This window comes from Eschrichtius robustus, chromosome 20 (genome assembly GCF_028021215.1).
Source record: "Eschrichtius robustus isolate mEscRob2 chromosome 20, mEscRob2.pri, whole genome shotgun sequence".
In the NCBI taxonomy this organism is placed as follows: Eukaryota; Metazoa; Chordata; class Mammalia; order Artiodactyla; family Eschrichtiidae; genus Eschrichtius; species Eschrichtius robustus.
In genome coordinates, this window is record NC_090843.1 from 21,880,119 (window position 1) to 21,950,039 (window position 69,921).

Here is a 69,921-nt window from a genome sequence, read left to right on the forward strand (position 1 = left end):
TAAATCATTAGACAAATTGGTTTTCAGGCTAATGGTCCCCCTCCATCCATGATATTGGGCAAGTTACTTGTCTATTCCAAACCTCAGTTCCCCACCTGTAAAATGAGGTGAATAAAACCGATTTCACAGTGTTGTTGTAAGGACATTGTAAGACAGAGGGAGCTATGAGCCGAGCCGGGTAGATGGTAAACATTCAATAAATTCAACTCCCCTCCCTTCCTGACCATTCGGACCACACAGAAGCCTCCCCTGCTTTTGGCTTTGGCTTTAAGGAGCCTGTGGTCATGGAGAGGATTTCACACTGGAAGTACATGCATTCCAAATCGACAACTAACTGTATATTTTCTGGTGTAAACTATATGTCGACTCTAACTTTAGCCTGGGGGAGCGTTATTATTTGTTTCCCTTCCATGAAAGCTGTAATAGAGGGAGGGAAAACCCTGCCTCATACATTCCAATTCCTAAATACACAATTTTCTGGGATATTATTTAAGTTTATTTTAGTTCTGGAGTCTCGCCATCCTGGTAGGATGCTTATTTAAGTTCTGGGTGGGCTCTGGAAAGGCCTTGAATGTCTCAAAGGTGGGAAGGAGAATCTTCCCGCTCATTAAATAGCATGGTCTGGGCGGGGGATGTCTCTGCAGGTTCTAGAAGGTTCTGGAAGCTTCCCTGACATCAGATGAGGGATCCCAGCAGTGGGACTGAGCTCCCACCAAGCCCTACTTCTCATGGCCTGAACCTTTGACATGACCTGGGCTTCTTCCTGGTTTTACCATCCTCTGCTTTGGCTGGAAGCTCTAGCTTCCTCCCTTTCTGGAGATGATCATAGGGCCCAGCTGGGCCCCCACATGTGAGAAAAGACCTGTGACCCTTATCAGGTTCTCAGAGGGGCCCAGCCTCCAGAAGGATAAATGTCATCAGCCAAATGGTCAGTGTCTACCTCCCTCTACCTATTTCCTGCCCTCAAGTGCTGTTCTTGGGACAAGGCCATCCCTCACACTCAATGGAGGGTCCCCGAGAAGGTCCCAGCCTTGCTAAACATCCTCCCCAGAGGACTTTTGCTCCTGGCCCTGTAGCCAGTGCTGTCCTTAGCAGTGGAGGCAAGTTGTAAACGCCTGTTCTGGAGTTCCACACTAGGGTTCTCCAACTTCAGCATGCAGAAGAATCAGGTGTGTTTTTCTTTCCTTCTTTCTTTCTTTCTTTTTCTTTCTTCCTTCCTTCCTCTCTCTCTCTCTGTCTCTGTCTCTCTGTCTCTGTCTCTCTCTCTCCCTCTCTCTCTATTTCTTGGCTGTGCCATGTGGCTTGTGGGATCTTAGTTCCCCGACCAGGGATTGAACCCAGGCCCCATGGAAGTGAAAGCGCTGAGTCCTAACCACTGGACCGCCAGCGGAAGTGTGTTTTTCAAAGCACCCGAGGGGATTCTGATGCAAGAAGACATTTGGAGAAACACTGGTTGATAAAGTTGCTAGAAAGCTGTTCCAGGTTGCTGGGTGTCTTTGAACTATTCAAAGTAAAAAACAAGTAAGCATCCTTTAAGAAGGCAGACTGTGAGGTAGAGGACCTGTTCCCAAGGAGGACAGGCCTCTGAGCATATTAAAAGCAGTAGCAGCTAACTCAGAACAGCACTGAGTGCTGGGCACTGTTCTTCGTGCTTATGAACCACAGCCCCATGAGGGAGGTGCCCTTCATGTCCCATTTTACATATGAGGAAACAGGCACAGAGAGGTTGAGTGGTATATACAAACGCCCACAGCTACCCTGTGGGCTAGACACCAGCAATCTGGCCCCAGAATCCCTGTTCTTTCCTACGCTCCAGAACAGACTCAGGAGTCAGTGCCTCTATTTCAGGAAAGGCCATTCGGATCCTGCAGGAGGGTGAGAGGGTGAGGGCTAACGGAGTCCAGGTAGGTGAAGAGGAGGAATGTGAGGCTGGAGAGAAACTGGGAACATCTCAGGGTCGAGAGAGGTGATCGGCAGAATAATGCCCCTCCCTCAAAGGTCCACATCCTAATCCCTGGAACCTGTGAATATGTTACCTTACATAGCAAAAGGGACTTTGCGGATGTGAGGAAGGATCTTGAAACAGGGAGAGTATCCTGGGTTATCCAGGTGGGTCCAATGTGATCACAAGGGCCCTTAAATGTGGAAGAGGCAAGCAGAAAGGGTAAGAGCCAAAAGGGTGTGATGTGAGAAATCTCAGACAGTCGTTCCCGGCTTTGAAGAGGGAGGGGGCTACAAGTCAAGGAATGCAGGCCGCCTCTAGGAGCTGCAAGAGGCAAGAAAATGTATTCTCCTGCAGATAGGAACACAGCCATGCCGGCACCTTGATATTAGCCCAGGGAGACCCATTTTGGACTTCTGACCTCCAGAACTCTAAGGTTTGTGTTGCTTTACGCCACTAACTTTGTTACAGCAGCTGTGGGAAACTAATAACAGAAAGAAAAGGAGCTGTTAAGAGAGATATTGCACTTTGCTTTGAACAGTGGGTGAAAATAGATGAGAAAACAGGGAGAAGGTGCCCCAGGGTAGAAAGAGAGAGAGACAGTCTCCCCCAGGACTGAAAAAGAGTGGGGCTTCCAAACAGCTCTCAGGAGTTCATGCTATAATGCCTTTCAAGGGCGAGTAGAAATAAATCAATCTCTGTGCTGTGTCTTCATATAGAATATTTGTTGGGGAAGATTTATGATAAGTCATTTGTATTTTTTATTAATACTTGTTTCTCCTAGTCTTCCAAATATCTGTTGGAAGCCTGGAGTTCAAATCTCATTTAAAAACTGACATGATTTACCTGGCACATGCTCTAAAATGCACACAAAATTTCTAAGAAGACTTCATCATGACAGTTAATAGCAATCAATTGCTAACATGCAGTGAGTACTTGCTCTTTGCCAGACGCCGTACTAGGCACATCACATGTTTTGCTTCATTTCAGTTTTTTGGCCACACCTCAAGACTCGTGGGATCCTCGTTCCCCGCACAGGGATCGAACCTGGGCCCTTGGCAGTGAAAGGGCAGAGTCCAAACCACTGGACCACCAGGGAATTCCCTCATTTCAGTTTTGAAGTGAGGGCAGTCTTGCGGGGGATGGTGCCCTTAACTTGTGGAGTCTGCACTAACTCCAGTTAGTGTCGAATTCATTGCAACATTAGAGCGCTAGATTCATGAACGCCTGATTCAAGACTTAGACTTTATTTGGTTGGTGGCTGGAAGTCATAGAAGGTTTATGAGAAGATGAATGGCAGGATTACTAACTGGGATTCTGGAAGAATAATCCAGCAGAGACAGAGGCTGGCCAGAGTTCTCCCTGAGTCCAAGGGCCCTGGGGTCATGCAGTTTCAACCTTGATGGGTAGCGCTAGGCACCAAAGATGAGAAAGAGCAGCCATAAAGCATCCCTTATATATTGGTAGGATTGGAGCCATCCGAAAGTAAGCAGCCAAGGAGCTACAGAAAATATTCACTCCCAGGAAAAAAAGTCAGTTTGTTCTTCCTGGCTCACCCTCTGCAGACACTGGGGGACCTGGAGCCCGATTTCTTAAACTCCTGTGCTCGGACTTCCCTGGTGGCGCAGTGGTTAAGAATCCGCCTGCCAATGCAGGGGACACGAGTTCCAGCCCTGATCCGGGAAGATCCCATATGCCACGGGGCAACTAAGCCTGTGCACCCCAGCTACTGAGCCTGCGCTCTAGAACCCACGAGCCACAACTACTGAGCCCATGTACCACAACTACTGAAGCCCGCACACCTAGAGCCCGTGCTCTGCAACAGGAGAAGCTACTGCAATGAGAAGCCCGCGCACCGCAAGGAAGAGTAGCCCCCGCTCAACGCAACTAGAGAAAGCCCGCGCGCAACAACGAAGACCCAACGCAGTCTAAATAAATAAATAAATAAATGTTTAAAAAAAAACCAGCTTCCTGTGCTCTCCAGCTTGCTTCTTTCCAGCAACAGTTAAACACTGAGAAAGTGTATTTTGAACATCCCCTGCAGGCTCGGCACTGTGCTGCGTGCTCTCTCTCTCTGGATCTGATTTAGCCTTCACCAAAACCCTACCCGGGATGATGACTTAATCCCTGGGCCGAGTGACTGGAGCCACGAAGTTCAGATGGATTTTGCAAGACAAAGGCCTAAATCTATTTTGTGGCTGCCGATACACATTCTGACTTCACCACATCCGCGGTCATTCCAACCACAAACACAAAAAGCGCTATAAATTCTTTTCCATGCGGTATTTGATTGTTTCTGGCATTATTCACTTCTTGATAAGTCAGCCAGTCAAAACAGCCAGTCCAGGTCTGTCACTGATCCCGAGAGCTCCATCGTGGTGTCCTTGACGGTGTCCTGATGGGTTTAGGTCTTAATTGTTAGCAGCAGTTTGGTTTTTTTTTAATAAACTCTGTTTTCTCATTGACTTTGATGAGAAAAAAAGTTGAGAGAGATACTAATGAAAAAGTTTAATTGCGCTCCACTCAGAGAAGCAGCAGTCTTTCTTCTTTTTTTATTTAATATTTTTATTAAATAATGGGCATTAGAGAAAAGAACACAAAGTACCCTTAATTTCATAACATTTTGGTGTGTTTTTTTCTCCCAGTCTTTTTACTCTGCACCCACACATGCTTGAATTTAACTGGGATTATCTATTATATGGTTTCACCCTTGGTCCCAGCAAGTAGCAGAGGCAACACCTGGAGCTTGTCACAATTTGTAGACATTCTTATTTTTTCTTTTACATAATTGAAATTTAATAGAATATTGATACAAGGGCAGAAATTAACTAAAAGGTAAAGTATAGAAGCTTAGGAAGCTTCACAAACACTTCCACAGAAACACAAGGCTCACCTTACTGCTTGTCTAGTCACTAACTACACTGCTGTCATATCCAATCGGTTAGATTATCATATTGGACAATCCGTTATCATATCCAATGTATAATGTAGATTCTACATCAAGTCAATATCATTTTCTGAGAACTAGTTCTAGATTATGTCAGATGTCATGTGTTATGTATTTCATTTATTTACTTTACTGAGATATAATTCATATACCATAAAATTTTTAAATGTACAATTCAGTGGTTTTTAGGATACTCACAAGTTTGTGCAACCATCACCACGATCTGATTCCAGAATATTTTCATCACACCAAAATGACACCCCATACTCATCAACAGTCACTCCCCATCCTCCTGTCCCAACTAATTAGTGTCAATAACTAATCTACCTTTTGTCTCTATGGATTTGCCTATTCGGGACCTTTCACATAAACGGAATCATACAATATGTGGCCTTTGGAGTCTGGCTTCTTTCACATAGTATAATGTTTTCAAGTTTCATCCACATTGTGGGATGTATCAGTACTTCATTTTATGGCCGAGTAATTTTCCATTGTAGGGATATACCATATTTGTACATCCATTTATCGATTAATAGACACTGGGTTGTTTCTACTTTTTGGCTATTAAGTATAATGAGGCCACGAATATTTGTGCACAAGTGTTTGTATGAACATATGTTTTTAATTCTCTCGGGTGTATACTTAGGAGTGAAATTGATGGGTCCTATGGTAGCGCAATGTTTAACTTTTTGAGGAGCTGCCCGACTGCTTTCCACAGTGGCTGCACACACCCTTTTACATTCCAACCAGCGATGTATGAGAGTTCTAATTTCTCCGCATCCTTGACGACATTTATTATTGTCCACTTTTTTGGATTATAGTCATCCTAGTATGTGTGAAATGGTATATCATTGTGGTTTTGATTTATATTCCCTTAATGTCTAATGATGTTGATTATCGTTTCATGTGCTTATCGACCATTCGTGTATCTTCGGAAAAAATGTCTATTCAAACCCTTTGCTCATTTTTAAATTGGGTTATTTGTCTTTTTATTGTTGAATTTTAAGAGTTTCTTATATATTCTTGACACTAACCCTTATCAAATATATGACTTGCAAATATTTTTTGTGGTTTGTCTCTTCACTTTCTTGATTGTATTCTTTGATGCACAGAAGCTTTTAATTTTGGTGAAGTACAGTTTATCTATTTTTAAATTTTGTTGCTTGTGCTTTTGGTGTCATATCTAAGAAACTATTATTTAATCCAAGGTCACGGAGATATACACCCATGTTTTCTTCTAAGAATTTTATACTTTTAGCTCTTACGTTTAGGTCTTTGATCCATTTTTTAGGTTAATTTTTGCATATGGTATGGGGTGCAGGTCCAAATTTATTCTTTTGCATGTGGCTATCTAGCTGTCCCAGCACGGTTTGTTGAAAAGACTATTTTTCCCCCATTAAATGGTCTTGACACCCTTCTCAATCAGTTAATGCAATAGCATTGAAAAGAATAAAATACTTAGGAATAAACTTAACCAAGGAGGTGAAAGACTTGTACACTGAAAACTACAAAACGTTCCTGAAAGAAATTAAGGAAGACACCAATAAATAAAAAAAGATCTCATGTTCATAGATGGCAAAGCTTAGTATTATTAAGATGTCAATACTACTGAAAGCAATCTACAGACTGAATGCAATCTCTATCAAAATTCCTATGGCTCTTTTTTCAGCAATGGAAATATCCATCCTAAAATTCATACGGAATCTCAGTGGACCCTGAATAGCTAAAATAATTTTGAAAAAGAAGAACAAAGTTGGAGGTCTCACACTTCCGGATTTCAAAAGTTACTACAAAGCTACAGTAATCCAAGAGTGTCATAAAGACATATAGCCTAGACATCTAGACTGATGGAATATAATAGAGAGCCCAGAAATAAATTCTTATGTATATATGGTCAAATGATTTTTAACAAGGGAGCCAGGACCATTCAGTGGTGAGGAACAATCTTTTCAACAAATGGTATTGGGAAAGTTGAATATTCATATGCAAAAGAATGAAGTTGGACCCTTACATTACACAATATACAAAAATTAACTCAGATCAAAGACTTAAACGTAAGAATTACAACTATAAAACTCTTAGAAGAAAACACAGGGGAAAAGCTTCATTACATTGGATTTGGCAATGATTTTTTTTTTTTTTTTTTGGATATGACACCAAAAGTACAGACAACAAAGAAAAATAGATAAATTGGACTACATCAAAGTTAAAAATTTAAGTGAATCAAAGGACACAATCAGAGTAAAAAGGCAACACAGAGTGGGCAAAACAAAAAAAAAAATGGATGAACAAAATGAATAACAGATGAATGGATAAACAAAATGTGGAATACGATGGAACATTATTCAGCCTTAAGAAGGAAGGAAATTCTCACACATGCTACAACATGAATGAACCTTAAGGATATTACGTTAAGTGAGATAAACTAGTCACGGAAGAACAAATACTGTACGATTCCACTTATATGAGGTACCTAGAGTAGTCAAATTCATAGAGACAGAAAGTAGAAAGATGGATACTAGGGGCTCAGGGGAGGCGGGAAATGGGAAGTTACTGTTTAATGGGTATAGAGTTTCAGTTTTGCAAGATGAAAAGGGTTCTGGAGATGGATGGTGATTATGGTTGCACAACAATGTGAATGTACTTAATGCCATAGAACTGTACATTTAAAAATGGTTAAGATGGTAAAGTTTATGTTATAGGTATTTTACTACAATTAAAACATTTAAAAAATCAAGTGGCCATACTTGTATGGGTTTATAGATGCTTTCAAAAAATACTTTTAAGTACATCTTTCAGATGCACACAAGAAAATGCTATCCTTAGTTCAAAATGAGTCACAAGAACACATCTGAAGTGAAGGTCTAGAATTGTGGTGGTACTTTCTAGAACTTCATTTTCAGGATTGCATTTTTGCCTCCTTCCCAAGGTGTGCCTGTTGGAGCCTCATTGCTTAAAGTGTCGTTTCTGGACCAGCAGCGTCAGCCTTACCTGGGAGTTTGTTAGAAAATCTTGGCCCCAATCCTGACCCACTGAATCAGAATCTCTGGGGCTGGGGTCCAGGAACCTATTTCACCAACTCTCCAGGTGATTCTATGATCACCAGAATTTGAGAAGAACTGCCTAGAGCAAGGAGCAGTAAACTTTTCCTGTAAAGAGTCAGAGTGATCATTGATTGAGTCAGAGTAAATATTTTGGGCTTTGTGCGCCAAGAAGCAAAATCAAGAATGTTATGTACGCACTTTTGTAACAAGAGAGTAAACAAATTTCCACCAATTTTTACTGACAAAATTTTAAATATAATCATAATATTCAGGAAAAGTTTTTTGTAATACAGGTTTACTGATGAGAAGAATGGATTTTTTTGGGATAACGTTTCACTGAATTGGAATTCATCAAATCGATTCCAAATGTTCATCTGGAAAAACCAGTCTTAGCTCGCAGGCTGTTAAAAAAAAAAAAAGCAAAACAAAAAAGAGGCAAAGGCTCAGATCTGGCCTGGGACCATACTTTGCCAACCCATCCTAGCACATGGCAACCTCCAATGTTTTAGTAGCTTGGCTAGTGGCAAGCTATTGCTTTTGCTTTCATCCTATTTTAATTTGAGCAGTTACCTCTCTCCCATTCCATGCAATCCTGATGTGACTGTCAGGGGCACTGCTGCCCCAGCTAGAGCAATCACACTTGTCCCCCAGGAATTTGAATCTGGAGGGAGTCATCAGTGGACTCCCACAGAAGACTTCTGTTGCCAGGGCCCTGAATTAATCCCTGCCACGAGGATCACACTGCAATGTCAAGGCCTTGTGGGACTTCTGAGAATTACACCCCATCTGCCCCTGCTCCAAGACCTGCAGAGAGGGTGCCATATCCATTTATCGATTTAGTTTAGCAACATCTACTAATGACCCTTAAATCCTGTGCAAATGTATTTGAAGCGGCCCCAGGGGTTACAGATCCGGATGTTCTCTCTCCAGCAACAGCACCACTGCCCCACCACCTGGGGGGTTTTCCGTTCCGCTTGCTATTAAACATTTATTTATTGCATATTAATATGTGCCAGAAAGGGGACCTTTTCTCCACCTGTTTGGGTCATGAGATTGTAAACTGGTACCTATCGACTGGAAAGCAATCAGGCAATATATGTCAGGAGCCACAGAAATGTCCCTTTTCTGGAAAAATAAATAATCCTAAATAGAGAAAAATCCATCTGGGCAAAGATGTTCGATGTCCAGGGTGGACACAACCACCTGCCTTGCATCCTCTGAGTGGAGGACCCTCAAAATAATCAGCCTCTCTGGTTACGGTGGATTCTCAAGGTATCACTCTAATGACTTATCATGTTAAAAGACTCCCTCTCCAGTAGCGATGAGGACAGAGAGGGGAAAGAGGCTGACAAGGCCAGAGAACCCCATCCATCATATCTACAATAATAAAAAGATTATAAATCATTAGTTGTTTCAAATGCTTGCTTGCACAGCCAAAGGCATGACCCAGGGGCTGGGCCTGGTGGAGGAGGTACTCCAAGCAAAAAGGCATCAGATCTGAGGATGGGTGCCATACTCAGCCTGAGGAGGTAGGGCAAAGGCCAGTTCTAGAGAAGCATTTTGAATTGCCTTGGGTTTTTTTTTTTTTTAACTGGGTGTGAGCATGGAGGTTGTCTGGAGAGCCATTGTTGCGGGTCTAATATTCTCAGTGGGTCTCAAACTTAGACTTCTGCTATTATTTTCAAATGAAGTTGCATGCTTAGTCCCAGAGAGCAACTGTGACAAGACCAAAAGAGGACATTTGTCACTTGGCCTTGATCTTGTCTCCCATCCTTGGACAGTCAGTACCACCTGTGATGCCTTATGAATTTGTACTTTTCTGGTGAGTTTCATGACAATGTTTCACCATATTATTGTCTGATAAGAGTATTAATCCTTTCAGTGTAAACATTAAAATAGCTGGCAATCTTTATAACCCCCTTTTGGCATAGCTGTATTTTGTAATATACTAGCAGCCTCAAAAATCGATGGGAAATCAGGTTTTTCCAGTCTTTGAGATGGCATTCTCTGAATTGTCAGTTCTGAGGGGTGAGTGTGACATACCAACTGGGAGACAAAGTGAAAAGTCTGGAGCAGTGAGAAGAATTCAGGAAGAGGTCAGGGAGTAAGGGACTGGATTGAGAGGGCCAGGATTTGGGGCTTGAACAGGACAGGACAGAGTGGATAACGGGTGGGTCAGAGGACAACGGCCAATCCTTAAAGACTGCCTTCTCCGGGTGTCTCAGCATGGGTTCCCAAGAAGGCAAGGAGATTTTCTTGGGTCCAAGGCATTGCTGGGCCTCTGTGCCCAGGGTGGGCCCCTGGCAGGGCTCCACACCTATACTCTACACTTGTCCCCATTGCCTTCTCCTTGGCGCCCCTGCCCCAAACCTTTTAGGAAATGTGGGAACTTTTATTTTTATTTATTTAATTAATTAATTTAATTTATTTATTTTTGGCTGCGTTGGGTCTTCGTTGCTGTGCGCGGGCTTTCTCTGGTTGTGGCGAGCGGGGGCTACTCTTCGTTGCAGTGCGTGGGCTTCTCATTGCAGTGGCTTCTCTTGTTGCGGAGCACGGGCTCTAGGCGTGTGGGCTTCAGTAGTTGTGGCACGTGGGCTTCAGTAGTTGCGGCTCGCGGGCTCTATAGTGCAGGCTCAGTAGCTGTGGCGTGCGGGCTTAGTTGCTCTGAGGCATGTGGGATCTTCCCAGACCAGGGCTCGAACCCGTGTTCCCTGCATTGGCAGGCAGATTCTTAACCACTGCGCCACCAGGGAAGCCCTGTGGGAACTTTTAAATTCCATAGTCTGGACTTCAGGGATTTGAATGAAAGCAGAATATGACCTATAGGGACTTAGAAATATATATATTTTTTAAGATAGTAGTCATCTTTTCTTTTTAAAATTTATTTATTTATTTATTTATTTATTTTTGGCTGTGTTGGGTCTTCGTTTCTGTGCGAGGGCTTTCTCTAGTTGCGGCGAGCAGGGGCCACTCTTCATCGCGGTGCGCGGGCCTCTCACTATCGCGGCCTCTCTTGTTGCGGAGCATAGGCTCCAGACGCGCAGGCTCAGTAGTTGTGGCTCACGGGCCCAGTTGCTCCGCGGCACGTGGGATCTTCCCAGACCAGGGCTCGAACCCGTGTCCCCTGCATTGGCAGGCGGATTCTCAACCACTGCACCACCAGGGAAACCCGGGACTTAGAAATATTTTGACAGTAAGTATTGTTAATAAACTATGTAAAAGTCATTTGTTTTTCTGTTAAAAGAGGCAGAACTTTCCTCTATAAAAGAATCAGACTTAAACTGTTTAAAAAATAAAAAAAGCTCAGCCCAGTCAGAAGTCAACCTCACATGGTGGGTCTGCCTGCATCAGAATCGCTCAACGTGTTTGCTACAAAATGCAGGGTCCTGGGCCCAGCTCCAGAGCTACCCAGCCAGAACTCAAGGAGGTGAATACTGGGAACCTGAATTTTGAACAAGCTCCCCGGGTCACTTTGAAGCACAGCAAACCAAACCAGTGGTTGAGTGGCTTCCGTGCTGGGGAGCCTGGCTCCCCCCCCGGAGCCCCCCACCCCGTGCTGGGCACTGTCTGGCACTGCAGGCTCCTTGTTCCTTAGATACTCCGTGACCTGGGGATGAGGAAGACATGGCAGGCGACGGCAGCTGCAAAGTAGGTTTGTACCAAGTCCTCTGGGAGCCCCAAGGGGAGCAGGGCTCTCAGAGAGGAAAGACTTCTCAGGGAACTTCAGATCCTGAAGTCAAGTAGAGTTGACCGGGTAAAGAACGGAGCAAGGGCATTGCAGATAAAGGGCAGAGCATGGGCGGGGCACAGTGGGGAAGTGTAAATAGGGGCCAGGGCCCGGGAGGAGGTGGAGGAGAGGGAGGCTAGGGAGATGAGGGGCAGGTCCTCGTGCTGGTTTCGTATTATGCCAACTCGGTTAGTCTGGGAATGACACTTCCCAGAATCCTTTTCTCCACATGGGTCTGGGGTAGAGTTGGTCAAAAGAGGAACTTCCGCGAGATTTGGAAAAGTAAAGTGAAGCCGCGCTGACTCTCAGCACCGTGACTGTCAGACACCATGAGGGACAGGGGCAGCGGTGTCCTGCCTGCCCCAGCTTGTCCTCGTATCCTCTGCTCCCTTTCCTGCCTGCTGGCCTTGCGGAGCACCGGCTCCTACAGACGTTTCCGCAAGCTCCCTTCACGGACCCCCTTGGGCAGCTGGACGTGCTTGGTTTCTCAAATTTCCTTGCAAGCTCAAACTTGTCACCCGTGGCAAGACTGGTGAGTGATACTTTCTCTGATGGTCCAAATCCCCTTTCAGGACGTCACTTCCCCAGCTCCTCCCACTGTGGGGTAAAGTCTAAGGCCTATAATAAATCCCTTATTCCCATATACGCTGCTTGCCTGGCTGGATCCTGATCAATACAGTTTCAAATTTATTTATTTTTGGCTGTGTGGCTCACGGGCCCAGTTGCTCCGCGACATGTGGGATCTTCCCAGACCAGGGCTCGAACCCGTGTCCCCTGCATCGGCAGGCAGATTCTCAACCACTGCGCCACCAGGGAAGCCCAATACAGTTTTTATCATGAGTCCCTTTTTAAGAGGAAAAAAAAAAAAAACAACACTCCATAAGCATCCCCCCCACCCCGCCTCCCCCCCCCGCCACACACACGGTGCATCTGGTAGACCTCTTAATATCCAGGGCTGGAGAAGGAGCAGGCACTCTCACACTCAAATGTTAGGAGAGCTGTGCCCTCTTTCAGGCCACCTGCCAGGAGGAGGGGGAGGTGTGTCCAGACTTCCGTCTAGAAGTCTCAGAGGGCTGTCCCATGGTTTGTCCTTCTGGAACGCAGTTATGCCTGCTTGAAGACAAGATCAGACCACAGGATGCCTGGGGCTCCTCCTTTTCCACAGGTCTCCAAACTCCAGTCCTGGGAGATCAGATCCTCCTGGCTGGGCTCCTGAGGCAAAGTTAGGTCAAGTTATATCCTTCAAGTTTGGCTGCTCCTGCACATCCATGTTACAGAATTTTCAAATCAGGGTCTTCTCTGCAGCCCTGAGCAGGACAGCCAGCCTCTGTCCTCATGAAACTTCCAGTCTAACAGAGAAAATAGACTGTAAATTGGTGATGAAACGGCACCATGCCAAGAGCAAAAGAAGGGAAGGTATGATCTGTCACGAGAGTACAGGGGAGGGTCCTAGCCCAGGCCGGAAAGCTCAGTGGGAGAAGTGATGTGAGCTGAGACAAGAGTAGCAGGTGATGCAGGAAAGGCTTTTAAGTGAGGGACCAGCTGCATAAAGCCTGGAGGTGTGAGAGAGCGTGGGTCTTGGGGGAAGTGAGAGATGCCCAGCGAGGCACCTGGGAGTTTGCCAGGCACTGGGAAGAGAAGGAGCTGGAACTGGGAGGTCTGATCAGGTCTGGCCCAGGGCCCGGTCGAGGTGAGGGCTCACCATCCTGAGGCCACAGTGCTAAGCAGAGGAAGGGCAGGATCAGATTCCACTCCTTTGGGAAGACTGGCTTGGAGGAGGTAAGTCCAGAGGCCCGGAGAACCTTGGAGGCAGGGACAGGGGAGAGGATGGCTGAACCAGCAGGTGGCACTGGAGAGAAATGAATGGGTTCAAGGGACATTAGGCAGATAGAAGAAGGTAGAAATCACATACAGGGTGGTCAGTGGGTTGGATGTAGGGAATGAGGGGACAGGGGAGTCATCGGGAATCCCAGGTGTCTGGCTGCAGCCCCCGAGGGGCTGGAGGCACCCAGCTGGCCAGCCAAGCAGAAGCTGCGGAGTGGATGAGCCCCACCCTGACTTCAGAGGTGCGCCTGGGTCTCCCCAGACAGCACGACAGGACCAGGAGAACATGAAATGGATTCTACAAACGGTATTGTTAGCAAAATGAAGTCTCTGATGAAGGTGTGAGTGCTGGGGAGGGGCGGGGTGGGGGGTGACAGGGCAAAACAGTGATTAAGGGAAGGAAAGCTTCTTGTGCTAAAGAAACAAAGGATGAGAAATAGAAAAGCTCAAAACATTTTTCCAGATCTGGAGTCTCTTATTCCCAATCCAGGAGGAGGGCTGTGTGAGCTGACCACAGCTCGACTGTGTTTGTGATCCAGTATTTAAATGACACCTGCAATGGTCCTATTAACATCAATAGTAGAGGGCGTGGGCTGGTGGCCCCCTTGCTCCTTGCCAGTTCATTCATTTACAAACATTTCCTGAGCCCTGCTGTGTGCCAGGCTCCTGGGTCTCAGCACAGGGCATAGGGTGGAGAGGAGGCCAGCTCAGCCCCTGCCTAATAGAACTGACGACTGGGCAGCAGAAGCAGACACGACGTGACACTAATGCAAAATGACAACTTGCGACAAGTGTTGGGAAAGAGAACGGTAGAGTCCTGTTTCAGATGGGGAGGTCAGGGAAGGCCTTGGAGGAGGTGACACTTGAGCTGAGATTGGAGGGCAGAGAATTCAGGAAGAGCATTCCGGGCGGAGGGAACAGCATTGCCATAAGTTACAAACCGGTACTTTCGAGGAACTCAGAGAGCAGCGTGGGTGGAGGGGGGAGCCAGGAGCGGTTAGGGGTGAGGGACACCGACAGCAGACAGGGCTGGAGAGGAGCTGGGGACTGGCTGTGCAGGAACTGGAATATTTCCGCCAAGTCCAGACCGAATGACTTCTCAGGGCCTTTGTTACCCCAGGTTTCAGTGACATTTTAAAGAGCCAGCCTGACCCCGTTGGTCATAAAAGACTCGGGAGTCTGTTTCCATCTCCAACTCTCCTTTTAAGACAAGGGCACCCAGGCCCTCATGGTAAAGGTGATCCGGAAGACGCCCTTGGTGCCCTACAAACTGTCCAGCAACATTTTTAGAAAATGCTCCCTTTTAGATCCAACTTCTCTTAGCCAAATTGACCAGGGAAAAATAAGTGCCTACAAATAGCGATCACCAGCCAGCAAAGAGAGTCATTATCTTAAATTGAGGCTGGTTTCTAAGAAAAAAGAGAAGGGGGGTGGGGAACCCAAATGCCACTAGGCTAAAACCTCACCCGCACCCACCCCCAGAGCATACGTGAGAACGGTGGCTCCAGTACCCTCCTTGCAAGGATGGGGCTCAACGCCGACCTCTGTGTGAAGGGAAGGAAACAGGCAAAGGAAGGAAGGCCAGAGATTAGAGAAGCTGACAGATGTAAATAGCCTCAGAGGAGCCACGCTGTCCCGGCGCTTCTCCCCAGGGAGTCTTTTGTACCAAGGAATCTGGTTGCCTGAACGAAAAATGATATCATTTATTTCTTTAGTCAGAGCTGAGCTGTTTTCTTCAGACATAGAAATAACCTCACACCACAACACCAAATTGTTGGCCAAGTGATAGAGGTATCTGTAATTTGCACGCGTGATAATGTCCTGGGTAAACAACCACGGACTTGGTTTTCTTGGGAGGGGCCCCACTGCCCCCAACAACACTGCAAAGCTATAGAAGGACTTGAATGAAAGAAATGCATTTGGAAAGATAGTCCCAGAGCTCTTGCCTGCTGCTGAGCTAGAAGGAAGCTGGAGTTTTCATTGCTGCTCAAATCACGCCCTACTGTCCAAACATTCATTAATTCAATAAACAAGTATTAAACACTGACTCTGACCAAGCCTGTGCAAAGGCACTGGGGTTACAAATGTGCAAAGGCTGGGACTCTGCCCTCCCTAGGCTCACAATTGGTAGGGGAGGTAGCCAAGTTCAGCCCATGTGATGCCCTGTGATGCAGTATGTACATGATGGCACGGTGGTCTGCCCCCACAGAGGAGGCAGCATTTGAGACTTGAAGGTGAAGAAAACTTTCCAGGTCAGAGAAGTGGAAGGAGGGTGTCCTAGGCAGACTTAACAGCATGTGTGAAAGCACAGAGGTTTAAAACTATCTGGACTTTTTGGAAATTGAAAGAAATATAATATTGCAGGGAATAAAGTGTTAAGGAGGCCAGTGGTCTAATGTGTGGCTGGAGAGCTAGGCAGAAACCAGAGGCTAAGGAGTTTAGAGTTTATCCTTTAGGTAATAGGGAGCCATGGAGGAATTTTGAGCAAGGAAGCAACATGATTAAATTTTTATGTTAGAACACTCACTTTCTGTCTTGAACAAACTCTGTTATATAGGAAAACAATGCAGGCAACTTCCTTATAGCATTGCTTGTGAAAACTCTGGAAGCAAAATAAATGTCCACTATTTGCTTATCCATAGGAAAATGTAGATAAGCAAATAGTGACATAGTGACAAAATGTAATAGAGTTCAGTAGTTAAAAATGATCCAACACGGCTAGATCTTAAAAACATAATTTTGAGTAAAAAAAAAAAAAAAAAAAAAAGGTGAGTTTCAGAACATGTATAGTATGATAAAATGCATGTAAAATTTAAAACCACACATTTGTATATGGTTACAAATAATATATGTAGAAAAGCACAGAAACATGGATTGTTGCTTCTGGAGAGTGAGAGAAAGGCATGGGGAAGGGGAAAAATACAGAGAACTTTGTCTATAATGTTCTATTTGTTTTTATATATAAAAGAAATAATGGAGCAAAGTTGTTTTTTTTTTTTTTAATTTGAACTTTGTTTTTTAAAAAACAGAGAAAGGTCCCTCTGGTAGTGGTGTAGAAGATGGAAGGAGGGAGATTGAGAGAAGGGACCCCAAGCTGGCCTCTTTGTCTCCACACAGCTTCTCCTGGATGGAGGAGGCAGATCTTGGGGGGCTCCTGAGGGCAACACATACAGAAAACACCCCACCTTCTTGGGTGGCTTTTGTCCTCTGGGCAGAGCTGTGGTGCAATCCTGGCCTCTTGTCTGGTGTCCCTGGAAGACAAGGGGCTCTGTCTTGTCCATAACTGGCCACGATTGTGATCTGATGTGACTTCTGGATCTCAGCATCGTTCTCAGTCCCCAGATGCCAGTACTGTTCTTGGACACCTGCTAACGAAGGGGCAGAAACAGGAGGCTTGTAGAATACCTGGGAACGTTTGACATTATATGTTCAGAGTAAAGATGGTGTGTGTGCACACATGCACACATGCACCCACGTGTGACCACATGTGCAAAAACCAAAGAGCAGACTGAAAGCCAGTCTTCTAGGAGGGGGTTTGCAGTGGATGCTGTCACGTGAGTGTGCTCCTTGATGGGAACGTTCTTATCCAGTTCCGAGAAGTAAGAATGAATCTTTCCAGGAGGAATTCATTTCTAGACTCCTGCTTACCCTTCAGATCTCCAACCCTTGATCCAGGGTCTCAGAATAAACATGTATACTTCTACATATATGTATATGTCCAGGCTAGAGTCACGGCAGGAAAAAACAATCAACACATCCATGTTTGCATTTTCCCAAGCCGAGCTAATCCTTGCTTCCATCCCAGGCTGGATTTTGTGGGCATCCACTAAAGGAAAACTGCAGACTTTTCTGCTATTATATATGAATCTCATAACATATGTGTGTCCTAGAAAGAAGACACCTGCCCGATGCCCATGACCTTATTTAAGCAAACTTATCATGTGCTTTAAGTATAAAGGCATGCGTTATATGAGGAATCTAGAAAAATGGTACAGATGAACCGGTTTGCAAGGCAGAAATAGAGACACAAGTGCAGAGAACAAACGTATGGAGTCCAAGGGGGGAAAGGGCTGGGGGGCGGTGGTGGTGGGTTGAATTGGGAGATTGGGATTGACATGTATACACTAATATGTATAAAATAGATAATTAATAAGAACCTGATGTATAATAAAATAAAATTCAAAAAAAAGAATAAAGGCATGTGTAGCTACATAATTAATAATATGCAAATTATTCTTTTCTGGGGACCATTTGGTCTTTAACATACAGAGACAGAAGAACATACAAAGAGAGACTCTCTTTTACACACACACACAAACACACACACACACACACACACATGCTCGCGCGTGCCTCTCCCCACTATAATTATAATTACCACACTGGCTTCCAGATCAGGGGTTAGCAGCCTTGGCACAGAGACGCCTGAAAGCCACCCAAGGCAATTAGTGGTGTCGCTTCTCCACCCCCTCCATACCTTCAGGGGCTTTGCACTTGCCGTTCCCCTCCAGGCACACGCATCCCCTGTCCTTGTGTGGCTCATGCCCTCCCTGCATTTAGGTTTCATCTCAAATAACACCTCCTCAGAGAGGCCTGGCCTGGCCACCTCCATGGCTCTCTGTCTGCTCACCTGCTTTATTTTTCCTTACAGGACTTTTCACTCCTGGGCATTATACTATGCATTTCCTTGTTGTCTAACATCCATCCCCCTGCCAGCACTAGACCGTGAGCTTCGAGAGGCTCCGTGATGGCAACCACATGCCTGGAGCCTAGGGCGGTGCCCGGCATGCAGCCGGCTCTCGGTCAATTTCAGTGCAATGAATGAATGATTATTCCTCTTCTCCTTTCCATGTCCGTCTTCTCCTTTCTCCTACTTCATCTCCTGCCTCCGCCTTCAAACTGCCGGCAAGATCAGACCTCAGGAAGTTGTCAAGCAAGTGAGGTTTGTGGTCTGGGCTCCTCTTTGTCCATCTGCCTTTCCCACTCTCCTTCATGGGTACCCATCTCCTACCTGCAGCTGCCCACTGCCAGCTCTGGCCTTCTTGGTGGGCAGGACCCAAGCTCAGACAGCCCAGGTGATTGGAGGGAAATTGGGAACTAGGGCCGAGGGAGGTCGTAAGAAAGACAGGACTTAGTCTCCAAAGCAGCCCTGCCAGGCTGGTGGAGAACGGAACATCGTTTGGGGCACCCTTCGGCACCTGCGACCCAGCCCCTTGTCTTCCTCACGGGAGTCAATGCCACACTTACAGGGACTCAGCCCTTCCCTCCTTGCCAGTTGATGCCCCCTCTCTCCTGCCGTGATTGACAGTATCTACCCCCACCCCACCCTTCTCTCCTTCCTGGCTTCTGCTTCCTTCTGTAATAATCATAGAGAGAGCCAGGTCCCATGCTGGCATCACCCCACCCCACCCGATGTGGGCCCCCTTTGCTCCCTTTCTTTCTATTGCCTCTCCTCTCTGCCCCTCTGAGTCCTGGCAGCCTTCAAAGCTCAGGTGGACCCCACTCCTGCCTTGTTTCCTCAAGCTCCCACCCTCCCCTGACTCTATCACTCTGGTGACAAATGGTCACATACTCCACAGTTGTACCTAGTGCCCTCATTTTCCACTTGACCCTCAGCAAGATTATAAACTGCTTGAGGGTAGAAGCTGTGTCTTATCCTCAGAAACCTAACGTAAAACAATCCGGGCAAACAGCTTCTTTGCACAGAAGTCAGATCTTCCCCTCCCCGCTCCCACCATCGTCCATACATCCCAGTCTATTCCATCCACCTGATCTCACGAGGGAAGAAATCCTAAATAAACTGAACAACAACTATGCGACCACAATGCATATAAGTCGCCTCCTGCACGCTGGGTACTGGGGGTGCCCTGGGGAGCAGCACCAGACAAGAGTCCCTGCCCGCAAAGAGCATCCCAGGCAGAGGACCAGCATTTGCAAATGGGTAACTGGGCCCCAGCCAGTCCAAAGACAGTTGCATCTTTTAACAGCAAGGGAACCATATAGTTTATTGCCCAAACCAGGACATTTTTGAGAGTAAAAGTGGGAGTTGTTAATAATTACGCTGCGCCAATAGGTGTCCTGGACAAACCAGGTGCGTGGTTGCATTAATTAAGAGCGACAGTCCCCCTGCCTCCTGCCCCTCTGGCCACGAAAGGAACTTCAGCTATTGGTCAAAGCTGCCAGATCTGAGCCTCTGCCTGCCCTTGGACAAAGGAGAAGACAGAGGATGCACTCCAGGAACGGGCGGGGGAGGGGAGGGCAGGAATGACTGCAGGACCCAGAGTTAGAATCAATGATCAGGAATTAGGGCAGGCCTGCGTCTGGGATCAGGTACGAGGGGTGTGGGCTATGGCACCAGCCTCCAGCTGCTGTGTTTCTGAGCTCGGCTCACACGCAGGTAGCTTTTGCAGGCTTTCCACCCTCCCCAACTGCCCAAGTCCTGCCTGCTTCAAGGAAAATGGGGACGTTTGGTTGCCGTTTGGCTTCTTTGAGTTTCTTTCGCTCTGCCTCCTTGGGCAAAGGTGGTCTGGTTTGTACTTGCAATCTAGGTGGAGCCCCTTGGAGTGTGTGTGTGTGTGTGTGTGTGTGTGAGAGAGAGAGACAGAGACAGAGAGACAGAGAGACCTATTTCCTTCTGTCCCTCTGTCTGTCTGACTCTCAGACTATTAATACAAGCCGCACGTCTGGCTGCACCCCCAGAACATATGCTCCTGCAGCAGAACGCTGCCCCTCCCAGCTGAGCCTGCTGTCTGTTCCGTTTCTGATCGGCGCCAGGCTCAGAGACCCCATGTAGGTAGAATATAACTTTCCATAAACAACTCCTAGCCCGACCTACAATTTAGATTTGGGTTTTTTTCCCCTCGTGGTAATGGGAGTGTAGCCTGGGCTCATCCCTCCTGGATCTCCGGGTCCCAGAAGCAGAACCCTAGGTGTATCTCGGGGTTGGGGCATTGGTTTGAATCCCCGGTTCCCCCACGCTGCCTTACACCTGACGAGGACTCAGTACGTGTTAAGGAATTGAGTCTCCTCTGCCCACGAACCTTCAGCCTCAGCGCCTTGGCTTGGGCCGTGCCCTCTACCTAGAATGTCCCTGCTCCCTTCTCCACCTGGCGAACCTCTAAGCAGCACCCACCTCCGTGAAACCCTCCCTAAGCTTTATCCCTCATCCCCACCCACCAGAGAGTAAATTACTGCCGTCCCTGGTCCTCGTAACACTTTGTACAGAACAATGTGACCTGATTATTTGCCCACGTGCCCACCAACCAGGCTCTGAGCAGCTCGAGTGAGTGTCAGGGCGGGGAACTGAGCCCACGGCTCAGATTCAAACACAAACCCGGCTCCAGAGCCCGTGTCCCACCCACCTGTGCCACACTGCCCCTGGGGGCTGGACGATGTATCCATTTCCTACCTGCTCTCATGTTCTGGGCCTGGGACACTCCTGACGATGCATGGATTCCCTGTAGGGTCTCACTGAGGTCTCCTTGGGGCCTGGAAGCGGCAACACCCACTGGCACCTATCAAAGACTTGATGATGATAATGAATTTAGGAGGGCTCATTGGGAGTTAAAGGGAAAAGTTAGGGGGAGGACCTCAGCTTACTTTGAGGGTGGGGTTACCCCAAGATGGGCTGGACTTAATTCAAAGGTTTGCAATTGATCATCCCTCCTTATGGCAATGGAAGAATATTTCTTGATTCTCAGCTAGCATCCAGAACTATTAGGTGAGGCAAGAGTTCTGAGAGAAGTACAAGACATTGTCCCTGCTTGTGAAGGGTTTACATGTTCATTGGGGAGGCATAAAATTCACATTTGGGAAAAAGCTTGACTGAGCTCCTGTGAGCTGGTCCTAACATGTACTTGGCTTTGTGTCTATCCCAGTACTAAGCACAGCTCGGCCAGGTGAAACAGGTGGCCCGTGAGTGAATGTCCAATGGAAGACACAGAATCAGAAACCAAAGGAGTGGCACGGACAAAGGGGCTGGACGTCTGAGGAGAGAGGGATCATCGGGGATTGGATTATCTCTGGAAGGTTCACGGTAGAGGTGACAAAGAACATGCACCCCAGAGAAAGAGCGGGAGTTGTTGGGGGTGGTAAGCAAGGGCGGTAAGCCGGGCGGGCAAGGATCAGGACAGTCTGCGGCCACTTGGGGGTAATTAAGGGAGCTTGGGAGAATGGGGGGTGGGAATCAAGCCGACTTCCATGGCAGAGTGAGAAGCCTGAACTTGATCCTGGACAAGGAGGAGCTCTTGAGGGATTTTTGAGCAGGGGTAGGACATGATGAGAACAGTGATTTGGGAAGCCAGTGTGAACGACAGGCTGCTAAAGGGAGACCAGGCTGAGGTTAATACAATGGCCGAGGTGAAGGGATGAGGTCTCGGTTTGGAAAGGAAGGGATGAACATGACCTTTCAAAGGAAGGACATAATTGCCACAAGGGCCACCATAACACAATCAAAGGTGCCTCCCAGGTTTAAGCTCTAGTGGCCAAGAGAAGGATGTTAACGTTGACAGAAATGACCACGTGTGGTTGACAAAACAAGACCACATCCTTTCCTTAACAATTCATTGTCTTTATTAACAATGCTTCTGGATTCTGAAAGAACAGATTGATATTTCATAAAGCAATATTAACGTTGTCATTCTCTACAAGAAAAACTTTTGCATAAATAACTTAAGTGAGAAAATAAATATGTAACTTAACTTTTTTTTTAAACTGCTACTTTCATTCTTGTGGACAAATTCCACATGAAAAGATTGCAGAAACGACCAGCTGGGCAGGCTTTCACATGGCATGTGCTTCTGTTTAAAAAAAAAATTTTTTTTTTTTAGCAATTAAAAACTGCACAGAAAGTAAGTGGTGTCTGGAAATGATTTTCCAAAAGATCTTTGGATGGCAGCATTAAGCTTTGCAGCTTCTCAGCATATATACAGCACTTGTAATTTTTTCCCCAATAATATTGTTTTAATGTAAGCTATGCCATCACACATAACAACAGTAAGAAGCTCTTTTCCAGACAGAAATGTGTCCGTGAGTGGTAGGCAGGAGGAAGTGCCTTGGAAGGGACCCGTTGGCCTTTGAATGGGTGGTGCCTGTTCTCTTGGGCCCGGAAGCCCAGGGTGCTGGGACCTTGAGCTTCTCTGCAGAGGGTGATGTTAAAATATGGCCATGGTGGCGGGGGGGTTGTTGCTCTTTGGGAATAGGGGGTGATTTCTGTGCCTCCCACCACCCTTGGGACCTTCTCCTCTACCCCAGTTGATGGTGTTGTTTCTGCGTCCTTTGAGATGGAGGGGTGGAGGTAGCCAATCATCTGGGAGGCCAGGCTGGGACACACCACAGCTTCTTCCACGAGTTTGTCAGCCATAAATAGACTCTCTTCTTTTTTCCTGCTTGTTTCTCATCTTTGGCTGTCAGATCAGAGGATTACAACTCCGAATTCTGGAAGCGACCACGTCAGTGATTCAATCCAAACGCTCTCTCCTCTGTCCATTCAAAGGGCACCCGAGTCCTTGGAATCATATGACAGTAGATTCCTCCAGATGTTAATTCCTCCAGATGTTAATCCCACCCCCACTTCCATTTTACAAAGAGGAAATCGAGGTCCAGAAAGAGAAGAGTGTAATAATCCGAGGTCACCCGGCACGTTAGTGGCAGAGCCAGGACTAGACACCCTGTTTACGGACCCCAGTCATGTGTTCTGGGCACAACTTGCCAGGCAGAGAGGTGGGGGGAAGGGGAATCTTATCGAACTTTCTTAACCAGTCCCTGGACTTTTCTCCACGGCTCCCTTAAAACTCCAGGGCAGTGAAATGCTTCCTTTTCTGCCTCCTCTGAAGTGGGACCAGCAAAGGTAGGCGGCCCCGGAGGGCGGGGTTGCGTGGCTCAGTGTCTGTGACTCTCAGCTCCCTCCCCTGCCCCTGGGGACCCCCTCGGCAGGCGGGGCGTTGGGGGGCTTTGCTGACACCCGGATCCCCGGGGCCTGCAGCCGGGAAGGTTTCAGCCCCCGGCCCTGGGTTGCAGGTATTTAAAGTGAAACACAAACGATCAAACCGCGCGCGCAAGGGGCGGAAACCTGGGGCGCCTGGGTCGGGGGCGCCCGCTGGGGGCGCGGCGCGGCGGTTGGGCTCTAATAGGCGTTCTCCAGCTCGGCCCGGTTGGCTTTGGCGCCCCCGGCGCGGGGCCGCGGCTTCCGGCCCTTCTGTGGCCGGGCGGCCTCCGGCCCGAAGTCCTTGAGCTCGGACTGGTTGTGGAAGCGGGTGAGGCGCTTGCATTTGCACGAGGCCACCAGGCGCACCTTGCGCGCGCGCGGTGCCGCGCCGCCCGGACACAGCAGCTGCACCCGCTGCGCGCGGTAGCGGTCGGGGATGCAGCGGAAGTCGGGCCCGCTCGGGCGCCACCACTTGCCGCGGCCGATGGCGTTGGGCAGCAGGCGCGCCGGGCCGCACTGGCCCGAGCACACCAGCTCGGTGACCGGCTTGGCGCTGCGGCACGGCCCGTCCGTCACGTAGCGGGTGAAGTGCAGCTCGCGGCAGCTGTACTCGGAGGCGTCTGCGGAGAGAAGCGCGCGTGAGGGCGACCATCCGTCCCGCCTCCCTCCAAACCACTCCGCCTCTTCCAAACCTGCCTCTCCCCAGACGCTTTTGCCTCTGGGGATCTGTTATGGGAAGGGCCCAGGTACTCTGGAGTTGGGGGGAAAGATCTCCGATCCACCCTCTCCCCCTAAAACTTTGGAGCCAAGTGATTGCTTCAGTTCAAATATCAGCTCCATGACTGTGTGACCTTGGACTAGTTACTTAACCTCTCTGTGCTTCCTATCTGTAAAATGGGTTGTCTTGAAGATTCAGTGAGCTAATCCATTACATCTATAATGCAGGGGACACTGCCTGGAACATACTAAGAGCTGGAAGTGTTGACTGTTATTATGTTATTATTATTCCTCTCCAAGGGGGCCCTCTTTGCCAGACTTAAGTCACATCTGTGCCACAGGGCCCCTGGCCTCAGTAGGGTAGGTATTAGCCACATTCTCTGAATGGCTCTGGCTTCTCCCAAATTCCTTTTCCAGCCGGTTGGGAGGGGAGACTGGGGGTCGGGGGATGGAAAAAGGAGTAGGGGTTAATTGAAGATAATAAATCAGGGCAGCTACTGAGAAGAAGGATGGAAGGGGAGGTGGAGAGGAGACTGAAGTCATTAGACTTGAAAGGAGACAATGGCAGCATGTCCAACCCCCTCATTATCACTGTGGACACTGAGGTCCAGAGAGGGAAAAGCTCTTTCCGGATAGGCAGAGCCGGTCTCCTGACTCTGCTCCTCTGGGGTCCCAGAGCTTCTCAGCTCCCACAGGGGTGGAAGCGGTGTGCCCGAGCACCGAGGGATGCTGGCTGGGGGACAAAGGGCTGCTTTTTACTATTTTTACTATGGTTACTTCCCTACCAGAGGGAGACCGAGCTCTGACTGAAAACCTACAGCTTTGGCCGCCACAAACATTTATTAAGCACGTGCTGTATACCAGGCACCGTGCTGGGCGAATCTCTTCTGTGACATTTGATGGACACCCAGTGGTGGCACAGGCTTGCTCCCTGGGCAGAGAAAGTTTGGGCTCTAAGGCCTGGCTTTGTCCCCGAAGACACCTTGGTCACGTCTCCTAGTGTGGGCTTAGATGGGTGGGAGTTTTTTTAAACAGCTTGTCCTCATGTGAGCACTTGTCCATCCCCAAGGGTCTCATAGGGACAGTTCCAATGTGACACAAAGGGATGAAAAATAGTCCTAAGTCCAAAACCAGAGAGGAGGCAAAGAAGGCCAACCCCCCCGCCACCGCCACCCCCGTGAGAACAGGCACAGCAGGGGAGATGTCGGGGTTCCCTCTCTCCCATGGCTGGCCTCCTGGTTTCTGGGTTGGTTTGGCATCCTCACCTCTGCTCCCAAGCCCCAGGGGTGGTGTGTGGGCATGGCCTGTTTGCCCAGGGAAGGAGGCTTTGGGGCTTTCCAAGAATAGTACCCCTAGGTTAGGCACTTCCTCTGCAAAGGGCGACTTTGTTTTGAGCACGTGCCTTCCTCCGGGCCTGTAGCTCTCATGGGAGCCGAGGGAGGACGTCTTGTGCTTGGGTCCCCTACAGTCCATTGCTTGAGCTTAGTTGACCTTCCCTGGGCAGGAGCAGGGGAGAGGCCTCCTTGGGTGGTGCCCTTTGCAGACCCCCATTCCCAGCTGGTTGTGAGGCAGGGCAGGATGGGATGCAGGGGCCTGGGCAGTGGACTCCTCTCCCACCTGGACCATAGCCAGAGGGCCTCACTCTGACGTGTCATTCAAGCCCCCGCCCCCAGCCATTCCTGCCAGCTGCAGAGCCAGCTGTGCACACTGCCCCCCAGGCTTCTATGTGCAGACGTGACCAGGAACCCAGGTGTGCCCTCCACTGGGGCCACTGCCTTTCCGCTAGGGTCAGGGTCCCTCCCAGGAAGGAGGCAAGTCAGGGTCTGGGGTGGGGATTCAGGACAGATGCTGCCACCTGTGTCCACGCCCTGCACAGAGGATGCTGTCTCCCCTCCAGGGCCTGGACCCAGTTACCACCCAGGTCAGAAGCTAAAACTGTGCCTGCAGCTCCCATTCCCTCAAGTGCCAGCTCACTGAGTAGACCATGGGTGGTGGGAGCTGAAGGGGTGCCTCTTTGGTGTCCTTTCCCACTGCTTTGCAGGGATTTGCTCTGGCTTTTGGCCTCCGATGCCCCCCACACAGTCCCCCACCAGGGCTGTCTTGTAATTGGATCAAACTGGCTTCAAATCTCAGCTCTCTACTCACTAACAAGCTACTAGTTCGCTGAAGCCTCCGTTTCTTCACCTTCAACTTGGGAGCTCCCCAGGGTATGGTTCAGGCACAGCCCATGTAGTATCTGCATCCAGCAGGTGCTCATAGATGATGTGAGGCCCCCTTGCCTTATTTCCTCCCCAGTGGTGTCAGCAGCTGGACCCTGCTCCTCTCTTCTCAGGAGGGGATTCTTTGAAATCTCCTTTCCGAGCCCCTGAGGCTGTCCCTCACCACCTCAGCCTCCTTCCTGCTCTGGTCTCTCACTGCCAGCCCCCTACCAGCCCCACGCCCTTGCACTTGAATTCCAGGGCTACTCTGGCATGCCATCCTTACCCTGCCTACAGGCAAGATGGTCCCTCCATTGGTGCTGGCAGCGACTGACAGTCTACCCCAGTCTTCAAAACCTCCCAAAGAGAACCCTCCCAGGACCCTTAGGCTGAAAAGGCTCTCCTCCATCCCATACCTTTGGTCTCAAAGGGGTGGTGGGGAGGCCTCCCTCCGTTTTCTGCCCGGTTCATGGTCTTGTTGTTCAGCTCTGGTGGAGGCTCGGGGTACTCGCCCAGCTCGGGGATGATTTCCGTGGCATCATTCTTGAAGGCCTGCCACCCCTGGCCCTCCACCACGCGGAAGGCTGCGTGTACCAGCAGGCAGACGAGACACAGGGCAAGAGAGAGCTGCATGGTGCCAGCTGGAGGGGGGCACCCGGCCTTCCAGTAGCACAGGCTCCGGTCCCCAGCCCAGACTCGTTTGCCTTTTTAAAGCCCCCTCTGCCTCATGCCAGCCAATGAGGACAGGCTGGGGCAGGGCTGGTCCCATGCTTCCCTCAGCCCAGGGGGAGGGAACGGGGTGTGCTCCGAGCAAGCCCTCCCCAAAGACTCCTCCTTGAGCTCAGAAATCTCCCAAATTGCTGCTGGTTCTCCCAGGTGACCCACAGTGAGGGGGCGTGTGAGGCAAGCCTGCTCTCAGAGCCTCCCGCGTGCAGGCGGCTGCGGTTTTCAGATATCAAAATGAGCTCCAGCTCCTAATCTCTACCTCCCTGGGCCCCTCGGGCTTTCTCGAAACAAACTTTGGACCAACTTAACATAGAAAACAGCAGCTCTGAGTTCTCCACAGGTCTTAGCCCAGCCGATCCCATTTCTCAGGCCAAGTTCATTTGTCACCCCACCAAAATAAAACGGCCCTAGGGGCGTCTATTTGGCCCTCACGGACCCAGGCAGAGGCAGAAGGCTACTTTTTAAGAAATCTCATTGGTCCCAACCCCATGCAGCTCAGCATCAATTATCCTGACCAGGAAAGCCCCTCTTGTCATCCCTCTGGAAGGCAAGGGGGAAAACTGGAGGATCACAGCTAGGGCTTCCACTTGGCTGAGGGGGCAGGGATTCTGGCTTCAAGGCCAGGATGAGAAGTCAACAGGCTCTGGTAATGGAGTCAAGGAGGAAAACTCAGCTCATGCTCCTCGGGGATCCTGTGCTTGGTGACAGGCACTTCTTGGCAGGCTGATGGGCCAAAGGCAGTTATTTCCTGGGCCAGGCTGTGGGTAGGAGTAGAGAGCACAAAACCCCTTTTCTTAGCAAAAGTGAAAGCCAGCATTTTTAGTGCTGATATTTTTTTTTTCTTGTCTCCCAGCCCATTACATTTTTCAAAACCAGCTTTGAGTCCTATATGGAAAACCTTATTGGTGCATAGCACGGGTGCATTCTGCGAAGCCATCCCAGGTCCAGCTAGCCACAGAGAACCCAAAAGGAATTGCTACCTTGGCCCCAGAGAAGAAAGAGGGGCCCGGGGGAGGAATGTTCACACCTGAGATGCAGGACAAGGAAAGAGGGCCAGCGGAAGCTTTCATTGCAGACAGATTGTTTGAGGAGGCGCACCCACTCCTGGCCCTGAAGGAGGCTGGGAAGCGGGCTGTGGCCCAGGTCCCTTGGTATTTTCAGTGGGCAATGAATCAGTGCACCCCACCTGCAGAGCCTCTGCAAAGCCTCTGCCACCTGCCTCGACTTGTAAGTCGCCGTGTCCATCTGCGGCCTTCTGTCCCTCCTTTCCATCATCCATCACTCGACACATGAATGCAGCTGCTCTGACAGTTTTACAAGGCAGACAGAAGCCCCTGCAGGAAGGGCCCTCTCTGATACCTGCTTCCTAAGTCAGTTTCCTTCAGGGCAGACGAAAACAGCTGTGGCCATTGTTGCGGGTGATCTATCTCTCCCAACAGAGCTGGTGATGTTGTGAGAAGGGGGCCCTCAGAACCCTCTCCCTTTGTCTGTGACCCTCCAGCCTCCTATTCCCTTCCTCTGGAATGTGGACCGTTAACCCCATTGTGGCCGGACAACTGCCTTCTTGCCCTGGATTTCGGAGAGGGCAGTTCTGATATCTGGATTCCTTGAGCTGGCGGGACTGATGCTGGAGCCCCACCTGCTGTTGGGATCTGCAGCTCATCCACAGGAAACGGAGACCGTGGGGACCATCCTTGGAATACTTCTGCCACCTGCTGGAGACGGAAGGAGGAGCCAACGATCAGAGGATGGCAAAGCTCAGGATTTCATTTCATTTTATTGTTATCATTTTATTTGAAACTGAAGTAATGTTTAAAGAGAGAGCGAGAGGTAAAGAGAAGAAGGAGGAGGAGGAGGAGAAGGAAAAGAAGGATCCAGTGGACTTGAACTTCTAAATTATCTCCATCCTTTTGAATTAACTCTCTGCCAAGATATAGCCATGCTTTTCACAAAATGGCTCAGAGAGAACCTGCTGTGATGCCATCTGCTTTTTCACGTAACACTAATTCAGTTTTATATTTATTCAGTCCACAAACTTGTCATTGTTCAGAGCTAGACAACACTCCCCAGGGTTAAACCCTCAGGGCTTTAGCTGACTTCTGTTGTGGGTAGTTTAGGTTATTTCCGATGCTCCTCTATCCTCAGTAGGGATGCTATGAACATCCTCGGACAAAGTCATTTTTTTGAATTAAACTTTTTATTTTGGGGTCATTGTAAATTCACATGCACTTGTAAGAATTAATACAGAGAAAATTCCCTGTTCCCTTTGCCCAGTTTCTCTCAATGGTAACATCTTGCAAAAACCAGGATACTAACATTGATACAATCCACCAGTCTTATTCAGATTTCCCCAGTGTTATTTGTACGTGTGTGTGTGTGTGTGTGTGTTTCTATGCAACTTTATCACGTGTTGGTTCAAGTAACCACCATCACAGTCAAGACAAAGAACAACTCTGATCTCATTGCCCTTTTATAAGCATACCCTTCCCCTTCACTCCTAACCTATGGTACCACCAATCTGTTCTCTATTTCTGCAGTTCTGTCACTTCAAATAAATATGTTATATAAATGGAATCAGTCATGATGTAACCTTTTAGGACTGGCTTTTTTCACTCAGCATCATTCCCTGGAGATTCATCTGAGTTGTTGCGTGTATCAGCAATTTTTTCCTTTTTATTGCTGAGTAGTATTCCACAAAGTATTTTATTTTAACTGTAGGGTTATTTCAGAAGTGAATTCTGGGTCTGAGAAGATAAACAGTCCCCAGGCCCATGAGCAACATACAAGTGGGCATGTGCCTTAGTTTGCTAGGGCTGCTGAAACAAAGTACCACAGATTGGGTAGCTTAAACAACAGAAATTTATTGTCTCATAGTTTCTGGAGGCTGAAGTCTGAGATCAAAGTGTTGGCAGGGTTGGTTCCTTCTGAGGGCTGCGAGGAAGAGTGTTCTGTGCCGCTCCCCTAGCTTCTGGGGGCTTGCTGGCAATCTTCGGCATTCCTTGGTTTGCAGAAGCTTCCCCCCGGCCCCGATCTCTACCTTCATCTTCACATGGTGTCCTCCCTGTGTGCACGTCTGTGTCCTAATTCCACCTTCTTATGAGGACATCAGTCATATTGGATTAGCGCCCACACTCATGACCTCATCTCAACTAATTACATCTGCAACGACCCTACTTCCAAATAAGGTCACATTCTGAAGTCCTTGGATTCACCATATGAATTGTAGAGGAACACAGTTCAATCCATAACAGCATGTTTCTCCACAAGGCTGCCAACCCTGGGTTTGGGCTGTTAAATTTTTTTAAATTGAATTTATTTATATATTTGGCCATACCACGTGGCATGTGGGATCTTAGTTCCCCGACCAGGGATCAAACCCAGGCCCTCTGCAGTGGAAGTGTGGAGTCTTAACCACTGGACCGCCAGGGAAGTCCCTTAAACTGAATTTATTTATTTATTTAAAAAAATTTATTTATTTGGTTGCACCGGGTCTTAGTTGCAGCAGGCAGGCTCCTTAGTTGTGGCTCCAGGGCTCCTTACTTGCAACTCGCCAGCTCCTTAGTTATGGCATGCGAACTCTTAGTTGCAGCCTGCATGTGGGATCCAGTTCCCCGACCAGGGATCGAACCCGGGCCCCCTGCACTGGGAGCGTGGAGTCCTATCCACTGTGGCACCAGGGAAGTCCCCCTATTGAATTTTTTTTTTAAATAAATTTATCTATTTACTTACTTATGGCTGCGTTGGGTGTTCATTGCTGCGTGTGGGCTTTCTCTAGTTGCGGTGAGCAGGGGCTACTCTTCCTTGTGGTGTGCGGGCTTCTCAGTGGTGGCTTCTCTTATTGCGGAGCACGGGCTCTAGGCACGTGGGCTTCAGTAGTTGTGGCAGGTGGGCTCAGTAGTTGTGGCTCACGGGCTCTAGAGAGCAGGCTCAGTAGTTGTGGCGCACGGGCTTATACTAAGGGACATACTTAGTAGTGGCTTCCTCTGGGGTAGAGGCATTGAAGGTTTGGGGTAAGAGACTCACTTCTTGTTCTAAGCCTTTTGTAGTGTTTGAATTTATTACTGTGCATATATACAGTATTGCCTTTCTAATTAAAATGTTTTTTAAGTGTAACTTACACTTAAAAAAACATGTTACCAGTTTTATATATCAGTGCCCTGCCTTAAGATTTTGTGTGAAAATATAAAGATTATGTTGCCAAAGAAGCTTGACAAATGCTGAGCTAGTCTAATTGCCTCCTGCTGCAGATGGGGAGCTGGAGAGCAGAGAGGATCTTTTTCTGCCCAGGCTCTTTCTGTCTGGAGAAAAGGCACCCAATTTTCTCTAAGTTTTTTATTCAGAGGGAAAAAAGGCAATGCTTATCATAAAAGAGCTTACTGCTAAGGGAGGAATTTATAAGACATCTGGAGGGAGGGGGTGTTGGGGACTGCCTGCTTGCAGGATGACTCAGATCCTAAAATGCCACCCAGTCATCTTCACGTGAGGCCACCTTGAGACTGTCACCCCTGTCCCCTGCTTTCTTAGGAACATAAATCTTACCTCCCTCATTTGCAGTGGACCACTCTAATCAAGAATATTCCAGTCAGGACTTCCTTGGTAGCGCAGTGGTTAAGAATCTGCCTGCCAATGCAGGGGACATGGGTTCGAGCCCTGGTCCGGGAAGATCCCACATGCCGTGGTGCAACTAAGCCCGTGTGCCACAACTACTGAGCCTGCGCTCTAGAGCCCGTGAGCCACAACTACTGAGTCCATGTGCCACAACTACTGAAGCCCGCTTGCCTAGAGCCCATGCCCCACAACAAGAGAAGCCACTGCAGTGAGAAGCCCTCACACTGCAACGAAGAGTAGCCCCCGCTCACCGCAACTAGAGAAAGCCAGCGCGCAGCAACGAAGACCCAACGCAGCCAAAAAAAATTAATTAATTAATTAATTAACTTTTTTTAAAAAGAATATTCCAGTCAATTACACTACAATAAAGCTGAAATTTTTTAAAATTAAATTATTTTTAAAGACTATTCCTAACACAGGAAATTTCTGGCACTGGAGAGATGTTCAATAAATATTTACTGAATGAATGTAATCATCATGGAACCTGTAACTAATCAGGGGGGCTAATTTTTAGATGATTACTTTAAAACGTTAGAAAAAGCAAACAAAAGCTAAGCATAAAAGTATAAAAGAAAATCAACTATGATAAGGACAAAAAAGACCATTTCTTTGTAATGTAAGACATTTATTTTGGTTACAGTTTTAGTGTTTTAACACTGATTTGTGATAGACATTAAACTTACTTTTTTTTAAACCAATTTAATATCTTCCCCTTTTCTGTCCAGAAAATTCACAGTTTCACAATCAAATTACCCTAAAAGCTGACAGGAGGTAAGTAAAGCTTCCAAACAATCTGCTCTCCCAACCGGAGATGGCCTCTCTTTCCAATCAGGATAAAATCTTGACTTGGAAGGACCATCATTGTTGGCTCTTCAGTGATTTTTGTGAAGGTTTTATGACAGAAAATTTCCTGCGAGAAAAGCTAATATCTTCACATTTTAAGATCAGTGCTTATTTCGATTAAAACATTAGCATCTTATCATTAACTTGTGACACAAAAGGCATCAACATTCCTTTTCCGAGCATCCATCACCACGGGTGGAACACAACGCCACCTGCTGGTCATCATATTGTTACACACCCTATAATTTCCAGATGGCGGTCAATATCAATGCGGATTCTTAAAGAACCCTACGGTGTCAGAGCCAAAACGGACCTTAGAGGTCTTCAAGTTGAGTCCCCTTGCTTGACAGATGGTGATTTCTGCTCTCCAGCTCACTCAGAGTGGCAGGGAAACAGACCAGCCGGCGGAAGGTGTACTGCTTTAGAATTTAGAAGAAAACTGTTTGGTGCTCTCATCTGGTCTAGATAGGGGTTTGCTAGTCAAAGAAAGAGATCAGGTCAGAGGAGGGGGTAGAGGCACCCTGAGTTCCTATTCCATCACTTCCCAGGGATAGAAAGCTATCCACTCACAGCTGGGCATGTGTTGGCTCAAACAATAGAATTTGATTTGGAGGAGCTACATCTCGTGAAGTAAATATGGCATTTCTGGGACTAAAGACTATCAAGAAAACCCAAGTTATCAGCAAAAAAAGTAGCCCCAAAGTGAAGGCAGTAATTCTCCCCATGGCCTCTTCTCCGACATACCCCTAACAAAGAGTCCTTCAAGAGATCCTGGTCAGCCGGCCTAAGTAGCTGTGGCTGTCCTGTGCAGGGACCACTGCCTGGGCGTGGGAGGGGGAGCCAGCCCCAGCTCCTGGGCCTCTTCCGGAAGTGGAGCAGAAAGCTCTGACTTAGGGATGCTAAATGTTTCCTAGAAGAAGAGCCACACATTCTGACCCGGTTGGGGACCCACGCTTTTTACTTCCTTGTCCTGGAGCAGAGCCCCGCCGCCCCCGACACCACAGCTTGAACAGCTGTCCTCTGGCCACAAAGCTAACTGGCTCTTGTGCACAAGAGCTGGGTCACGGACATGCCCAGGGGCTCATTTCTTGAGGAGTGTAGTATGAGAGAAAGAATTCAGCTTCAGAGAGCAGCCAACCTGAAATCTCGCCTCAGCTCTGCCTTCGAGCTGGGCAGCCCTGAGCGCTACACCCCTACTCACTCTGAACCCCAGTTCCTTTTCTGAAAGGTAAAACAATACATGAATAAGCCCTACCAAGTTAATAGGTTATTGTGAGGATCAAGATAGATTAAGCGCGAGAGTTATCCGAGCACTGTGAGGGACATAGTGGAGAGAGGATGGCCGTTTCACTTAGGTGGGTCTATTGGGGCAGCCTCGTAGCTGAAAAAGAAGACAGATTCTAGTTTGTTCGGGGCTGCTGAGGTCACAAAGCAAAGGGGACATCCAGGCTGCGGAGGTGCTGCTTCTGCCACGACAGAGACAATTACACCTGGGTGTGAAGCCAGAGGCACACCTGCTTCTCCTCAACCTAGCTGGAAGCTTGTGGTCAACTCTGGAAAAGGCACATTCCCCACCTCCATACAGTAATAACGCTGCCTGAATTGAAACTTAAAACTGAATTTTAAATATTCAACAAAAGTCCCTGATATTTCCTTTCAGGTAAGACTCCTTTGCAGATCCTTGCAAGTGATCCTACCACCAAGTCAGGCTTCTGGGAGCTTGATACACCCACCAGAACAACACCCTGCATATATTTGGTGCTCAAAAAAAAAAAGTTTAATTCCACAAACTTTTATCAGACATCTATGTGCTAAGCGCTGGGGGCAGAGCTGAGGACCACCTCTCTGCCATTAGGGAACCTGAAGATGACAGCCCTGCATCGCCTGCCCTGATGACAATCATGTCAAGTGCTAACAAGACTGTGTTCAAAGCAAAACTCCTATATTCTGACAAATGTGCGCACACGCACACGTGTGAGTGTGAGTGCTTGTGCGTTCCAACATCATCCTAAAAAAGTCCTTACAAAGGCTGTTTCTTCTTGTTTGCTCTACCACCAGTAAAGGCTCCATTTGGACGTTCCGCCATGTTTCCTTTCTGCCTGGCTGAGTCATTTTTGCTGCCAAGGCTCCTGGACCTTTTCTGGCAGCAGAGAGCTGTAAGAACTACCTGGGAGTGGGCAGGATGTGAGCCTGGGCCCGTTCATCCCCTTGCTTGTCCAGCCACTGGCTGTGTTGCTCTCTCTCTCTCTATCACACACACACACACACAGATACGCACACGCGCGCACGTGCATGCACGTGCTATAATTGGCCAACTTCCTCCTCCTGTTCTTGGAATAGTAACCGAGACAAAAAGCAGTGAGCACGAGTGGCTTGGGCTTGCCAACACTATAATTCAGGACAAAACCCTTGTAATTCTCCAAATGGTGGGGTTTTTAAATAGGCTGGACTTCAACACCCTGTTTTCTAAAAAAGAAAAATAAAACCCTGCCCAAGGCATCGCTCTTCTAACCGACCAAGTGACCTCTGAGAGCCGGGTACCCCAAAGAGGTGGATTCTGAACTCAAGTCTTCCAAGGAGTCACATTTTTTAAACAATTAATTTAGGAGAGTCCTCCAGGGGCATGTATTTGCCCACTCAAAGGCCTCTTTGTTTCGGTATCTTTAATCCTAAGATTAAATCATTAAAATGCAGTCTCTTCATGGGAATTTCCACCCACGGACAACTGACCCTGAGCCAGCTTCAGACCTCACGACGTGCCTCTGCCTACGAGCAGGGTGTGGACAGCTGTGAGGGGACAGGGGAGACAGACACGGTGGGGGGAGAGGGGCCCGCGTTTGCATAGTTCCTTTACAGGGCGGGGGTCCCCACTCAGGAGAGGGCCCAGGGGTGGGAGGCGGGGAGGCGGGGAGGGGCCCCTGTGAGCGTCTCAGGCCTTACACTTCCACACACCTCTTGCCCTGGGTCATCCAGGAGAAGCACGCCCGTCACAGGCCTGCACCCCCTCTGCGCCCCCTCCTCAGGGTGAGGACATCATAAACTGCAGGCACAGGACACACCAGGGAGCACGAATGCCCTCCTCAGCAAGCTTCTTTATATGCTCCCCAGGGGGAAAGTGGCCCAGGGCTGTGTTGGGACAGACTTGTGGGCAAGTGCCTGGTGATGCTGGGAGCAGGGTACAGTGTGTTTCCTAAACATGGCAGCTTGGGACACCACCACCAGGGCGCCCCCCCCCCCATCCGACCTCTAGAGAAGAGGCAGTGAGGGCACCCTAGAGTTTCAATTTCCCCTCCTTGACGAGTCTATCATTGAGCTGGCAGAGCTGGGCCAGGAAACCATCGTTGGGGCCGATCTCACGGTTCTGCCTGACGATGCTCAGGGCAGACTTGACATCCATCTTCTGACGCATCATGAGATACGCGATGACGAGAGTCGGGGAGCGGCTGTAACCCTCACGGCAGTGGACGAGCACTCGGCCTGTGAAAGATGGGGACACAGTGAGCTGGGGCCGTCCCGTCACACCTCGAGTCCAGTCAAAACCCTTCCAGGAAATGCAAATGAAAATTATAATGCAAGGCCATTGTGTGCCCACCAGAATGGCTAAGATGAAAAAGATAAATACAAAACACACAGCATTGGTGAGGATGTGGAGAAGCTAGGACTTTGATCTGTGGCTGGGGGACGGGGTGTAAACTGGCGCACATCTTCGGGAAGCCGTGTGGCAGGATCTACTCAAGCTGAACACATGCGTTCCCCAGGGCCTGGCAGTTCCATCCCAGACCCATGGCCGGCAGGAATGCACGCACACGTCTGCTAAAAGACTGCAGGCAGCACTGTTCACGATAGCCCCAAGATGGAAACTCCCAAAGGCCCGTCAACGGCAGAGTAGATAAATACTAAGTATGAGCAATCTCCAACTTCTCAGAAACAACATGGAGGAAACACACAAACAGGACGTGTATGATCCCATAGGGTAGAAGAGCCAGGGGACTCCCCTGGTGGTCCAGTGGTTAGGACTCCACGCTGCCACTGCAGGGGAACTAAGATCCCGCGTGCCGCAAAGGGTGGTCAAGAACAAAAACAAAACTTTAACAACAAAAAAAAAGAGACAGCAAAACTGAACTATGCTGTTAGAAGTCTGGATACTGGTATGTGAGGCAGGGGACGTAGGGGGGTTTCTGGGGTGCTGGTCATGCTTTGTTTCTTGATCTGGGGGCTGGTACATGGGTGTGTGCAGTGCACTGATACACTGTGATATGGGTACTTCTCTATGTGAATCTTCTATTACAAGCAAAAGCAAAATATGACAACCACCCAAATGTCCACCAACAGGTAAATGGATAAACAAATTGTGGTATGTCCATCCAACAGAAGACTACTCAGCGTTAAAAGGGCATTCCTGATACGTGCAACAGCGCGGAAGAAACTCAAAATAATTATGCTGAGTGAAAGAGGCCAGACCAAAAATGCGGACATACTGTGCAACTTCATTTATATGAAAGTCTACAAAATGTACACTAATGTCTAGTGATAGAAAGCAGATCAGTGGTTGCTTAGGAACAGAGGGAAGAGAGGGGCAGAAGGGAGAGGTCACAAAGGGACATGAGGGAAATCTGCGGGGTGATGGATAAGCTCATGATCTTGGTTGTGGTCATGGCTTCACAGATGTATACATATGTCAAAACTTACCAAACTCAACTATGTGTAGTTTACTGAATGTCAATTATGCTGCAACAAAGCCATTTAAAAAATAAAAGGTACATGCATGTCAAATAAAAACACAAGAAATCAAAACAAACACACAAACAAAAACACCCTCTCGTGGTCCCCCAAATGTCCCACGAGGCTCAACTAAATCTGCCCTGCCATCTGCCACTGACGTAATCCCCTCCTCCCTCTCCTCCCTCCCTCCAGCCGGCTGGCAACACCAGCCCACTCCCCATACTCCTTCATCCCCTTCTCCCTGCTTTGGTCCCCCCACCCCCTGACGGGCCACGTATCTTTTTCACTTGTTTGCTGTCATCTTCCCCCAAAACATAACCTCCACGAGGGCAGGGATGTCCATCTGTTTTGTTCCCTGCTGTATCCCCAGCATTGGGTGAAGGAAGGAAGGGATGGTCAGGAGAGGTCAGAGGCATTGTCAACAAGGTTCTTCTAGCCTGAGCTACAAGCCTCGGCTTCTCTTATCCCCACCCCCTCCTCACACAGAGTGCCCAGTTCAGGTCCTTGTCACCTCCCACTCTGCCCCCTCACCTCCAAACGGAGCTCTCGCTCTATCTTCACCACCACCAACCCACACTCCAGCTGGAGGAAGCTTTCTAAAATATAAACGTGACCTGCCACCATTAGCCGGGTAGTCTAGTCCCCAAGGTGTGACTTACCAGGCCAACCGCCCACGGCCCCGACACCTTTCCAGGCTTTTTCTCACCTCTGTGCCTTTGCACATGTTGTTCCGCCTACCTGGAACATCCTCTCCCTCTTGGCTACTTGGCAAACTCCTGCTCATACCTTAAGACCCCAGCTCAAGTATTTCCTTTGTCAGCATCGGGACTTAGAACCCAAATCTTTGAAGTCATGTGAATCTGGGTTTAAATTTTAACTTGCTCGTTGTGATGGTTAAACTTGTCAGCTTGGCTTGTCTATGATGCCCAGTTGCTTGGTGAAACACTAGTCTCGAAGAGATTTTGTAGATGTAATGAATACCTCCCATCAGTTGACTTTAAATAAAGGAGATCACCCTTGATAAGGTGGGTGGGCCTCATCCAATCAGTTAAAGATCTTAAGAGCAAAAAACTGAGGCTTCCTGGAGAAGGAATTCTACCTCCAGAAGTCCTGCCCGAGTTTCCAGCTGCCGGTCTGCCTGACAGATTTCAGATTTGCCGGTCCCTATGATTACGTGAGCCAATTCTCTGAAATAAATAATAGCTATATTCTATTGGTTCTGTTTTTCTGGAGAACCCTGGCCAATACACTGGTTATTACTCTATGACCCACCTAAGCCCACTGTGCCTCAGTTTCCTTGTCTGTGCTAATAGTACTCATGGCACAAGGTGGCTGGAAGATTAAAGGAAGCAACACATAAAACCCTTAGGCTAGGGACTTACCTGGGGGCGCAGTGGTTAAGAATCCGCCTGCCAATGCAGGGGACACGGGTTCGATCCCTGGTCCGGGAAGATCCCACATGCCGCGGAGCAACTAAGCCCGAGTGCCACAACTACTGAAGCCTGCGCTCTAGAGCCCATGAGCCACAACTACTGAGCCCGCGTGCCACAGCTACTGAAGCTTGCGCACCTACAGCCCATGCTCCACAACGAGAAGCCACTGCAATGAGAAGCCCACGCACCGCAACGAAGAGTAGCCCCCGCTCGCCACAACTAGAGAAAGCCCACGCGCAGCAATGAAGACCCAACGCAGCCAAATAAATTAATTTAAAAAAAAAAAGACTTAGGCTAGTGCCTGGCAGACGGGAACATTCAATAAATAAATATTAGCCAACACTACGAGTCCTCTGCTGGCACCTGGTACCTCCTCTTCTACAGCAGCCTGGCTCTGTGTTAGTGTCGGCCACACAAAGACCGACTCTCCTCTGCCAGAGCGTGAGTTCCTTAAGGGTAAGGACTGTGGGGTACTGATTTTAGATGCCCTACAATCTCCAGCATACACTAGGTGCTCAATAAATATTTGCTGACCAGTTGAGTGAATGAATACCCACCAACACCTCTACACGGGCATTATCCTGAAGGACATCTGCTGGCCCAGAAACAAACAGAGTGTCTTCCGTTCCCATTACCCTATCCCCAAAACATAACCCTATTTTCCCAATGCTGATGAGCAGGAACGGGGAGTCCTCCACTTTCCTGCCCATTCACTCTCTGGCCAGTGGACCCAAAGTATTCAGAGTGGGGCTTTCCCTGCCCCCGCCCTGGCAACAGGACCCTCTGCAGAGCAGCTGCCTCACCACCTGGAACCAGGAACGGACTCAGCATGCCCAGGGCTCATAGAGCCAGTGCGGAAGGGGAGGGTTCAAAGCCCATCCTTCCAGGCCCCGCCCAGATGCCACCTCCTCCACGAAGACTCCCTTGATCTTCCCAGATGGAAGTGACTGCTTCCTTCTCTGAGTGCCCCTGGCCACTCCCCTACTCTCCCCTCTCCAAAGTGATGGGCCCCCAGCTCCCCCGAGCCTGGCGCAGTGTTGGAGGCCAGCGCATTTCTGTTGACTCACTTGGCCAGTCAATCCTGGAAGCATTTACACTGGGCATTAGAACCCTTGGAATTCCTTTTTGTCACTGGTGCAGTAATCCAGTGTACCTGCTATGGGCCTGATCTACGTCAGGTGCTAGGGAGACCAGACAAGGGACACAGCAGACCCAGCCTGAGGGCAGGCTTCATGGAAGAGAGGACACTATGCCCAGTACTCAAGCACGAGGTGGAGTCTGCCAGAGGACAGGGCAGGGAGAGGCAGAGAGAGCCTTCCAGACTAATGACCCAACCCACGCGGGCTAAGGCAGGAGGTCACACAAAGTCAGGGTATGTTCCTAGTTGTATGGAAAGAGGAAACCGTCAGAGGGCTCTAAGTTCCCTGAATGGATGACCAGTCAATACACAGGAAGAGTGAAATCCATCCCCTTAACTGGGCCCCTTGTTCTCGTCTATACAGGAGCTCAGAACAGCCGCAGAAGAGGTGGGTGAGGTGTACAAGGCAGTGGAGGACCACGAAGGGCCTGATGATAAAGTCTGCAGATTCCCCAGGCAATAAAACTTCCCTCCTGGGCCCCAAACGTGTGCTAACCAGCGGCTAGTAAACTCTGGTCCCTGGGAATCATTCCAGTGGGGAGGCTGCTGGGACAAGAAGCATCAGGGTAGCAGAGACAGGCTAGAATCAGGCGAACAGGGCTGATGACGCCTCAGTGGGGGTCACTCCCCCTGGGAAGGTTTGGGGTGGGGAGAAAGGAAGAGGCTGGAGGAAGCGGCAGGAAGGTAAAGGCAGTTGCTGAGAGAAGCAAGCTAAAAGCAGAAGGGGCAAGCAGCCCAGCCTGCTCAGCTGCTGTCTACCCTCTGGCCTTCTAGGATTTCTCTCTGGCACACCTCGCCCAACTGCCAGCACCTCAGCAGTTCTGCTTCAGTCTTACCTTATATTTGGGAGTTGCAGCAAGCATTTAAAAACTGGGCCAAAGTTTGCTGACTTTGGGCCTAAGCCAATCATGACTGCACCCCCTCCCCTTGCCAGGTATTCACGTGACCCATCTCTAGCCAGTGAGATGTGAGGGGGACTCCACTGGGGGGTTTCTAGGGAATGTTTCACTCGCTCTTAAGAAAAGAGAGAAACATGAGGAAAAGATGGCTGCCTCATCTTCTGCTGCACTTTGTCCTGTTGGGAGGTGGTAACCAGATCTGCTGCAGCCATCTTGGGACCATCACGGGAGTCCCCAGCACTAAGGGTGGCAGAAGAGTCCTGAAGCCACCACAGAGCTGCTGAATCGACAAGCCCTGGAGCCCCTTCACCTCAGGATTTCTTATCACGGAAAATAACAGATCTTCATTATTGCAGCTATCTGAATGGGGGGAGGGGCTGGCAACTGATTCTCAGCCAAAGTCAGATCAAACACAGGGACCCCGGGGCTGCCACTGTGTGATGGGTTTGTACATCTTGTGTAATGTGAAGCCACTTGATGGGCAGCCAGGTGAGCAGAGAGAGACCTGAAGCTCTCAGTCATTCAACACAAGAGACAGGAAACAACAGGTTTTCCAAGAAGAGGCCTGTCGTGGGCCTGTTTTCTAGAGAAAGTCCAGTCAAAGGTGCCTCCCATAGTTTCCTGGGTGGCAGGTCCCTTACCGTTCTTCTGAGCCAGGGCCTGGTCGATGAAGTCCGCCGCCTTTTCAAAGTAGGCGCTGAGGTTGAACTCCTGTGTGTCGTTGGCCTTGATGCCCAGGTAGGTGATGCCAGAGTCCTTGTAGAAGTTGGCACTGGTATTGACGTGCATGAAGGACTTGCCCTCAGCCGCATTCAGGACATGGGTGATGCCCAGTTTCTGCAGCTTGGGGATGTCTTGAGCCACAGACCTGGACAGGAGACAGCAGCGGGGGGATGATCAACTGACCACCTGGCAGCCCTCGGGGGAGAAAGATGGAGAAGATCCTAAGCCTCTTGGCCCAGCAAGGACCCTCCATGCTCTGGCCCCTGACTACTTCTCCAGCCCCAGCTTATGACCCTCTGCCCTCACTCCAGCCAGATCTAATTACCTGCCCCAAATAGCCTGGGCACTTTCATGCCCATGCTGTTCCCTCTGCCTGGAATGCCCTTCTCCACCATCTTCATGGAAATGTACCCTCTCATTTCTCACCACCCTTGGCAGTATTTCCTGATCTCCCCTCCATTCAGCATTGTGCTCCCTATACTGTGGTGGTGGTATCACCACGGGGCTAAAAATGGGCTCTGGAGCCAGACTGCCCGGGTCTGATTCCAGCCCTGCCACTTACCAGCCAGACAACCTTGAACAAGCCACTAAACCTTTCTGTGCCTCAGTTTCCCTATCTGCAAAATGGGGGTGATAACAGTACCTACCCCTGGGGTTGTTTTGAGTGTCAAATGAGCTGTTCTATAGACAGAACCTGACACCGTGGTCACTGCCACTATCCTAATGAGCTCCTTGAGGGAGGAACCATGCCTACTTCATGTCTGTATGCCCAGCACGTGCTATGGAACCTGGCACACAGTAGGTGCTGAATATGTGGTGAATCAGTGAAGAATGAAATCAGCACATCCCAGGCAGCCTTCTTCCTTGGATTCTAAAGTGCAGCAGCCCCCTCCCATCCCCCAGAGGGATCCTTTCTGTCACAGTCCACTAGCCACGTCTCTGAAGCTCTCTTGGGTGAGTAAGCACTTGGGGAGCAAGTGGCCTCAACAGAACTCTGGGGGTTACAAAACATTCGATCTGAATAGTCAAAGGGCTCCTTTATTTCATCTCACAACAACGTCCCAATTCAAACAGCAGTTTATACTTTACAAAACGCCTTCTCCTGCATGCTCTTGTTTGCCTGTCACAGCAGCCCAGGGAGGAAGGACAGAGCTTAAGCTCTGGCCCGACATGACAGCGGAAGGATGTGCATATGCTCGCATGGGCTGCCGCGCAGCAGGGCTGGGAGGAGGCCTCCTTTCTCCTGACACCAGCCCTGCTGTCTTCCTCCTCACCCTGCCTCTCATGCCCATATCAGTTGCAAATCTCAAGAGGCAGAAAATGTGGCTCATCCAGGCTCCTCTCTGCCCTGTGAGCCCTGATCAGGAGGCCTGATTTTCTTAAGGCGCTCCCAACTGCAGGGGGGGTCGGGGTGGAATTGGTACTCAGTCCATCCTCCCTGCTGAGCGCCCCCCACACCCTTGGCTATGTCAAGGGCAGATTTACTTGAGGGCAGATTTACTTGTTCACAACCTTAGTTTCCACTCGGGAAGTGGTGACAGCCCAATGTGCCAAGCCGCCCAAGAGAGCAGGTTTCCGAGAAGGCCAAGGCCACTTGTTGCTTGGGTGGCTGGAGAGGGGCTTATCCTCAGAACTTGGCAATTACCGAGGCCTTTGGCTGAGATTCTGGGACCCTGTTTTAGCTATCACGACACTGCACACAATTGTAAAGCAGTGGCTCATTAAAAAGGCACTAAAATAACTAACTTTGAAGAGTCACTATCATTCATCTTCTTTCTCTAAGTCAACATTCAACAACTTTACCATTATCATTGTCATCAATACTGTGAATACTTGTAACAACTTTACCATTATCATTGTCATCAATACTGTGAATACTTGTTCAACGTCTGTCACATAGTGATGCTCCAAGTGGTGAATGAGTGATGGATGGATGAGACCAGCCCCCATTGAGGCCCAGCCTGCCTTCCAGACCCCCTAGCTCCGTGATGACCCCCATTTCTGTGGCAGTCCTTGAAAGACTAAGCATCAGGTCCTAGTCCAGGACCTGGGATACAGACATGAACAAGACATTGACCCTATCCTCACTATCCCTAAAGTGCTCTGGGCCATCATTTCTTCCTGTGTAAAAGGAGAGAACCGGATTAGACATGCAGTCCCTGGGCCCGTGGAGCTTAGGGCCTTGGTAACTGGGTCTCAAAAAATCCAACCTGCACCCTCCCAAGGCTGTACAGGCATGGGAATCTATTTTTTTTGCATTTGGCTGGTATTTCAGCACCTCTCTGAATGGTTAACACTGGTTTTCTCCTGCTGCTGAGAAATTCTTACTGGTAGTTTGACTATGAGAAAATGAGAAAATCAATTTGGTAAGAACTCTCCAGTGATAAATAATAAATGCATTTCCTGGTGGTGAGAAGGTCGGCAGCCTTTTCTAAGTGATGGCTCAGGTCCTTAGGGGGGTTAATCATTGGATCGTTCTAGAATTCTAGATAAATCAAACCCTAACTGGAAGGCAGGGAGAGAAGCGAGGAAGCCCGGGCCCAGGTCTCTGGACCCCTAGTTTGCAATATTTCAATTCCCACATCTGGGCCTGCCCGGCCGGGAAAGTTCCACGCCCGAATTGTGACGTCAGCCCGTTGCCATGGCAGCGAAGGCAGACGTTCCGCGGTGACCTCACTGCAGAACCAGGCAGCTGTCACATGACGAGCGGGCCGGAGACCGGCCGGGGGACAGAGGGCCACCTGTTAAGTGAACCTGGTAGCCCCGACACCGCCCAAGGCCGAGCCCCTAGAGGGTTGTGGCTTCGGGCCTGACGCCGGGCTGCCAGAGCTGCGCTCGGGTCTCCGCCTCCCTGCGAAGGGAAGGACAGAGCTGGGCCGGGGCGGGGTCCAGCCCCTCCGCCCTAAGCGCGAGGGTGGGCGGTGACTCCAGCCCCCGCCCAGCCCCCGCCCAGCCCCCGCCTTGGCTTCCGGAGGAGCGACCCCGCCCCGACTCCCCCCACCCGCGCCCGCCGACGCCCCCACCCCCAGCCCTCGGGTGGGCGGGGCACCCCGGGGAGGGGCTGTTGGGGTGTCTCGGGGCCCGGGAGCGGCGACTCACGCGTTGCCCACGTAGATCCTGGGGGTGACCTCGTTGCAGGGCTGGCTCGGGAGGCTGTAGCAGCCGCTGCCGTCCGACAGCAGGTCGTTGAGATCCTGCACCGAGAGCTCGAACGGGCCAGACATGGCGGCGGCCGGGCCCTGCACGCCGGGGCAGCAGCAAGCTAAGGGAGAGCGGCCGGGTCAGCTGGGCGGGGGCTCCGGAGCCGGGACCCGCCCCGTCCCGCCCCGGAGGCGGGCCCGCCGGGCGCGGGAAGCAGCGGAGCGCGGGCGGCCAGGCGCGCTCCGCTCCCGGGAAGTATGCGCGCCGCCGGGCGCCAGGCGGACGCGGGGGAAGATCTCTGGGCTTGAGTTAGGGGGCTGAGATGCCGCTACTCCGGAGTTTCGGGGGGGTCCTCTTCCCACCCCCCGTTAAGGCATGGAAGTGCGGTAACTTCACTGGACTAAATGCAGGGCGCAATAGAAGTTTCTCTTGACCGGGGTACACCCTAGTGTCGCTGAATTTTCTCAGGATTACAGGGACACCCGGGTTCCGTTTGTGAGCTCTGCCTGCTGCGGGCCAGCAGCGTTGGCATCGCCCGGGAGCTGGTCAGAAATGCAGAATCTCCGCCCCAGCTCAGACCTGCTGAGTGAGAATGTGCATTTTATACGCCCCGCTGGGGATCCCTACGAAGGTTAAAGTTTGAGAAGCCCAACTCTGGGGCACATTTCTTCCAGCCTTCAGTGAGAGTTGGCATCGTGCTTAAAGCTTGGGGTCTATGCAAGCAAGCGTGGCATTCCGGCCCTGGGCAATGACTTAACCTCTCTGAGCCCGTTTACTGAAAAAAATGAGGGTAATAACAGCACCTAACTCCTAGGGTTGTTTGAAAGATTAACATGCCAGGAAAGCGCCCAGCTCTACATAGTGAGCACTGGATAGGCGTTCTCCCTCTCTTCATCAGCAAACGTGTAGCGCACCCACTAGGTGCTACACCCTGTGCTAGTGTGGACATGAATCCCGCTCCTTTGCAGCCCTTCCTGGAGCAGCTGCCAGCCCACTATGAGCCACACGATGTCAGCAACTCATCATTTACTGAGGTCCAACTGCCAGCAAAAGACCGTCTCTGTTCTCCACTGCCATGAAAATGGCAGATCCCCCCACCTCTCCAAAAAGCACCTGTGGTCCTGGGAATTCAGGAAACCCCACATCCTGAGCCCAGTTCTGCCACTAACTTGTTCTACAGCAGTTTGGCTGTTGCTCTGGACTTCAGTTTCCTCATCTGCAAAATGAAGAAATTGGATCAAATTATCATTAAGGTCTTTTACTTCTGCAAAGAGCTGTAGTCTCACACCTTCAGGGAAACCATTGCAGTGGAGACTAAACTTATAGCTCAAGGTGTGTAACCAAGGCTGGATTTCTTCCCACTCCCACCCCGTGCCATCCCACCCCTCCCAGACACCACACATTTTCCTGCTGCTGTTGGTGGCACCTGCATTCCAGACAGCTGGGAAAGCTTCTGAGCCTCCCCCCTCATCTTGACTGGGTTAGCTCTCAAAAGAGAAGCCCAGGGACGGCCAGGCATGCTCTGGGGCTCCTCCTTCTCCCGGGGGACCTGTCCCTGATGTCATAACTGGGTAACTATGACAGCCCGTCATGGGCACAGCTAAGTACCTCACAGAGGAGCCTGGGTGCCTCATTTCTGAAGTGAGACTAGGAAGAGAAGATGAACAATTCCCTGGATTATCTAGCCTACCCTGTAATCGTCTCTAATCATAGACAGAGCACATCATTCAGGAAGAAACTGGACTTTGGCCACTACGTATTTCATAAGAATAGAATACAAATAGGTACGTGGGGCAATTTGAACTGGACACTGCGATTAGGGTTCTGGAAGGGCCCACCATAGAGATATTGACAGTAAACCAGACCAATAGATGGCTTTGCAAATTTATCTTCCACCAGGGAGTTCATTTGATGGATATGCTCATTTAAACTCTTTAAAGCCAAAGTAAGGTAGACAGAGGATAGGACTTCAGCATCCAGTAGCCAGGCTATTCGTACTGGGAAAGGGTGGGAGAGAGATTTCTTTCATTAGATTCAAAGGATATTTATGTCTGTAAATTTTATTTTTCACAGCCCTCACCATTCTCTCATGTCTGCTCAAAACTCTCCAAAAGATGTCAGTTTGGGAAAGTCAACTAAACCAAAATTCCTGAACTGGATTAGTTCAGAATTCAAACTTGCAATGTTTTAATCAGGGCCATTGTCTAGAATGTAAGCAGATTTTCTAAGGCTACTAAGAGGACACCTGTGATGTAACATTGCTTTCTTTCCCCCCTCTCTAGTGAAGCCTACTGTTGATACCAAGCCTCCAGTGGTGCACACACATCACATTTTAAAACTGAGCAAACTACAGGTACTTGTCCCTGCCATTATTGATTTTATCTATGTCCTAAAGAAGGCCAGTTTCCCAGAGCCTTCTAAATACCCACCTCACCAAAGATTCATTCATCCTTCTCCTCCCCATACACACCACCCCTGGATTCCTCAGCTTCTCTCCCAGTCTCCACTGTGGCCCCCAATATGCCCCTTTCGCACCATCCCAGAGGAGGGGGATGCTCAGCCATTGTGTGATGGAGAACCATGTAGCAATGACGTCACCATGATGGGGTGGGGTTTCTCACCAGGGTGAACAAAAGAGAATCGACAAAATCGAATATGAAAACAAGCAACTGTGTCAGAAGATTGCCAACGCCCACCGCGGCCCCGCCAAGGTGGATTGCTGGAACGAATATTTTTCCAAGAGGTAGTGTTCTTTCTCTTCATTTCATTTTCCAAAAGTCAAAATTGACTTCACCCTTCTTGGGTTTTAGTGCCAGAGGAATACTTAAGGGAAGTTATCTTGAGGGATAACCAAAGAGACTAAGTTAAGGAGAAAGAAAACCACCCCAAACAGGGACCTTTCTCTAGCGTTAAAGAGCTTTTTTATCCCTCTAAGAGACTCTTCAGAGTCCTATTCAGAGTTTGTCACAAGAAAGCACTTTTGTAAAATGGTGACCATAGCTGGGACTACAGCACTCTTAAAATTGTTTCCGCAAATATTTCCTGAACTACCATGTGCTAAGCACCAGGTCTATAGAAGTGAAATGAGAAGTATATTTCCTAACTCCAAAGAACCCAATGTCAGGTAAGGGGGACATTTATGTAAATAGTTATGCAGTGTGATCAGGGCTACAAAAGGAGTGCATGCAGGGAAAGAAAAGTGGTGTGTGTGTGTGTGTGTGTAGGGCAGGGGGAGTGTCAAGAAGTCTTTCCTAATCCTTGTATTCTGAAATTGAGTTGAAAGCTGAGGGGAGTGAGGTGAACCAAAACTTGTCATCAGCCATTTGTGATTTATCAGTAGGCAAGACCTTCATCCTCTAAACCAGAGATTCTCAATCTTGGTTTCACATGATAATGCCTGGGAAGCTTTTGCAAAATGCCAATGCCCAAGCTCCATCCCAGACCAATAAAGTAGAATTTTCTAGTAGGCAGCGGGGCTGAGAACCACTGATCTTAAGCTGAAAAGGCTTTGCACGTTTCCCAGAGTGTGGTCTGGTTCAACAGGAGTAGAGGGCCTCAGGGCTCCGCGGGACAGCTGATTCCCTGCACTTTGGCAGCCTGGATTTATGACATCACGACTTCATCTCCCCCTCTCCCATCCAGGAGGAGAACTTTATTCTTCACGCATCTTGGGATTTTGTATTTTTCAGCTTAAACAGAGAAACAAGGAACCGGGAGCTAGTGAGAATCACCATGGAAAACCAGGGCATTCTGAAGAGGCTTGGTGATGGCAAACCCCACTATGACCGCAGGTCGTTGGAGTTAGACTGGCAGGCACGTGGGTACTCTGTGATAGTCCTATGCACGCGCAGAGTTTGCGTTCAGAGTAGAGCCAATCTCAGGAGAGACCCCTAAGCGGCTGAGGGTGAAATCATGAGAAATGCAACAATCATTGAAAGAAAAACTACCCAGAGCCTACAAAGCTAACAACAGGAGCAAACCATCCACCAGCTTGGTAGCAAAGCCATTATGTGTCAGCTTCAGAGAATATCTGGTAGATATCAGAGGATATCAGAGGATATCTGGTATCCCTCATCTCTTAATTCATTCAGGATGAATGGACAAGCAAAGGGGATGAGGGTATACAATTCAGTATGTGGTTGATTTGCTTCATTTAGGAATGGGTCTTCAAGAAGGAAAAAAAAAAAAAGCCATCTGCAGTGCTTTTATAAACTTCCACTCCCTGGCTTTGGTCTGGAAGCCTTTTCTAAGCCATCCGTAGGATTTAGAACTTCAACTTTCGCATCAGCACCCTGGCATTGACATAAATCTTTCTGATTCTTTTCCTTCAAGAATTCAAGGCGCTATATCAGAAATACAACCAAATATCCTCTCTCCTGAGATGAATAGGTATGTCTTCACATGGCTGCTCTTTATTAGAGAACACGGTGATCACAGTTGATGCCAAAGTCCTAAAAACCGTGTAGATGGAGAACGAGGGGCCCAACTAAGGGGTGGATTTTGCTCTTCTGTAATACTGATTGGCCATCCAGTCGGAGACTAGAGCTCTGTCTTTGTTTCCTCTCTGCATACAAGTAGGAAATGACTGCCTTTTGTCATCAGCTTTGAGGCTTTACGTGAGTCTAAGGGGAAGTGATTTGTTTCAATAAGACATAAACAGGAGGTCTTGTGGCTTTAATATTATGCTAAACTTATATTACAGATCTCTGTCACTGTTCAAAAGTAATATTGTGTTGGCATTTTGTATTATTTCATAGTATTAGTAATGACTAAGTTTCCCCGCTCTGCCGCTGCCCTTGGGGAGAAGGATAAATGGACACTCAAGCTTTCCAAAGAACAGTTCTGTATAATTGATGGCTCTCCATTTCTCTCCCTGTCCTCTCCCTGAATACAAGGTTACTCACCATGGAAAAGACAAGAGAAGGCCCTAGGATTTCTTAGCTGCTTAGGATTTCAAGACACTCCTAAGTGGCTGAATGCTGGGTCTTAGGATGCTACAATAAAGCTTGGAACATAAAATGAGTAAGTTACATTTAAAGTACCCATTTAAATGTAAATGTACCCATTAAATGTAAAGTTACATTTAATGAGAGAGAGAGAAAGAGACAACTTTTTAAAACATACACCATCACCACCACCCCGGGGGAAAGAATAGGTGGGGTTTGAAAGAGCCAGCCACAAGTTCAGCTCTGTCAAAATGGAAAACAAAAGCCTATGAGGAAATTAAGGTTCAGACAACACAGAGAACAAACGCCATTAGTTTCTCCGTGAATACACAGGATTGGAAAAGAATGCTTCACTGAAGTTTCCATGGACTCTGTTTATTTATAGGGAGAAACAAGATTGAAAATGTCAAAAATTTCTCAAAACACATGACAAGACAGTGCTGCATGTCTTCTGTAATTGGTCTAATTATTTTGAAAGAGAGTAGGTCTTATATATTATCACAAATAAATAAATGTTTTATTTTAAAATAATTAGATTTACAGGAAGTTGCAGATAAATGTATGGTGGGGCCTCCTGCACCCTTCACCCAGCTTCCTCCAGTGTTAACATCTTGTGTAAATACAGTACAGTATCAATCCAGGAAGTTGACATTGCTACAATCTATAGAGCATATATAAATTCACAATTTTACATGCACTCATTTGTATGTATGTGTATAGCTAGTTTTGTGTAACTAGCATGTCTAGTTTTGTGTAAGTACAACCACATTCGAGACAGTTAACTGTACCATTATGGAAATACTCTACTGTACTACCCCTTTTGGCCACAGCCTCCCTCTTCCTCCAGCCCTAACCCCTGGCAATCACGAATCTGTTTTCCATCTCTGTAATTATGCTGTTTCATGAGTGTTACATAAATGGGGTCATGCAGTATATATCCATTCTTTTCAGATTGGCTTTTTTCACTCCATATAATTTCCTTGAGGTTCATCCAGGTTGTGTATACCAATAGTTCATTCCTTTTTATTGCTGAGTAGTATTCCATGGTAGGAATGTACCACAGTTTATGAATGTACCATTCACCTATTGCAGGACATTTGGGTAGTTTCTAGTTTTTTGACTGTTTTGAATAAAGCTGCTGTGAACTTTTGTGCACAAGTTTCTGCATGAAAATAAGTTTGATTTCTCTGGGATAAATGCCCAAGAGTGTATTTGTGGGGTTGTATGATAAGAACATTTTAAAAGAAACTGTAAAGCTATTTCCAAAGTGGCTGTACCATTTACATTCCTACCAGCAATGGATGAGTGAGCCAGTTTTTCCACATCCTCAGCAGCATTTGATGTTATCACCATTTTTAATTTTAGGCATTATAACGTGTGCAGTAACATCTCGTATGGTTTTAACTTGCATTTCTCTAATTAATGAAGTTGAACATCTTTCATATGCTTACTTGCTATCTGTACATCCTCTTTGGTAAAATATTGGCGCATTTGCCCATTTTCTAATTGGATTTTTTTTTTATTGAATTTTGAGAGTTTTTTACATATTCTAGATCCAGGCCCTTTATTGGATATGTGATCTGCAAAATATTTTTTCTGTAATTTATCTTTTCATCTTTCACAGAGCAAAGCATTTTAATTTTGATGACATTCAATTTATCAATGGTGAAACTGTTCTGTATCCTGACTCTCTCATATCGATATCCTGGCTGTGATATTGTGTATAGTTTTGTAAGGTGCTACCACCTGGGGAAACTGGGTGAAGGGTACACAGGATCTCTCTGTATTATTTCTTTCACACGTGTCAATCTACAATTATCTCAAAATAAAAAGTTTAAAGAAAAAAATCAATATGTCCAAATGTAAATTCATTTTTAAACTGGTTCCAGTTCATCTCAGTTTGAGGAACCATTCTTCTAGACATCCAGGTGAGAAGCCTGGCAGTCATCCTTTACTCCCTCTCTTTCATCCCTTCCTCCTTCCTGTATACTTTTAATCTACCAGCCCTGCTTCTCAGTCTTTGTATGTGCTACTGCCCATTTCAGGCGCTTGTGATTTACAACCGGTATTATTAATGCAAAAATATGCCCATATCACTTTCTAGCTTAATACCTTCAATGATTTGCCATTCCTTCCAGAATGAGCCACACTTCTTCATATGGCCCCCCTCAATCCTGTTCCTCCTGTCTTGGAAGCCTCCATCAACAGGAATTCTTAGTTCAAGCAACAGAAATTGACTTTGATTTAAGTAGTGAAATAGTTTATTGAAAGAATATGAAATAGTTAACAGTATTTGCTAGAAAACTGCAGAACCCAGCTTCAGGCGGCACATCAAGGGACAACGCCCCAAGTCTTGCTGTAGCACTGGTCTGTGGCGCTGTGGCAAGCACAGCTGCCCTTGCTCTATCTAGAACTGGATCTTGCTGATCTGCTAGTGCTGCCTGTGAAAAGTCTTCATTGTCCCCGCCATTTTGTGTCACTATCTCCCAATTCCAAGTCAGTGAAGGTGTATCTGATTGGTGTAACTTAGATCATATGTGCCCATTCCTTATCTGCAAGGGAGGTTGGGAGAATGAGTTATCTGCCTTTTTCCAATGCTGGACATGGGTTCTGCTTCTCAATCTCACCAGAATAGGAAATTTCCCCCCAGTTAGAATGAGGCTCAGATACTAGAATTTCACAAAAATGACAAATGTCTGCAAACTTATATCTCATCATTCCTTGCCTTTTTCAACTAACAGAAGACATGTTTTCTTCTCACCCCATTCATCTGTTGTCCCCTCTAGCTGGAAAATCCATAGTTCTATGTCTTTGCCTGGAAAACACCTATACATTATTTATACAAGAGAGTCCATTTTCTAGGAAGTTCCCATGAACTGCTCAGGTTATATTAGGTATTCTTTTAAATGTTTGGAGATTTTCCTGTTATCCTTCTGTTATTGATTTCTAGTTTGAGTCCATTATGGTCAGAGTATGTTCTCATGAAATATTCACCTAGACAGGCCATATTAATAAATTTTCAAAGAATTGGAAATATAGAGTATTTCCAATTCTTTGAAAATTTATTAATATGGCCTGTCTAGGTGAATATTTCATGGACATTTGAAAAGAATGTATATTGTGCTGCTGTCAGGGGAAGTGTTTTATAATGTCAATTAGATCCTGTTGGTTGATGGTGTTCAGTTCTTTTATACACTGGATAACTTTCTGTTCTAGTTCTATCAATTGCTGAGAGTAGGGTGTTGAATTCCCCGATTATAACTGTAGATTTGTCTATTTCAACTTTTAGCTCTATCAGTTTTTGCTTCATGTATCTTATTTATTTTTAAAGCAACTGGTGCTCAAGCTGTTTTTTTTAATGAATTTATTTTTTATTTATTTATTTTTGACTGTGTTGGGTCTCCATTGCTGAGTGTGGGCTTTCTCTAGTTGTGGCGAGCAGGCGCTATTCTTCATTGTGGTGTGCGGGCTTCTCATTGTGGTGGCTTCTCTTGCTGCAGAGCACGGGCTGTAGGCACGCGGCCTTCAGTAGTTGTGGCTCACGTGCTCTAGAGCGCAGGCTTAGTAGTTGTGGCACATGGGCTTAGTTGCTCCACGGCATATGGGATCTTCCCAGACCAGGGATCGAACCCGTGTCCCCTGAAATGGCAGGCGGATCCTTAATCACTGCATCACCAGGGAAGTCCCTGCTTCATGTATTTTAAAGCTCCGGTGTTTGGTGCATACACATTTAGGATCGCTATACCTACTTGGTGGAGTGATCCTTTTTACCATTTTATAATGTCCCTCTTTGTCCCTAGTAATTTTCTTTCTCTGAAGTCTACTTTATCTGATAATAATATAGCCTTTTAAAATGATGTTTTTTAAAAAATTGTTTGCATAATATTTAAGTTTCCATCGTTACTTTCTGACTACCTATGTACACTTGTAGATGACGTATAGTTGGGTCAAGTTTTTTTAATCCACTCTACCAATCTCTGTCTTTTAATTGGCCCTTTTACCCTCCTCACTTTTAGAATATAATTATCTCATGTATTTCCTCTGCATACGTGGAGCATCACATCAGATGGGGATACAACTTTTGTTTCAACCAGAAAATATAGATAAAGAAACTCAAGAGGTGAAGAACAATCTATTATGTTTACTTCTATTTTTACCTTTTCAGTTGTTTTTTTCCTTTCTGAAAGTCCCAGCCTTCTGCCATTTTGTTTGGAGAGCTTCCTTTAGCCGTTCTTTAAGGGTCAGTCTCAACAAATTCTGTTAGTTTCCCTTCATCTAAGAATGTCTTTATTTCCCCTTTGTTCCTGAAGGATAGTTTCCTCACATATAGGATTCAAAGTTGACAGTCTTTGCTGTCAGCACTTCATAAATGTTGTGTCACTTTTTCTGGCCTCCACAGTCTCCTTGATAGTAATACTAAAATAGAACTTGTGTTAGTGTTCCTTCCCCATTGTTTCTCCCTGTTCTTAAGATTTTTTTTTCCTTCGTTTTTAGTTTTCAGGAGATTAATTATGATGTATCTTGGTATGGATTTCTTTGGGCTTATCTTATTTTGAGTTTATCAGCTTCTTGACTATGTAGATTTATATCTTTCATCAAATTTGGGGAATTTTCAGCTATTATTTCTTTGAGTACTTTTTGGTCCCACACTTTCTCCTCTCCTTCTGGGACTCTGATGATACAAGTGTTAGCTCTTTTGTTATTGTTTCATGGGTCCATGAGGCTCTCTCTTTTTCTTTTTTCCCAGTCTGTTGTTCAGATTGAGTGAATTTTATTGATCTGTCCTCAAGTACCCTGATTTGATCTTCTGTCATTTCTACTCTACTATTGAGTTCATCTGAGTTTTTAATCTTACAATAACTTTTCATTTCTATAATTTCCATTTGGTTATTTTTCATAGCTTCTATTTCTTTGCTAAGATTTTCTGTTTAAAAAAATTTTTTTCAAGAGAATTTGTTATTGATTGTTGAAGCATTTTTACTACAATTGCTTTAAAATCCTTGTTAGATAAATTCCAACATCTGAATCATATCATATTGGTATCGGTTGATTTTTTTTTTTTTTCTTATTTAGTTTGGGGTTTTCCTGGTTTGGGATATGATGAGTGATTTTCTATTGTACCTTGGATATTTGGGTAATTATGTTAGGAATCTCTTAATGCTATTTACATCTTCTATTATAGCAGGTAGGAGTCCTGTTTAGGTGTAGTGTATAAGTTTCTGCTTCTTTTATGGGTTTTATTTCCAATGACATTATAGTTTTCTGAGCCTTCGCAATACTATTCTGGTCTGCTTGTTCTTTGGGTGCTGCCAGGACTCCCACTCAATCCCTGCTGGTGTCTTCTGCAGTGTAAGAAGGTGCTTCCCTGGGCTGCACAGTGTTGCTGGACCACCTTCTGCAGAGGGGCAGGCAGACACTGCTGGGCCTGGGTCTCCTAATATCACTGGGTGGAGGGCAGGGAGACATAGGGCTTCAATCCTGCTCTGAATGAACTGGGCCACCTGCTGGTACCCAGGTGTGGAGCTAGGGCTGGAGCTGCCCAGTAGGTCTCTACTAGGCTTCCCCTTCCCTGTCCTTTGGCAGAGAAAGCAAGCTTTTCTCCCTTCCTCTCTCCCTCCCTCCCTCCCTTTCTTCCTTCCTTCCTTTTTTCTTCCCTGTCTCTGCCTATTGGTGGTTCTGGGTTGCAGGCCTCTCCAGAGCCCAGTCGGGTGTGGGAGATGAAAAGAAAACCCAGTAAAGTCACCACATTGTTGTTCCTCAAATCCTGAGGTTCCCTAATCAATCCACCATCTTCTTTCCAGCTTTCAGAGTCCTTTTATCATTGTCTTTTTAATAAATTTCCAAGGTTTTAAGTTGTATTTCGAGTTGAGGAGGAGGGAAAAATGATTCTACATCACCTTGTTCTGAAACCACAAGCCTGACTTTTAAAGGAAGCAGTTTGAGACTGTATTCAAAGGGCAGGAAAAAAAAAAAAAATCCATATCAACTCCACCAGTTAGAGAAATGCTGCTTATCAGTTCTAAACTATATGATTCAAGAATGGGTTTTGTGCATATGTTGGTCTGTAGTTATTAAATAAGTCACCAAATGCTTTCATTTTTTTGGACGCATGATCCTGTGATTGGTGGCATAAATGATGTAACCCTGGGTAAGTGGATGTAAAACTTTGATGGGTCACATGTCTTAAAGCACGTATGTTTTCAAACATACAATGGTAAAAGCACAATCGGCTAATGTTTAACATAGCTAAGCATTGCCTGTGAAGGACAGACGGTTATAATTTTCTTAAACCCATTTCCTTCAGGGAGTGGAGTGGATGGTAGAGAAGATTACAAATTTATGGATCAAGGATGGCAAACAGGATAACTCACTTGCCAGTTCTGCTCAGTTGAGACTGGATACTATATCCTGAAAGATCCAAAGCAGTGCCTGCATTCAGCAAGAGAGCACTGTGATCAGTTAGTGCTGTCTGCCACGGGTATAAGAATGGTTGGTGGCAGCACATATGCCCCACCCGTCTAACATCCGTCTAAAAGCCCTCCAGAGCTCACATTCTCTCTGGTTGTAGACACAGGCAGAGAGCTTACCGGCATTTGAGGGCCCAAAGGGGGAAAAAAGGTACATTTTAAGAGGTATGAAATAAGCAGATTTCTTGGTGTGAGACCCAGAGTGATGGACTTTTGCAAAAATTCTGCCCAGGAGGTCAGAACGTATGTGCTACTGGCTGGAATGGGACTGGGAACTGAATTTACACACATTCCACCAATATATATCTGTAAACAGGTGCTTTTTTTTTTTTTAAATAAGACTTTTCTTTTTATGAACAGCAAAAACACTTTACAAATGACCTGTCTCTGGGGCCCTGTCCATTCTACTCACAGATTTTGTAGCAGCCAAACAGCTGTCAACACAGCTTGCCTTAGAGGGTGAGAAGGCTATTTTGACAGGAAATAAAGCAGGCATCACATTTTAATGCCTTGCTTCACAATACACATGAAGGGAATGATTACTATTTCATCTGACAATTGTGCGAAAATATTAAGAAGCGGAAAATGTCTGTTGTAGTATGAAATACAAAAAAAAAATCATCTGTTATTCAACCACTGTGCTCCTACAATGGGGGAAAAAACCACCCAGGTGGGACTTTAGAGTTGGTGAGCACCTCCACCAAGGGGCCTCCCTAGGTGATTTTTCTGGAGTAATTTTAGCTTATGTGTTTTTTGCCTGAGAGCTGAGTTTAGATCCTGGCTCTCCTGAATAATCCACACAACTTGGCATATGCCATTCCACTTCAAAGGGCAGCTGCCCTCCCTGTGCTGGTTCTATGTGGAACAGCTCAAGACTAATTTCACTTGATAAGAATCCAGTACTTTGTAAGTGCAAAGAGGTCCTCATCCTTTTGCTAGAAAGGTCTGAAGAATGTGATCCTGTTAGGTGGACCTACCAGGTTCATGAGCTAGAATGTGGCATAGGTATCCTTGTGTAAGAAGGCAAAAATGGAAATTTCTAAACGGGCAGCAGATCTTCTCCCTGGTGCTTCGCCCTTCACCTGGCCTCCTTTTTTTTCTCATGAGGAAAAGAGCTTGAAAATTTACACGTGTAAGCAGCCTATTTTCCGTCTTAGAAGCTGCAACCACACTGCATATTATTGTAAATTCTAGCTGGGAGCACATTCCTCACTTCTAAGTCCATAATTTAACAGGTAGCCTCAATTATGGGACCACAAAAGAAACAGGCAGTAGAGTATAGTGATTAATGACCATCTCTGGTATTACGAAGACCTGGGCTCAAATACAGTGGCTCTGCCATTTTTTTAAAGCTGTGTGAGCTTGAACACATTATTTAAACTTTTTAGCCTTGTTTTTCTCGTTTGTATAATAGAGATGATAAGAATCCTACATCAGGGAATTCCCTGGCGGTCCAGCGGTTAGCACTCAGCACTTTCACTGCAGTGGCGAGGGTTCAATCCTGGTCAGGAAACTAAGATCTCACAAGCCACGTGGTGCGGCCAAAAAAAAAAAAAGAATCCTACATCATAGGCTTGGTGCATCTGTCAAAATCACGTATGTAAAGCCCTTAGCATAGCTCCCGGCACAGAATAAAGATTTATATACATTGGCTATTAATAAGAAATACAATTCTCTGAAGCTAAGATATATCACAAATCCTGTGTGACATTAAGCACTGTTGCTCAGAGACAACCCATCAGGCCCGCACTCAGAGTCTATATACTTTGATTTTGACGGTCAGGACTGATTTATTGTGACTTAGGCACAGTTATGACAGGGGGGAATCATCTGGTTTCCCATGATGCAGCAGGATAGGAGCCCCTATAATCTGAAGGTAAGGACAGGTGAGAACCAGGAGAGCTGTCAGTAACAAGAAAGACAAGTGATGGAATAAAATAAATCAAAGCAAGCAAGCGTCAAGTTTCAGAGTCTGAGAATATTTAGAAAAGGCACAAGCAGCCTTACATTCCGCAAGAGTCCCTGAAAACACCACTGTATCATAGAAGAGTACAGTAAATCATGGTGACAGGGAAGCGTGCCTTAGTCTGCCAAAAAAGTTGATGAATCCTCACTATTTAAGAAGGCAGAGAACCACGTTTTCCATTACCAGGCAAACACACACTATCGAAAAGGTTAAAAATCAACATTTTAGTGCCTGAAGACAAGGGAACTTCAATTGCATGGAAAATCCTCTTGGGTAAAACAACTCAACTTCCAACAAAGCTGGATAAATGAAATGTCACTCTGTTTATAAAGCTTAAATACCTCTGCAAATTGGTACTGTATACATTCAACCACCACCACCCTCCAAAAGACAGTGGCTACTCAACTTTGGTACAGAGAATCAGGGTCAACTTGCCTGTGATACTTTAATGAATGACATGTGTTATTTTGTGATATGCTCCCTTTCAACTTGTATTTTCGGCTCCAAAGGGGTGCAGTGAAAAGCCACAGACAAAAACCAGCAACAAACAAGACTCCCCACATAGACTCTTCTTGATGATGAAGTTTATGGAAAATTCTGCCCCTCTCGCTTGAGATTCCTTGATGGTAACATGGGGGAGCCTGGACCAGGTGGTCTTCCAGGTCCCCTCCAACCTGGATGTTCTAGGATACAGTTACCTGACCCAACTAATAGGTACCCAGTGAGTGTCCTTGCTCAGCCTCTCTAAGAGCACTCTGAGCTGGCTGTACGCACTCTGGAGGTCCTCCTTCACCAACACAGCGTCTACCAGGTGCCCGTAATGCTGGTCTATGAAGGCAGCAGAGGCGGCCATCTCTTGCTGCTCCTCATCCTGCAAGGAAAAGGGGCAGTTAGGGAACAACTGGGTTGTTCTCCCCCCAGATAAGAAACCTACAGCCTTTGTCTTGGGCAGTGTTCCAACCTCTAATGTTTAGGTGATGAGTGGATGACTACGGCCCTTGAATAACCAACTGGGTTCACAAGAACAGAGCATAGTGATGTTAGCCTATCAAACTTCCAAGAAAGTTCATGGGCGGCAGCCATAATCATTGTTCAGTCATTCACAAGATATCTACTGAGGACCTGTTAACTGCGAGCCGTGCTTTGGGCGGATGCTGATTCTATATCTGCATGTCTATATATGTCAATATCACACTTCCTGTCCGAAGGTATTTCCAAACTAGCAGTACTATTCTGTTGCATGGCAATTTGGTTAAATAATCACAGGAAAGAACTAAAAATAGTATTCACTATATAAAAGCAAAGCAAGCATTTCGGGAATCAACTAGGGGAAAAAGAAGGAGAATAAGTAACTCAAATGCCCTCTGAAGACTCCTAAATTCATCATGTAGAACTCAGTTCTTCTTTTCATTTCCTCAAACCAGAGCCAAACATTAGCACAGTTGACAAAGTAGAGACATTTAAGAAAGTGCTGGGACAACCCTGACCCAATCCCCCATTTCCTTAGGATACCTGGCTTCTTTAATCAGATTGCTTTCCTGACACCTAACCCTAAGGTATAGACAGCCAATGATCCCTCCTTTACCCAACCTACCCAGTGTTTGCTTCTTCATTCAAAAATACCTCTAGTAAGTAGAATTTCAAGCAGGTAGTTCACTGACTATTAGCTTGGGTTTTGGAAGAAAGGAAAGTGGCAGGATCCACTCTGAGTAAAACTGCAAAGTGAAATTTGTTGCTGGCATTCACCCACCTCCCTTTCTATCTCCTAGTCCTCTGCTGCCTTCTCGCCTCTGCTTCTAGGGGCTCAGTGTTTTTATGCTGCCATGGAGGGGGTGAGATGTCTTCCCCTAAAATGACCCACATTCCAAAATATTCCCTCCCCCTCTCTGTCACCAATCAAAACCAGACTCCTACTTTAGTGAGAGCAGCCATACTTTCAGAAAATATGTTCTAAAGGTCTAGGAAACAGTTTTTCCCTGCTACCGCAAAGACAGAAGAGACCTACGGGAAGGCTTAGATAACTTCTTCTCCTTACTTCTTTCCCCCAGGAGGGAAAAACCTAGATTAAATTGGGCAGAACTTCCCAATTGTACATGGTATCTTGCAGGGCTCCTCTCCTACTCAAAAGCACCCTGCAGTGTCCCACTGCTGCCCCTGGATCTTCCATCCCACTTCCCCCACCCCCTTACACACATATATCCTATAGACTGTCTGCCGCTACTGGAGTTTCCTCTCCTCCAGGCACCCTCATTGTTCATCCTGGAAGCATTTATCTATTTGAGAAATTATAGAAGGAACATTCTTTTTCCCCTAAATCCCTCAATCTTCCTAATAAATATCTGCCCTTGAAAGAACTCAAGTAAATCTCTAATGGAGTAAAATGTGTGACATTTGTTTTGCAGCTGTCAGTCCCCTGAACCCTTTTCCTGCCCTGTAAAGGTGGAACTCAACCACCTGCAGCTTCAGCAAGAGAGTCACGGTCCTGAGCAGCACATAGGAAAGATTCCCCCGTGATGCCCCTTGCCTCCATCTTGGATTAGCTTGCTGGATCTGAAGTTGGTGTTTCAATTAAAAATTATTTGGGTTTGGCTTAGGAGTTCAACAAATTTTTGTGGTATGTCACACTCAGATCAGGTGCCTGATAGATGTCAGTCCCTTAACTTTCCAACGGGGTCCTTAGGTGAGGGAGTGGAGGGTGGGGAACCCAGGCAAAGCCACTCCTGTGTGAATTGGGAGGCACTTCTGGCTGCCCCACCCTGAGTCTTCAGATCACATGACCATCTGAGTCTGGCCAACAGGCAAAACGGACAGATGGTCTTGTATAGAAGGTATGGGCACCCACATGCAGCTAATGGCCCTTTTAGGCCTTCGGAAGAGAAATGATCAACTTTAAACTTACAAGTGGGGCTGCTGCATCCTCACAAGCTGGGGACATGGGTGGCGTCTTCCTCTTTTCCTGAATTGCAGGCTTTACAAATATAACGTAGGGTTTAAACTCTGAGGTCCTCAGTTGTTGCAGTGCCTGAGAAAGAAATTTCAGGAATATTATATACTTTGAAAATATTTTATTGTGAAACGCACTTCCTGAATACTCAGTAATGGTGTGCCTCGTCACATAACCCCAATGGCAAAGGTCCTGATTATACGGTCATACGACAATGGCCTTCATCCGTGCAGACCACCTGCTCATTTTCCTGCCCTTCACTATGATACTGGCCTCAGCTGGACCCTGAAGGCTCACCTGCCGAGAAAGGAGGTTCCAAAGCCTCAGCTCCGAGAGTTGCCATCTTTCTTAGCTCTGACTACCCTCCACCAAGCTCTAATTAGCCTTCGTACACCCTTCTCTGCCTGCCTAGTCCTGATGGAAGAACCAGCAGGATTTAATGTGTGTATCTATTTAGTCAAACGTCATCAATTTGGACTAATGCAAAATTTGTGCTATCACACAGGCCTCCTTATGATATTCAAAGAAGAAAAGGTTTGCCAAGTAAATGAAGAGACTAAGAGATGCCTTGAAGCAAATTGTAAAGACTTTAGAAGGTTTTCAATATGCAAATCGTCCTGTTAATTAGTGCATTTTATTTATGATGTAAGGGCCTGTATTTGGAAACACTGTTATTAAACTGCTATATGTACAACTTGCATCCCCTCTAAACCAATAAAATCACTTTTCAAAAAAATTTTTGAAATTCAGACTTTAAATTTCCACTACCAACTCCCAGTAAGTCCAAATTAGTGAGGATTTTCCTTTCTGGACATAAGGTGCTTTTTGGAATCCGTTTCAAGCCAACTTCTGTAAAATAAAGCCTACAGTTTATGTCATAAAATCAGAGCTCAGCCCCTATTGAGTTCAAGGCTTACAAATTTTTCTCAAAGACAAGGTTAAAAAGACGGTTAAGTCCCTGTGGGGTGTGCAGGACTGGAAATGTCTCTGAAGCACTTCACAGGGTCAAGTCCGCCCTTTTTCCCTTTCAAACTGCTCTCCTGACCACCTCCCTCAGTGGTTCTCTAAGTGGTTCTCTGATTTCACTTGTCCTCGTCGGGGAAGGGATGGCCCAGCTTCCACTGGTGCATTTACATCTAAGTCCCTGACTGTCAGGTCATAATGGACCAGTCGGTGCCACCATCTCCTGCATGATTTACTCCACGCAGAGGTTACTATCTTGGGCCTGTGGGCCACCAAGAGGGTCCCTCCAATTCATGTCATTTTTGTGTATAGAGGTGCACATTTTGGGGTACAAAAGCTTTCATTAGATTCTCAAAGGGAGACCCAAGGAAATATTAACCTCCAGTGCTCTGGAATAAAAAGTCCCTGGACTAAGGTCGAATGTTCTGTAAAATGTACAACCCCCTAGTTTATAAATTCCATTAACGGGAAATGCCGAACTGGCCCAGGAACTCACATCTGGCTCCACGTCCACCAAACACACTTTGTTTTTGGCCATCACAACCTGAATGGCTTCCAGGCTGGTTCCATAGAGGTTTTCCTTATATTCACCGTGCTCCAGGAACCTAGAACAGCACCACAGGGGAAAAGGCCTTCAGCTGCTGAGCTTGCCTGAATTAACACAGAAGGTGAATGGCCCACCATGACTCCCCCCTCCTCCTCCCACCCTCTGCTTCCCCTGACTTTTCCAGAAGCCCTCCCAGGAGGTCAAGTGGAAGACTGGACAGATGCAAAGACACACAGCTGCACGGAGGCCCCACTGGTCCGTCAAGGAAACGTACTTGTTGTGATGCAAGTCGGCCTCAAATGCTTGCTTAGAGACGAAGTGATATTCCACCCCATCCTCCTCGTGGCTCTTCCTGGGCCTGGTGGTATCTGTGAAAGAGGGGAGGAGGGTAGCTGGGCAGAGATGTCACAGCACAGCGAGCCTGTGCCCTCATTCCTGTCAGGAGCTGGTCGCTGATTTGTGTACAAACCACCCACTTCCCTCCATCGAGGGTCCCTGTGTGCAGGCACGTCACTGACTTGCACAGCTCTGCGATGGAGGCAAAAGGAGGCCTCCGGTTTTGCAGGTGAGGACACAGAGGTGCAGAGGTTAAGCACCGTGTGGATGTCCCACGGCTGCGAGCAGAGCCGAGTCTGAACGCTCTCTGTCTCAGGCCAAGCGTATGCCCTTAACCACTCTGCCAAACTGCCTCACTGATGCTGTGGCTTTTAAAGAATCGCCTAAGGAATTCCTAGTTCTCTAGGTTTTATTTCCTAATTGTTTTTCTTTTTGAGAGCCAAGGGGGCAAAAACTCAGTTGACCAAGCTATATGTTTTTAATTTTTTATTCAATTATTTCTCATCTGGGGAGAAAAGACATGAAGATAGAGAGTCCCCTTGTGGACTAGATGTTTCCACAAAGCTGGCTCTCACATAAGTTTTTTAAAAATTGATTTATTTATTTATGGCTGTGTTGGGTCTTCGTTGCTGCGTGGGCTTTCTCTAGTTACGGCAAGCGGGGGCTACTCTTCGTTGTGGCGCACGGGCTTCTCACTGCGGTGGCTTCTCTTGTTGCATAGCACGGGCTCTAGGCGCTCAGGCTTCAGTAGTTGTGGTTCACGGGCTCAGTAGCTGTGGTTCACGGGCTTAGTCGCTCCGCGGCATGTGGGATCTTCCTGGACCAGGGCTCAAACCCGTGTCCCCTGCATTGGCAGGCAGATTCTTAACCACTGCAACACCAGGGAAGCCCCCCTCACACAATTTTTAAACACATAGTTTTTTCCCTCTGATTTCCATAGTAGAATCGAGGCACGCACCTCTGGGGAAAATCAGATCCTCCACAGAACAAGAGCACACGTGAAGCAACACACAGCTTTTTCCAGAGCATTCCAAAAGAAAAGAGGCGGTCTCAGAGGACAGTGTTTTCTCCCTTGGGGGCCACCCAGGGGATGCTCTGTGCGCCATGTGACATCTTTGTCCAACCTCTGGCAGAGCTGCTAGGGTCACCTTTTCTGACCATGTCCTTGCTTTAAAACTTTTATTCACCCACTGATTACATTCTAAACATCTTAGATGAATATATGAGACCCTCTCAATCAACCCAGCCTCCCACTCAGCTCATCTCCCCCGACATCACCCACACTAACTTCCCCAGTCCCTCCCATTGCTATACTGGGTCATATTTTGTCCCTTTGCACATGTTGTTCCCTTGGTATAGAGAACTCTTCCTTCTCTGCCTGGAAAACTCCTACTTACTCTTCAAAACCCAGATAAAAGTCACTGCTGCTGGGAAGCCTTCCCTGACTCACCCGGTTCCTAATAGCAGGGAGAAAGTCACCTATCTGTGGGATTTCTGGAAGCAGGTAGGTCTAGCCATCCAGGTACCCCACCCCAAGAGGATGGGTCTGGAAGTTTCTGAAGGATCCATGTGTGAACAACTTCCACACGTCATGTTTCAGTCCATCGTTTCAGCCTAGAAGGCTGTGGCCCCCCCCAAAGTTCTCCCAGGTCCATCACAGGTGCTTCCAGAATGGCCTCCCCAACCCCCCATGACCCCGCCACCACATCCCTGCCACTTCAGGTAGGATTCTGGAAGACAATTCTCATAACCCATAGACTGAGCTATGAGCCCTGAGGCCCAGGGGAGTGATACGGCAAAAGAAAGAATACATAGGTGAGCTTCCTCAGAACACTCCAGAAAGGTCCCATTACTGCCACCACAGCATCCCTTCTCAGTGGCCATCAGGTGCCCACATTGTATCCCTCTGAGGAAGAGGACTGAGAGTCCCAGAAAGGAACAGCCAAGGACAGGAAGTGGCAAGCAGCAGGTGAGAGGCTGTTGTGTGGCCTCATTAAGAATGTGACTGTGTGGGCTTCCCTCGTGGCGCAGTGGTTGAGAGTCTGCCTGCCAATGCAGGGGACACGGGTTCGAGACCTGGTCTGGGAGGATCCCACATGCCACGGAGCGGCTGGGCCCGTGAGCCACAATTGCTGAGCCTGCGCGTCTGGAGCCTGTGCTCCGCAACAAGAGAGGCTGCGATAATGAGAGGCCCACGCACCGCGATGAAGAGTGGCCCCCGCTTGCCGCAACTGGAGAAAGCCCTCGCACAGAGACGAAGACCCAACACAGCCATAAATAAATAAATAAATAAATAATTAAAAAAAAAAAAAAAGAATGTGACTGTGGGGACTTCCTTCGTGGCTCAGTGGTTGAGAATCCGCCTGCCAATGCAGGGGACACGGGTTCGAGCACTGGTCCGGGAAGATCCCACATGCCACGGAGCAACTAAGCCCATGCGCCACAACTATTGAGCCCAAGCGCCACAACTACTGAAGCCCACGCGCCCAGAGCTCGTGCTCCGCAACAAGAGAAGCCACCACAATAAGAAGCCTGTGCACTGCAACAAAGAGTAGCCCCCACTCACCGCAGCTAGAGAAAGCCGGCGTGTAGCAACGAAGACCCAACGTAGCCAAAAGATAAATTAAGTTAAAAAAAAAAAAAAAAAAGAATGAGACTGGGGCAGGTTGCCTGGGTTTGAATCTTGGCTCTACCACTTACCAACTGTGTGACACTGGGCAAGTTACTTAACCTCTCTGAGCCTCAGTGTCTTCCTCTGCAGTATGGGATGATGATGATCCTCTTCTCAGGGATACTGGGAAGGCTGACCAAGCTACTGCACATAAAAGCTCTTGGTAGAGCTCCTAGCACTCTTCAGTCTCCTCATCACATTCAGAACCAGGACCTCTGCCTACTGGATTTCAGCATCTCTGGCTGCCTCTGGACTCAGAAGTGTACACAGCCACCCTGCCGGACTGGATCCAGCTGCAGGCGGAGTGCCCGAGCAACACTGCTCACGGGCTCTCTGGTTTCCCCAACCTACTCTCTTGCCCAAGCAGAGAGCAGGGGCCATAGGAGTCAGAGTCATTGGGAAGAGGAGGCTGAAATACACCCACTGCTGGGGGCCCCTTGGTGTTGGGCTGAAGTTGCCACTTTACCTGCAATGAGCTCTAGACTCACCTCCCATCCCAGGCAAGAACCAGGCAAGTGGTCCTCCAGTTACTGCCTCAGAGGGTCCTAGTGGACCACTGAGAGGGGGGTCTCTTCCCATCATGCCTAGGTCCCCTGATGTGCCTATAGCAGGCAGTGCCTGGCGGTCCTTCAGACCCAAAGTAAGGATGAAGATGGATACATGGAGTCAAGTCCCTGAGAAGTTCATGTGCAGACATGCTTGCACACACACACACACACACACGGGCCCTCTTACGTGGAACGGCAACACCAAAGTGCTGTGGGTTCTCTGCTACCACCTTCTGCTTCAGCTCGTGCAGTCGGGCTCCCAGAGACCCTGGGAAACAAAGGGAAGGCTGCAAGGTCCCTGCTGAGCTCCCTCCCCACCCCTCCAGGGAGGAACCAGCCCATTCTCTGGAGACGTCACCTACCGATCAGAACCACCAGGCGGGGCTGCTCGCCGGGCTGGTGCTGGTACCTGGTCACCTCCTCGTAGGTCGGCAGCTCCGGAGACTCGGCCACTGCGGATGTCTTTCCTTCCTGCGGGCTTCCCAGTCTCTCCCTGCGGCCCAGCCGGAAGCTCATCCGAAGACCAGCTTGGGGAGAAGGGCAGGGGGACACTGCAGCATTTGTCCCAGTATCTCCTTATAGACTTTCTCTACCTAGTCAGACCTGGAAGTGGGACTGAGACCCACAGGCCTCTCCCAACCACCTCCTGCTACAGGAAGGGGTTGATCAGGATGTACAGTAATATGACAAAAGTGTGATTACCTGGCATCCAAAATCTAGGGTTCAAAGCTACTGTTTTACTTGGTATGTGACTGACCTCAGGCAAGTCACCACCCCTCTGCGCCTCAGTTCCCTTATCCATGAAAGGGAATCCAAATCTACAAAGGCAATGGGTGCTCCTAGATTGGATCCTGGATCGGGGGAAATGTTCTAAAGGACATTATTGGGACTACTGGCAAAATTTTGATATGAACAGCATATTAAATAATAGAATTGCACGCATGTTAAATTACCGGAATTTTTTTTAAAAAATAAATAAAATAAAAAATAAATTCCCAGAATTTGATAATAGCCCTGGGTTATACAAGAAAATGTCCCTGTCCTTAGGGGACACATGCTGAGCTATTTAGGAGTGAAAGACATGATGTCCACAACTTTTACATGACTCGGGGGGGGAGGGGGTTAAATGTGTACATGCAGAAAAAGGGAATGATAAAGCTAATATGGCAAAGTGTTAACATCCGGTGAATCTGCGTGTAGAGTATATGGGAGTTCTTTGTACAATTCTCACAACTTTTCAGAAAGTTTGAAATTGCTTCTGAATGAAAAGTTGAAAAACTCTTCACCTGTCTCTAAGGCCTTTGAAAAGATTTACCAAAATAAAAGAAGTGAAGGTACTTTGGAGATTGATAAAAGGCTCCATTGCTGTATGGGGGTGGCAGAAACACTGAATAAACTACAATTGAGATTATGGTAATAATAAAATCAGGATTAATGTAGGGGTCCTGCCAGGGCACTGCTCCCAGTGGCTGGGTGAAAGTTGGGGTGGGGGACCCCAGGCCTGGGCAGGCTCAGCCCAGCCTCTGGCAGACACAGACTGAAGGAAAATGTGGGTCCCACAGACTCAGCTGCTCTTGAGGGGTTCCTGGGCCCGGATCACCTCTCTGTAACCCAAGAGCCCACGGTGGTCTGTGCATGGGCGGGGGAGGGGGTCTCGGGGGGAGAGCCCCCATTACTTACCCACGTAGTGTCCTTTGAAATACCCCTCACAGTCACAGGTCTCTGGGGACCAAACAGAGAGAGGGAGGCCAGTAAGCCATGCTGGACACACGCCCCAGCCCAGAGGTACCTGGGCCCTGGATGGCCAGGCAGAGCCCTCTGGGATGGAGCCTCGGGGGGCCCAGGACAAATGCCATGTGCCGGCCACCCCAGGTAAACAAGTTCCTCTGTTTCACCCAGTTCTCCATGCTTAGGCCACAAACAGCCTTTCCAGGCCTGGTTGGGGTTCTGGGCCAGCAGACCTCGTTCCAGCCCCTCTGAGTTAGGATCAGTGAGAATAAGGAGGGGAGATTCACTCGCCCTGCCCTACCGCTACCCAGCCAGGTCATGTGGTCAGCCCAGCCAAAGGCTGGGGAGGGCCGGGCCCCACGTCCCCACCAGCTCTGCATGCCTCAAGGGGCAGGTCGGTCCAGCTGGCAGAGCAGGGAGAGGGGTGCCAGGAGCCAGAGGGGCACAGCGACCCCAGAGCGGGGTGGCAGAAGGGAGAACAAGCCCCTCCAGCCCCAGACAGTCTACAGAAAAGGGGCCTGTCCATGCGCACAGGGGACAAATACTGGGCCTACCTTTGTCACAAGGCTGATCATCTGCGGTTTGCACAAAAGACAGATGGAACAGCGTTAGCGGAGGGGAACCGCGAGGCCCTGTGGCCCAGAGGCAGCCGCAGCCTCGGGTGCCTCAGGAGCCCTCCATCTGTCCCCTCTTTCTGTCCTCCAACAAACCTGTGATCTGAGCTGCGGTGCATTATTAAACCAAGACTTGCTCTAATTAGTCTTCCTGTGTGTGTCTCATTAGCGGCCCAAAGAAAGCCAGATTTTCACTGGCATAAGCAGCCTCAGGGCCAGTTTACTCAGCAGCCCCTCCGACTTGAGAGCAAGTCTGGAAAGGCGGCTGTTGGCAGTGGCCACCCAGCCAAGGGAGCAGCTCGCCCTAGGATGCCTGCAGTGGGACCAGGACCTGCTCTCTATTCTCTTGGGTTTGAGACTCTCCTGGGCAAATGCAGGTGCCAGACGACAGAGTGGCACAGCGCAGGGCTGCAGGCCAGCTGTGCTCCATTCATCTGGCATTGTTCTGGCGCCCCACTTGGTTCCAAGACGCCCCTTCCCCCCTACCCCCCGAACCCCAGCTAGGGAGGCCATACCCTGGGGAAGCTTCCTCTCCATACGGGGCTCTAACCTGGGGGCTCTGATCACAGGCCCTCTGGAAACCTGACCCCAGCCCCACTCCCTTGACTTCATGAGCCTCTGTTTAACCATCTTGGAAAAAGGGATGCCCTGACTCCACTACTACCCAGGGCTGCTGTGATGATTAAAAGGCAAGAAGGTAGGTGAATGTGTTTTCTAACAGGTAAGTGATGCACAGAGTAGGGCTGCTAGACAAAATACAAGACACTCTGTTAAATGTGAATATCAGATAGACAACAAATAATTCCTTAGTATAAGCATGTCTCAAATATTGCATGGGATATACTTATACTAAAAACCTATTCATTGTTTATCTGAAATTCGAATTTAACTGGGCAGCCTTTATTTTTATTTGCCAGGTTTGACTGCTGACTCAGAGGCACGGGATCGCTCACAGCCATCTCCATTCCCTTCCAACATCCGTGGTTCTTAAACTGTCAGGGTCAGAGAGCCCCGTGGGGATCTAATTAAGCTGTGGAGCCTCTCCCAGACACAGACTCACAGATACACAACATAAACACACACACACACACACACACACACACACACAGAGTTTGCACAAAATTTTGGGAGCAGTGTTACCATGCCCCCACAGTGTCATCTATGGGCCCCAAATATAATAGCTCCTCTCCAGGAAATAGCTCTCCGCAACCTACCCCCATTTCCCTTCCTCACCCCTCTCCCCATCCCCTCCTCCCTCAGGAGGCCTGAGAGCTCAGACAGGACCCTCGGTGCCCCCTCCAGCCCAGTGCTTGCTTCTTCCCCACACGAAGCCCCAGAGTCCTAACCCCAGCCCCTCCCTGAACTGCTTCCCTGAAGTGCCATCCTGCCAGTCTACTCACACGGGGGCTTCTTGAGGCTCTGGGGGCTCGGCAGGGTGCCCGTGGCTCTCCGGTAGCTTAGTCGCCTGTGGGGACACAAGGGGATGGGCAGGCCCATGAGCTGGACCAGAGAACCAGTCATAGGGAACCTTCTGGAAAACTCAGGGAAACCAAGGCCTGGAACCCACAGGTGGGGATAGCCTGGCACTCCAAGGGCCTCCTGCTTCACACTGAGTTCCAGTGAAGAGGGACATT

General features: G+C 48.0%; 4 protein-coding genes across 5 annotated transcripts in view; 1 reads left to right on the forward strand and 3 right to left on the reverse strand.

Annotated features, from left to right (window-relative positions):
* Nucleotides 1-23,607: 23,607 nt before the first annotated feature.
* Nucleotides 23,608-26,957, reverse strand: SOST (sclerostin). Its single transcript, XM_068529778.1, has 2 exons — nt 26,741-26,957; nt 23,608-24,029 (listed from the first exon to the last, which is right to left on the reverse strand). The coding sequence occupies exons 1-2, from the start codon at nt 26,955-26,957 to the stop codon at nt 23,608-23,610; spliced, it is 639 nt and encodes a 212-aa protein (XP_068385879.1).
* A 5,339-nt stretch (nt 26,958-32,296) lies between these two features.
* Nucleotides 32,297-44,696, reverse strand: DUSP3 (dual specificity phosphatase 3). The gene is made up of 3 exons (XM_068529781.1): nt 44,516-44,696; nt 41,335-41,561; nt 32,297-35,978 (listed from the first exon to the last, which is right to left on the reverse strand). Exons 1-3 carry the CDS (start codon nt 44,638-44,640, stop codon nt 35,773-35,775), a joined length of 558 nt encoding a protein of 185 aa, XP_068385882.1. The 5' UTR covers nt 44,641-44,696; the 3' UTR covers nt 32,297-35,772.
* A 1,521-nt stretch (nt 44,697-46,217) lies between these two features.
* Nucleotides 46,218-48,937, forward strand: CFAP97D1 (CFAP97 domain containing 1). The gene is made up of 5 exons (XM_068529790.1): nt 46,218-46,341; nt 46,840-46,910; nt 47,182-47,300; nt 48,247-48,370; nt 48,890-48,937. The coding sequence occupies exons 1-5, from the start codon at nt 46,218-46,220 to the stop codon at nt 48,935-48,937; spliced, it is 486 nt and encodes a 161-aa protein (XP_068385891.1).
* Nucleotides 48,938-58,630: 9,693 nt separating this feature from the next.
* The window catches only part of MPP3 (MAGUK p55 scaffold protein 3), a 24,843-nt gene continuing 13,552 nt past the window's right edge, over nt 58,631-69,921 (reverse strand). For both annotated transcript variants that reach the window (XM_068529760.1, XM_068529759.1), the window contains exons 10-18: nt 69,688-69,752; nt 68,228-68,248; nt 67,626-67,667; nt 66,308-66,472; nt 66,133-66,213; nt 62,665-62,758; nt 62,340-62,448; nt 60,836-60,958; nt 58,631-58,807 (exon numbers count right to left, since the gene is read on the reverse strand). In XM_068529760.1, the coding sequence (XP_068385861.1) occupies nt 58,631-58,807; nt 60,836-60,958; nt 62,340-62,448; nt 62,665-62,758; nt 66,133-66,213; nt 66,308-66,472; nt 67,626-67,667; nt 68,228-68,248; nt 69,688-69,752 (877 nt within the window). The remainder of the gene's footprint in view (nt 58,808-60,835; nt 60,959-62,339; nt 62,449-62,664; nt 62,759-66,132; nt 66,214-66,307; nt 66,473-67,625; nt 67,668-68,227; nt 68,249-69,687; nt 69,753-69,921) is intronic.

Excerpts from the sequence above, each read along its gene's own strand:
- SOST (XM_068529778.1), bottom strand. The coding sequence starts at position 26,957 with ATGCAGCTCTCTCTTGCCCTGTGTCTCGTCTGCCTGCTGGTACACGCA. Across the intron at positions 24,030-26,740 it reads CCACCCCTTTGAGACCAAAG|ACGCCTCCGAGTACAGCTGC; the intron begins GTATGGGATGGA and ends TTCTCTCCGCAG.
- DUSP3 (XM_068529781.1), bottom strand. The coding sequence starts at position 44,640 with ATGTCTGGCCCGTTCGAGCTCTCGGTGCAGGATCTCAACGACCTGCTG. Across the intron at positions 41,562-44,515 it reads AGGATCTACGTGGGCAACGC|GTCTGTGGCTCAAGACATCC; the intron begins GTGAGTCGCCGC and ends TCTCCTGTCCAG. Across the intron at positions 35,979-41,334 it reads GGCCCTGGCTCAGAAGAACG|GCCGAGTGCTCGTCCACTGC; the intron begins GTAAGGGACCTG and ends CATCTTTCACAG.
- CFAP97D1 (XM_068529790.1), top strand. The coding sequence starts at position 46,218 with ATGAACAATTCCCTGGATTATCTAGCCTACCCTGTAATCGTCTCTAAT. Across the intron at positions 46,342-46,839 it reads TAAGAATAGAATACAAATAG|TGAAGCCTACTGTTGATACC; the intron begins GTACGTGGGGCA and ends CCCCCTCTCTAG. Across the intron at positions 48,371-48,889 it reads CGTTGGAGTTAGACTGGCAG|AATTCAAGGCGCTATATCAG; the intron begins GCACGTGGGTAC and ends TTTTCCTTCAAG.